Source organism: Solanum verrucosum, unplaced genomic scaffold (assembly GCF_900185275.1).
Source record: "Solanum verrucosum unplaced genomic scaffold, falcon-dt-bn FXZP01000286.1, whole genome shotgun sequence".
NCBI classification, from domain to species: Eukaryota; Viridiplantae; Streptophyta; class Magnoliopsida; order Solanales; family Solanaceae; genus Solanum; species Solanum verrucosum.
In genome coordinates, this window is record NW_026020376.1 from 1,789,603 (window position 1) to 1,861,691 (window position 72,089).

The 72,089-nt window shown below is 34.6% G+C and overlaps 4 protein-coding genes and 1 long non-coding RNA gene across 5 annotated transcripts; 1 reads left to right on the forward strand and 4 right to left on the reverse strand.

Moving 5' to 3' along the window:
- Positions 1 to 11,133: 11,133 nt before the first annotated feature.
- On the reverse strand, positions 11,134 to 15,469 carry LOC125838455 (uncharacterized). The gene is made up of 3 exons (XR_007443564.1): positions 13,825 to 15,469; positions 11,456 to 11,752; positions 11,134 to 11,397 (listed from the first exon to the last, which is right to left on the reverse strand). It is a non-coding gene; the product is annotated as an uncharacterized LOC125838455 (long non-coding RNA).
- Positions 15,470 to 16,130: 661 nt separating this feature from the next.
- On the reverse strand, positions 16,131 to 17,297 carry LOC125838454 (F-box protein CPR1-like). Its single transcript, XM_049517506.1, has one exon. It carries the CDS (start codon positions 17,295 to 17,297, stop codon positions 16,131 to 16,133), a length of 1,167 nt encoding a protein of 388 aa, XP_049373463.1.
- An 8,129-nt stretch (positions 17,298 to 25,426) lies between these two features.
- On the forward strand, positions 25,427 to 27,334 carry LOC125838453 (L-ascorbate oxidase homolog). The gene has a single exon (XM_049517505.1). It carries the CDS (start codon positions 25,550 to 25,552, stop codon positions 27,218 to 27,220), a length of 1,671 nt encoding a protein of 556 aa, XP_049373462.1. The 5' UTR covers positions 25,427 to 25,549; the 3' UTR covers positions 27,221 to 27,334.
- Positions 27,335 to 31,314: 3,980 nt separating this feature from the next.
- Positions 31,315 to 36,563, reverse strand: LOC125838460 (oxygen-dependent coproporphyrinogen-III oxidase, chloroplastic-like). Its single transcript, XM_049517509.1, is given in 8 exon segments — positions 31,315 to 31,428; positions 31,531 to 31,629; positions 31,714 to 31,838; positions 32,164 to 32,251; positions 32,825 to 32,932; positions 33,115 to 33,209; positions 35,537 to 35,612; positions 35,983 to 36,563. Coding segments are annotated over 8 exon segments (1,224 nt in total). The 5' UTR covers positions 36,547 to 36,563; the 3' UTR covers positions 31,315 to 31,359.
- A 30,619-nt stretch (positions 36,564 to 67,182) lies between these two features.
- Positions 67,183 to 68,352, reverse strand: LOC125838457 (F-box protein CPR1-like). The gene has a single exon (XM_049517507.1). It carries the CDS (start codon positions 68,350 to 68,352, stop codon positions 67,183 to 67,185), a length of 1,170 nt encoding a protein of 389 aa, XP_049373464.1.
- Between the last annotated feature and the right edge of the window lie 3,737 nt (positions 68,353 to 72,089).

Below are 72,089 nucleotides of genomic sequence, written 5' to 3' on the forward strand. Positions count from 1 at the left end.
CCCTTTATGTTCCTTTTATGTCCTTTCTTATGTTTTAGACTTTATATGGGCTGCGTCCCAAGACTTTTATTCATGTTATTCATAGATGGATTGAGACAAAGATGTTAGAAAGACTTTCGCTTTATGAAATGCTTTTCGATTGTATGTTTAAAGAAAGTTTTAAATTTTTCCTATTTTTCTATTATCTTATGTTATGATGATGCTAAGGGCTTGTATATGACCCCTTCGGGGTCAAGTACGCCATGTTACGTCTAGGGGGTACCCCTGGGTTGTGACAACTAGATTCAATGAGAAAAACAAAGTTGTGACTGACGGTTCGACATTGCCAATCAACTCAATCCATTCTCATGATGAAGACAATGTTCAGGAAATGAGGTTATTTAAGGCTTGTTAATGAGTTAATAAAGCTTAAAGTTTTTAATGATTTGATAAGTTTGGCAGACCTGACCAAATAGTGTATGACACGATTAGAAATCACCTATGTGAGTGTGAAGTGTAAGCCGCTTCAAAGAGAATTATTGTCAAAAGTCTATTCTCTATACACTCATGAAACTGGGAGGGTTCATGGCTGAAACGAATACAATTGTAAGAACCATAAATGGTAAAGGGTTAATTGTGTGACATATGGTTGTCTAGGTATACACCAAAGCTCGACAGTTCAAAGATATTGCATCTACCGATTGACCGAGTATATCTGACATAATGTTCACTATGGAAAGTCCAAGGGGAAACCTACTTATCCAAATGCAATTAATTCTTGCTTGTAAAATACACATACTTGTATGTTTCTTTGTCTTAGAGTCATTATCCCCATTCATGCAAGGGATTGTTGGGTTTTAAAGGTGTGAATGGAAAATGAAAAGTTGCGACTTTTATGAAAAGTTGTAACTTTTATGAAAGGTTGTGACCTTTCCGAAAGATTGTGACTTTTTCAAAGGTTTGTGACCTTTCCGGTAAGGCACAATAAGAACTTTTTCACACTACCCTTTGTTTTCTATAAATTGAGGGATTTCCTCTCATTTTAGTTGAACGAATTTTTCTAGACTTCTACTACTACTAAATCTAGTATTCTAAATATACTTTACTGTCGTTGAGTGGTTCGCTGACACCATGATTTTAGGTACTAATACACCGGCGAGTAAGATCGTTCTATCCTGGGAGGATATATTTCGTTAATATCGGGTACTTGAGGGGAATAATTTTCTTACGGGGACAATATGCATTCAGTGGGCTCAGTTTTCTTTCCTTGAGAAAAATATTTTTATATTGTTTCTAATCTGTTTTTGATTCTATTTTCTCTACTAGTTTTAATTTTCTAGTTTGAAAATACTCTTTAGAGTTTGTTGTTAATTTCTTACCAAATTCTTCAAAAAAAAATTCTAAGTATCTTGGGAATATAAGATGAACAACATGATATAGTTCTGAAAAAAGAAAAAGACAACAGGCACGAGTGCAAGGTCATCCAATTCATTAAGCAGTTGAAAGTAGGATTACATATCAAGAAAAAAGAAATCTCAAGAAAGAAACGAAAGATAAAAGTTAAATTCACTCATTCGTCATTCAATAAAGAGGACAGACACTTGAAATCATGGAGGTCACAACAAAATACTTTTTTTACACACTTAAAAGTATCGAGATCTCTCTATCTGTTCCTTTCTTTGAACTTACAATATCGTTTAGACGGTGAATGTTAATGGTGAGCATCAAAACTTCGAGATCATATGTTTCTATTAATAATTATTTCCAAATTAAAAATTAAAAACAGAATAAGAGCATATATGATTGCAAAAGAAATATAAAGGCATATCATAATAGATAAGAGCATATATTAAATTCAAATTTGGTTAGTCCGCTATGCCTGCAAAAAGTCAGATCAGTGGCAGAATGGCAACAGCAGCGCATATTCCAAACCGTGTGATGAAGCATTCAGTCTCTTAGTTTTAAATTTTATTAAATAAGATATTTAAGTTAGGAAGGTATTTTTGTAATCTAACTTTCAAAAGGTAAGGAGCTAATGCTTTTAATGTATGATAGATTATAGATTACAGATAGATAAATAGATATAGTCATAGGATTGTTCATGGTTATAGCTATAAAATCAAATTGAATGGTAATTCGAACTAAATCGATATTTGGTTTGATTTGGTTTTAAATTTTGAAAAACTGATCCTATTTGGTTTGATTTTGATTCTACTAAAAATTAACTGTAAAAATAACCAAATCGAACCGAAAAGTTATTTATATAAATTTTATAATTATTTCTAAATAAAATATATGTATTTTGATAAGTTTTAATTAACTTAAGTCTTAAGTTTACTATTTTCTAAAGTCCAACACTTGAATTTTAGCCCAACTGTTAAAACTTTAAATCTAAATCCCTCAATATTCATTACTTTAAATATCACACTTTCTCTGCTTTTTATAAAAAATTATAACGCATCATTGAATAATTTAAAGCTCAAGTTAAAGAAAATGGTAATGATTAGTTTTGGCTATGAAATATTGGTTGTTTTTTTTAAAAAGTGATTTCTCAATATTTTAAGGTGTAATTTTATCGAAAAGTCTATTGATAAGATATTGAGATTTCTAGAATATTGAACCAATTTTATTTTTTTTATTTAAAGGTGGGCTCGTGCCCAATTTATGTAAGAAAAATAACATAAAAGACAATACCAGGCCGGGTCCAAAAGTGACCCGGTCCAAAACTCAACTACAATGAAAAAGAATTAAGAACAAAACAGAAAGTCAGCTGAAAAGTTGCAAGAAGGTGCTCAAAGCCTTCATCTTTATTTGCCCAATCCGCCATTGTTGTATCTTTCATAACTCAATGCTTTGTTGGAGATCCATCACTAAAGTGTTCATGAAGACCTGGATTCATCACTTTGCAGGTAAATATCTTATTATACCTATAGATTTTCCCAATTTTTTCATTCTTATTTTGTGCTCTCTTTGTTTTTTTTCCCTCAAATCAAAGGGTTGAACCACCTTCAGATCTTCAAGACGAAAACACAAACAAATCTCTGAATGTCAAATATTGGGAAACTTCAATGTTAAACCTACTTCAAACCAAACCACTGGAGCCTTCAAGGTATTCTCCCATCTTCAGAACAAATTAAGTTTTTAATTCTCGCCTTTTATGGGTTGAACCCACTTGGATTAATACCACCATCTTAAGACGAAAATTATAAAACTATACTTATTCTAAGATGGACCGAAGGATTGTGAATGTACACCAAGTATTTTGTCCTGAACGAAATCTCTAGCTACCAGTAATTTATGAGTCTTGGTAACATACCATAATAACACATCAAGCTCTCACCAGGTGCATGATATGCTTACCAACCGAACATATTTTAGACATCATAAAATATAGGGTGTGTTTGGTACGAAGGAAAATATTTTCCGAAAAATGTTTTTCAATTTTCTCATGTTGGTTGGGTTAAATGTTTTGGAAAATGTTATCCAAATCAATTCATTTTTCTCAAATTTAAGGAAAATAACTTTCCTTCAAAACTTAAGGAAAACATTTTCCAAAACTTTTTTCCAACTTCAAATTACAATTTTTTTTTGTTGAAAAAATTAATTTATTTTGTCTCTACCCTCAAACGCCCCCCAGCCACCCCCACCCCTTCCCCCAAAAAAATAAATTTAAAGCTTGTTTTTAAAAAATGTTTTTAACTTCAATTTTTTACACCACCCCTAGCCCCTACCACCACCCCCCAAAAAAATATTAAAAGTTATTTTTAAAAGATATTTCTAATTTCAATTCCCCCCCACCCCCTACCCTCGCCCTCCCTCCATCAGCCCCCTACCCCGTTCAAAAAGAATAATTTAAGTTTGTTTTTAAAATATATTTTCAACTTCAAAATTTCATTTTTTCACCTTGATCCTCGACCCCACACACCCCCTCCCTAAAAAAAATTGAGTTTGTTTTTAAAAAGTATTTTCAACTTCAAAATTTCATTTTTTCACCCTTACCCTCGACCCCCCACACCCAACCTACCCCCCTACCAGCCCACCCACCCCCAAAAAATAATTTTAAGTTTGTTTTTAAAAAAATATTTTCAACTTCAAAATTTCATTTTTTTAACCCGTAGCCTCGACGCCCCTCCACCCCTCCCCCAAAAAAAAATTTAAGTTTATTTTTAAAAAATAATTTCAACTTCAAAATTTCATTTTTTTTCAACCCTACCCTCGACCCCCCCCCCACCAGGCCCCCCACCCCCCCAAAAAAAATTTATGTTTGTTTTTATAAAATATTTTCAATTTCAAAAATTATTTTCTACTCTAGTAAAAATAAAAGATATTTCTCAAAAACATTTTTCATTCATAAATCAAACACAAAATCTTTTTCGAAAAATATTTTCTACTCACCAACCAAACATGAGAAAATAAGTCAAAAATCTACTTATTTTCCGGGAAAACATTTTTCATGGAAAACATTTTCTTTCATACCAAACACATCCACAAAGATAACAATTCTCTTGTTCGAATACATTAGTGCTCATTAATAGCCCTCACTAACAGTATGTTATTGTGCTTTACTCCTTGTTAGTCCAATTGTAACATCAGTACCTTTATGTTTTTCTAACTCGAACCTTGATGAACTTCTGTTGGAGCTTCCTATAATGGGTTGTATTCTACTGAACCTGCATAAAGATGTCATTGTATTGGTTCAATCCATTTGTCTTCTTCTTATGTGAGGGTTCAACTTTTATCCATGTTTAGAATTATTTGCCCTTCCATAGGAATGTCTTTGTTAGAATAGAATAGAAAAACACAATCCTACACAAACTAGGAATAGTTTATAGTCTCCTATTTGGTAAAGAATTGTATTATATAGTGTCTATAAATAGGATTCTCTATGTAATTATTAGAACAACAATTCAATAATATTTTTTTCCTATATTTCTCACATGGTATCAGAGCAATTGTGAGAGAAAAAAAAATAAAAAAATCGCACAGTTCTTTTTTTTTTTTTTTTTCGGTAACCTAGTGGCAGTCCAGGTATTTAATATTTTCTGTCACTGTTTTTCAAAAACTAACACCACCACTAGCTGAGGAACTTCCCGGCGAGCAAACCCCAATCATCCCCGCTGGAAACCAGTGCTACACGCGCCGTCGGAAGATTTTCTCCGGCGAGTTGACATATCCACGCGCCGGCGCGTGAGACCTTTTTCGGCCAGTTTTTCGACCAATTTATTTTTTCATTGCGGTCGCCTCTCCATTCCGAGGCAGACTGTATATTTATTTTCTTATTCCGACCAGTTTCGAGCAGTCGAACCTAATTTCCGGCGACTGCAACTTTTTTTTTTTTCCAGATTCTGACCAGGACCAGCCTTATTTTTTTTATTCTTTTTCCTCTCTCTAAATTCATAATATGTCTTTAGGGATTGATACTTTTGGCTCCAAGAATATAGGTAGTTCAAGTGCTATGATCACTTCAGAACCATTAATGGAAAGCTCAAACTATTTAGCCTGGGCTTCCTCGGTTGAGTTATGGTGCAAGGGGCAAGGCGTTCATGATCACTTAACCAATAATACTTGTGTGGTAGATGAAAAGGCAAAGGCTAGTGAGACAGATAATAACGTCAAAGCACAATGGGAGAAGGTTGATGCTCAATTATGTAGTCTCCTATGGCGATCTATCAATTCCAAGTTGATGCCCTTGTTTCGCTCATCCCAAACATGTTATTCAGTTTGGGAAAAGGCTCGTGCTTTATATACTAATGATATATCTCGATTCTATGATGTGATATCTAGAATGACTAGCTTAAAGAAACAAGAATCTGATATGTCTACTTACTTGGGTTAGGTACAATCAGTCATGGAGGAATTTGACATGTTGATGCCAATCACTAAAAATGTGGAAAAACAACAAGAACACAGACAGACGTTGTTTCTAGTTCTTACACTTGCTGGACTCTCTACTGACCATGATTCAGTGCGTGATCAGATTTTAGCTAGTCCTACAATTCCTACAGTTGATGAACTATTCTCTCGTCTACTTCGTATTGTCGCGCCTCCCAGCCACAAAGTAGTTTCATCACCAACCTTTGATTCCTCTGCTCTCGCATCTCAAACTATAGAAAAATGAGTATATCAATCTATGGAGAATCGACGAGGAGGAGGTCGTCTTGGAAAACCTCGATCCAAGTGTAGTTATTGTCACAAGTCTGGACACACTCGTGACATATGTCATAATTTGCATGGTCCACCACCCAGTTATGATCCTGCTACTCTAAAGGAATATAATGAGTTCCTTCGTAATCGTGCAAGTAAGCATACATCTTCACAAGAAGCATTTGTTGCTCCGCCTGATCGACCATCCCATAATGCTCATATTGCTCAATCAGAATATGATGAGTTCCTTCAATATCGAGCAAGTAAGCAAATATCTCCACAAGTAGCTTCGGTTGTTCAACATGATGTTGTTGCGGGTAATTCTTTTGCTTGTGTTTCACAGTCTAATACTCATGGATCATGGGTCATGGACTCGGGAGCTTCTGATCATGTTTCTGGTAACAAATCACTTCTGTCAGATATTGTTTATTCACAATCTCTTCCTGCTATTACTTTGGCCAATGGGATACAAACAAAACCAAAAGGGGTTGGAAAAGCCACACCCTTATCTTCTGTCACTCTAGACTCTGTTCTTTATGTCCCTGGTTCCCCTTTTTAATCTAGCATCTGTTAGTCGTTTGACACGTGCCCTACATTGTGGCATAACCTTTTTTGATGATTTTTTTCTCATGCAGGACCACAGTACGGGACAGACGATTGGCACAGGACATGAATCACAAGGCCTTTACTATCTTACCTCTTCAAATTCCTTCACAGCATGCTCTGTTACAGATCCTCCGGACCTCATTCACAAACGTTTGGGACATCCGAGTCTATCTAAACTGCAACAGATGGTGCCTAGTTTGTCCAAATTAGATTGTGAGTCGTGTCAACTTGGGAAACACACTCGTGCCACATTTTCACGTGGTACTGAGGGTCGTTCAGAGTCTATTTTTTCATTAGTTCATTCTGATGTTTGGGGTCCTAGTAGAGTCAGTTCCACCTTAGGATTTCGTTATTTTGTTAGTTTCATTGATGATTATTCGAGATGTACTTGGGTTTTCTTAATGAAAGATCGTTCTGAGTTATTTTCTATATTCAAAAGTTTCTTTGCTGAAATAAAAAAATCAGTTTGGTGTTTCTATTCGTACTTTTCGTAGTGATAATGCCTTAGAATACTTATCATCCCAGTTTCAGGAGTTTATGTCTCACCAAGGAATTATTCACCAAACATCTTGTCCATACACTCCTCAACAAAATGGTGTAGCGGAAAGAAAGAATAGGCATCTCATTGAGACTGCTCGCACTCTCCTCATTGAATCCCATGTTCCGTTGCGTTTTTGGGGTGATGCAGTCCTTTCATCTTGCTATTTAATTAATAGAATGCCCTCATCTTCTATTTTGAATCAGGTTCCACATTCCATACTATATCCACAGTCACATCTCTATTCTTTCCCTCCTCGTGTATTTGGGAGCACATGCTTTGTTCATAACTTAGCCCCAGGAAAAGATAAATTAGCCCCTTGTGCTCTTAAATGTGTCTTTCTTGGTTACTCTCGAGTTCAAAAAGGGTATCGTTGCTATTCACATGATCTCCGCCGATATTTTATGTCTGCCGATGTAACATTCTTTGAATCTCAACCTTACTACACATCTTCTGATCATCTTGATATCTCTGAGGTCTTACCCATACCTCAGGTCTTACCTGTACCGACTTTTGAGGGACCTACGGTATCTTCTCCATCTCCAGTTATAGTGCCACCACTCCTAACTTATCATCGACGTCCTCGTCCAGCAATAGTCTCAAATGATTCATGTCATGCGCCGGACCCTGCTCCTACTGTGGCCTTGCCCCCTGCTAGCCAATCGATTGCACTTCAAAAAGGTATACGATCTACTCGAAATACTAATCCCCATTATACATTCTTGAGTTATCATCGTTTATCTTCACCCCATCATGCCTTTGTATCATCTTTGTCCTCTATTTCCATCCCTAAGACTACAGGAGAAGCACTTTCTCATTCTGGATGGAGGCAGGCTATGATTGATGAGATGTCTGCTTTACATTCGAGTGGTACTTGGGAGCTTGTCTCCCTTCCTACAGGTAAGTCTACTGTTGGTTGTCGTTGGGTTTATGCGGTCAAAATTGGTCCAGATGGTCAAGTCAATCGGCTTAAGGCTCGCCTTGTTGCTAAAGGGTATACTCAGATATTTGGGCTAGATTATAGTGACACTTTCGCTCCTGTGGCCAAAATAGCTTCAGTCCGTCTTTTTCTATCTATGGCGGTCGTTCGTCATTGGCCTCTTCATCAGTTGGACATTAAGAATGCTTTTCTGCATGGTGATCTTGAGGAAGAAGTCTATATGGAGCAACCACCTGGTTTTGTTGCTCAGGGGGAGTCTAGAAGCCTTGTATGTCGATTGCGTCGGTCACTATATGGTCTAAAACAGTCTCCTCGAGCTTGGTTTGGAAAGTTCAGCACAGTAATTCAGAAGTTTGGCATGACTCGTAGTGGCGCTGATCACTCTGTGTTTTATCGGCATTCAGCACCAAATCTGTGTATTTATTTGGTTGTTTACGTTGATGATATCGTTATCACCGGCAATGATCAAGTTGGTATCGCTAATTTGAAGCAGTATCTCTTTCAGCATTTCCAAACTAAAGACCTTGGCAGATTGAAGTATTTTCTTGGTATTGAGGTTGCTCAGTCTAGATCAGGTATTGTTATTTCTCAACGCAAGTATGCTTTAGACATTCTTGAGGAGACAGGAATGATGGGATGTAAACCCATTGACACTCCTATGGATCCGAATGTTAAACTCCTTCCAGGACAGGGGGAGCAACTCAGTAATCCTGAAAGGTATAGACGGTTGGTTGGAAAGTTGAATTACCTCACTGTGACTAGACCGGACATCTCTTTTCCTGTAAGTGTTGTAAGTCAGTTTATGACTTCTCCTTGTGATAGTCATTGGGATGCAGTTGTTCGTATTCTGCGATATATAAAGTCAGCTCCTGGTAAAGGACATCTCTTCTAGGATCAAGGCCATGAGCATATCACCGGATATACAGACGCTGATTGGGCAGGATCACCCTTTGATAGACGTTCTACATCCGGATATTGTGTCTTAGTTGGAGGTAATTTGGTGTCATGGAAGAGTAAGAAACAAAGTGTGGTTGCTCGATCCAGTGCAGAAGCAGAATATCGAGCAATGGTTGTAGAAACTTGTGAGCTAGTTTGGATCAAACAGTTGCTTGGAGAACTGAAGTTTGGAGAAACCGGTCATATGGAACTTGTGTGTGATAATCAAGCTGCCCTTCATATCGCATCAAATCCAGTGTTTCATGAGAGGACTAAGCACATTGAGATTGATTGTCACTTTGTAAGAGAAAAGATACTCTCAGGAGATATTGTTACCAAATTTGTGAAGTCAAATGATCAACTTGCAGATATCTTCACCAAGTCTCTTACCGGTCCTCGTATTAATTACATTTGTAACAAGCTAGGTACATATAATTTGTATGCACCAGCTTGAGGGGGAGTGTTAGAATAGAATAGGAAAACACAATCCTACACAAACTAGGAATAGTTTATAGTCTCCTATTTGGTAAGGAATTGTATTATATAGTGTCTATAAATAGGGTTCTCTATGTAATTATTAGAACAACAATTCAATAATATTCTTTTCCTATATTTCTCACAGTCTTGAAAATGGCAAAATTGATAATCACCTGCAAAATCAAAAACTAGGTTAGCAAAATAATCAGCAAGAGTATTTCCTTCCCGAAAGGTATGTTGACTCTTGCTGATAAAGATCTCCTCAAGCAATTTATGGAGTTGACCTCCAAGGTCACACTCCAAGGGATATCCCACACCCCATCCAAAATTTGTACCATGGCCATAGAATTTGTTTCGATGATGACATGTGATAAAAGATGATCTTTACAAAAAACCAAACCTTCTCTAATAGCTCTAGCTTCAGCTACCAAATTAGAGGTATCTTGTATTTTGAAACCTTTAGCCACAATCAATGATCCAGAGTAATCTCTAATTCAAAAGGCTGCAGAGCTAGGTCCTGGATTTCCCCTAGATGCACCATCAGTATTACACTTCACCCAATTCGAAGGGGGTGGAATCCATCTCACAATATTAATGTTATAGGTATTTTTGTACCCCTGTAAATCAGTAATGATATCAGGCCAATTATTTCTTCCAATATCCCTTTTGAACTTGGTTTTTTTTTTTTTTTTATATAAGTTAAAGTTTTGAACCTGGTTTTAATTACCTTCAAATCAATGTCATTAATCACCCAAATAACCTTACTTTCTGAGAATGAACCACCATGTCGAATAATGTTCCTTCGCTTCCATAAGCACCACAAAATGGCAATAGGAACACCAGAATAATCACTTAAATTCTATAGCTACCTTCCGAGGACCACCACCTTCTAATTGTCTATTTCAGATTAAGCATTGAACCTAGGAGTCCAGCAGCTCTGAAGTAATGATCCCAAACTCTGATAGAAACCTCTCATGTAAGGAATAGGTATTCAATAGTCTCCTCTACGGGAATAGAACAACACTTACAATTCTGAGAAATGGTAGGATTCCAAAGATGCATTAAACCTGCTACAGGAACTTTACCATTCCAAATTCTCCAACCTAGAAAGGAGAATTTAAATGGTAACCCCTTAATCCATAATAGTTTTAAATCCTCATTCTTATCAGATTTTTGTCTCAATAACTCCCAGGTAGTTTTGACACTAGACTTCCCTGTACTAGACTTAGTCCACCAAGGTTTATCTCCATGTTCACTTGGCTGCACAAAAAACATGTTAAACTTGATATGCTCCATAACATACACTGGTAAGGCATCTTGTAAAGCATCAAAATCCTAACCTTCTTCTGTTAGAAACTCTCCAATGTATCTCATAGGGGGACAAGTGTGAATGTTAGACTGGTGTAAGTATAAGGGACCAATAGTGGTCCAGTTATTATACTACATATTAGAAGTACCCCCTTTGGGTTCCCACCACAAGTGTTGTTCTAGGCATTCTCTATTCTCCAACATGTGTTTCCAAACCTGAGAGTCGCCTTTATATTGTACCAAAGTAGGAATTTGTTTCTTACAATATTTATTCCATAAGAAGTTAGACCACAAAGAATTTTGAGTTCTAAATCTCCATCACAATTTAGCATACATATCCTGAGAAACATCAAACATAGATCTGAAACCTAGTCCTCCTTCTTCTCTTGGCAAACAAACCTTAGCCCATTCTGCCTAGTGCTTACTTCTACCTGATTCCTTATTACTCCAAAAAAATTTAGCAAAGATCCTATGCAGTTCCGTAATAACACATTTAGGGGGGGGGGGGGGGGGATAGCAGAAAGAACATAAATAAGGACACTTTGAAGAACACTAGTAAGAAGAACTTCTTTACCACCAAATGAGAGCATCTTTCCTTTCCATACTTGAAGTTTCCCTCTTACTCTTTCAAATAGCTCTGTGTAATGTTCTTTCCTTTTCCTTGAGTAAGTGATTGGACAACCTAAATATTTAATAGGAAAAGAGCCTTTACTCATTCATGTACATTATTCCACCTGGAGTGAACTCCCAGCAGCTACGTTCTAGTGCAAATAGTAAAAACTCTTATCTTTGTTCACCTTTTGACTAGATTGTTTCTCATAGTCCTGCAAAACATCCATGATTTTCCCCAAAGAATATTCATGAGTTGAAGCAAAAATAATTGTATCATTTGCATATGCCAAATGATTTAGATTAGCACTCCACTTAGGCATCCCGTATCCTATGAATTGAGGATCATCAAATAAGGAATTAAGAGCTCTAGAAAGAACCTCTGATGATAAAATAAACAGGGTTGGGGAGAGAGGATCTCCTTGCTTCACTCCCCTAGTGGAGTGAAAAAACCCATAAGACTGACCATTTAGCAATACCGAGTAATAATTATTAGAAATCAACCATATCTACAAATCTGTATGAAAACCCCTTCTTCCTGAGAACTTTCATAAGAAAACTATGATACTTTATCATACGCTTTAGCCATGTCCAGTTTTATGACAACATTAACAGGCTTTCCTCTTTTGGTGATGTATGTTACCAACTCCTGAGACAAGAGGACATTTTCAATAATATTTCTCCCTTTGATAAATCCAGATTTATTAGAAGATATTAGATTTGGAAGAATATTTTTCAATATATCATGAATGATTCTAGACAAAATCTTATTTACAAAATTACTCAAACTAATAGGCCTTATATTTGAGAAAGTTTGAACATTGTCCTTCTTATGTATAAGGGCCAAATTAGTATGAGTTATAGACTTTGGAAGAGTGTTACCAGCAAAGAACTTCTACACCATCCTTATAATATCTGATCTTACTATATCCCAAGATACTTGATAGAATCTACCTGTAAGACCATCTAGACCACTAGAACTATCACCATTAAGACTGAACACAACATTCTTTACCTCTACATCATCTGGAATGACCCCCAAAGTTGTATTCTCTCCATTGGAGATTAATTCTGCTATATGAGATAGCAGGGGAAAACTGGTAGCATCCCTATCTTGTTTAAATTGATTCTGAAAATGCTCGACAACTTCTGTTGCTACATCTTCTTCCTCCTCTAACCACGAACCTTGAGAATTTTGAATTCTAGCCACATTCATTTTCTGTCTCCGCCCTTTAACTAAACTATGAAAGAGTCTGGTGTTCCTATCCCCACTTTCAAATCATTCATACCCTATTTTTTGTTGCCAAAACATCTCTTCAAAATGAAGATATTTATTATATTCAGCTTTGGCTCTCTGTATAATATTTCTATTCTCACATGTGGGACATTCTTCAAATGGCTTCTCCTTAATTCTTGCTATCTCCTCTCTAATGATGAGTTGCTGAAAAATGTTCCCAAAGGTTTCCTTACTCCATATGGAAAGTGCCTTTTTAATCTTTCTTATCTAAAACGGGATTAAAAGAGGTAGTAAAATCCAAATTCAACCTAACCACATCTTTGAATGTTACATGCTCTGTCCAGAATTTCAAAAACCTAAAAGGTTTCTTTTTACTGGTAATTCTGTCTTCACAAGTAAGCAACATAGGGGCATGATCTGAACCTGATCTTGCCAAGTGTTCAACCTCAGAATGAGAGAACATGTTATGAAAGTCATTGTTAACCAAGATTCTGTCCAATCATTCCAAAACACAATCATTTCCAGCTCTATCATTCCACCATGTAAATGCACTTCCTTTGAAATTCACTTGGGACAGATCACAAGACTCTATAGAAGTCTTAAAGTCTTCATAATCAATAGCCACAACAGGTAGACCCCCAATCTTTTCTTCCCCATTGAGAACAACATTGAAATCACCTCCAATGAGCCATGGTCTATCCATTCCACCACATAATTGATATAAATCATCCCAAAGATCTAATTTTTGGATACTATCACACTTAGCATATACAAATGTTGCATAAAAGCTAAATGTTGAATTTTGATCAAGCATTAGAACAGTGAGTTATTGCTCTGTGTTTTTTCACTACTGTAACATCATAACCATGATTAGTAAACATCCATATCTTTCCATTGATGTTGTGAGTTACCATAGGCATTCTTAGTCTCCTTCTATATCTATTGATGGATCTAACAGACTGAAAAGGCTCCATCAGAGCAACAAATGCAACCTTGTGAAAGTTATGCAACATTTGAACTCTTTGAAATGCGTGTTGAGACCTTACTGACCTAATATTCCAAATTAGAGTCTTCACTGATGTTTGGAATATTAGGATATTACCTGTCTCTTTGGTTGGACTAGAAGAGGTTGGGCTGATTCACCATCACCCTGTTTATTGTCATTTCTAGCTGATTTAACAATCTTCATTACCCTTGGGGAAATATCTGCATCATTATAAATCTACTCTCCACTTGATTCTGAAACTGTAGCACAATCGACCCCCTTAAGTTCTGCTAGATCCTCTGGCTCTGCGTATACATCCTTATGAATGAGAATGTCATGCAAAGCTTTATTCGGTGATTCAGAATGGACCCTCACTACTTCGTCTTCATCAGACTGTAATATTGTAGGAACTACCAATATTACCATATTCTTATCCCTCTTAGTACACTGATTTTCACTTGTCGTACCCATACTATTGCTGCTACGACACTGAACAATTGTATTTGCACTAATGATACTTTTAGAAAATTCTTGTTGTTGTTCATTAATCATATGCACCATATCATGTTTCTCTGGACTTTTGTAACCCTTATAAATTGAATCCCTTGATATCACTACTGCATACATGTCTTCATTATATATGCTTATCCTCAGTAGTGTGTAGCTCTTCATGCTTCTCTGGACTGTTAACATTTAGATCTGTAGATGTCGTAGCTAAGTTTACAGATTGCATTTCCTTCATCTTTTCTCCCTGTTGCTTTCTATGCTTCTCATGACATTTATTCATGTCCATGTTCTTTCTCCCATCATCTATATTTTGTGGCTTCTGCTTATCCCCGTTGTTTCTTACTTTATTACTTTGAGATGCTTCTAGCTGATTGTTTTTCTCTAATGCATGCTCTTTGCTTTTCAGTGCAGACTCATTATCATCACTTTCTACAAAGTTATTGATTGTATGCATAGAAGACCGTTGAGCATCACTTTGCAAGACTGATTTGAATGCTTTTGTGATCCACTCCTTGGTTGATATTATCACTCCTTATTTTCCTTTGTCTTGAGTCGGATCCCCTTTATTACTAATAACATTAATTTCTATATTATCAGTCTTTGATGTACTGATGCCTTCCAGAGTGTTTTCCTCTTGAGCAAGAGCATCAAACTTGTTCTCCACTACAGTAGTTATCTGAGGGGCTGTATTTGTTTTTCCCCTTCTATCCCTTACCACATTCCCATTACTAGGGTCTCCCACTACTTTCCCACTTGAAAGTGTACTGTCTCCTCCGTTTTTCAGTTTTTGAATTTTAGCAGCTTGCGGCTCGTGTTTGAGTTGTGCTATGTCCTGTGTATGTTGCGCATTTTGCTCTACATTATTCCTAAAATTGACCACTTTACAATTCTCTTTGTTATGCCTTTGCATTTTGCATTCAACACTGTATTTAGGAACGTAATCATACTAAATAGCAACCATATTAGACCTTATTTTCCCTGTCTGCACATTTTCTATGTTCATTTGCACAGCTTTAGGAAAATCACCTTTAAGATCTACCAGCACCTTCACGCGTGCACAACTAGGTCTTGTCTTGTTTATAGTTGGTTGATCAAGATGGATAGGTTTTCCAACTGCCGATGCTAGGGAGAAAAGACACTCTTTGACAAAGAAAGTAGGTAATAGGTTAGGAAAAGAAATCCATGTCATGGCCATTGATGTTTCTTCATTAACCCTAAATCTAGAGTCATAGATCAGAGTCCGCATCAGATACGAGTACCCATCCTTACATGTGATATAGAAATCTCCCTTAGAGATAAGGTTAACGAAATCCTCCAGTAGGATCAGACGAATAAGAATGTGTTTACTCCGAAACAAACCAATCTGACACTCTCCTTTCACCTGACATTGCTTAGGAATGATTTTCCTTAATTCTTCAAGATCAGACCACTCGTATGTGAACTTCCCAACTTTATAGTATTGACAATGAGTTGTTTTAGTTTCTGAAACTTGGTACATTGGATGAATCACTTTGTTTGTGTCATAGCTTTTTTGTGAATTATCCATATACTAAGTGTTTGTGTCTATCGATATGTGTATGTCCTCAACAAATTTATTACTTTAAAATCGAAAAAAAACTGAGAAAACCGAACCAAACCGACATTAACCAAACCGGCGGTTATGTTTTTGATTTGGTTTGGTTTGGTTTTAGAAATTTAAAAATTGATTAAATTGGTTTGATTTTGATTTTAACTAAATAACCAATCCAAACCGAACCATGAACACCATTGATGCATTAATAAAATAAATATATTTAACAATCCTTCAAAGTACGGACATATGGACTAATTATATTCAACTTAAATTGGAAGAGTTGTAGCTTGTCTAGAAAAATTGAACTTGTGCACTATCCTTGCTTTCACATGGAATCTGTATCATGCTTTCTTTGTAACATATTGCTCTCAAACTTGTCGGACAACCCTGTAAATTGAATTCTTGGATTTTATCCAACTTTAGATCATAGGAAATTAAAGAACCCTCTCTGCTTTCGCAAAACATCAGATAATCCTTCCAAATTAGTAATGGAGATTCAATAAGAGGTCTAACTGTGTATATCTTCATCCAGGAATCGTATAACCCATACTCTTTCATTATCCAAATTTGCATTAAATCTTGTGCTGGATCATATTCCGGATTTGGATTAGGGTAACGAAGCATTGTTATAGAGTCTCTTAAGACCACTAAACCATAGTGTGGTCCATTGTAGGAATTACAAGTATCAGGCATATTAATAGTGTTAAAAATCTCTGTACCCATATCAAAATAGAGAATTATCATTTTGTCTTTGGATCCAATTGCAAGCCAATAACAAGCACTCTTGTAAAATACCATAGAACAAGGTGCCCAATAAATTCTAGGCATATCTTGATCAATATTCTCTAATTCTCTCCAGAAATCAGTGCTCATATCATATACCTCAACTTTTTGCTCTCTTAAATATGGGTCCCTATAAGGAGGATCATTATAAACTTTAGAAATCCTAACTACCTTGTAGTCATTTGCTATCGAGTCAAATCCAAACCCAACACCATCAATGGAACATCGAAAACCTTGTGGAACATCACTAGGGCAAGGCGGTAGCAACCTATACTTTCTAGTAGCTGGATTAAATAATATGGTGTTAATCATATTAACCAAAGCTATTAAACCATGACAAGGTCCAATAAATTGGTCATAATTGTTAACAAAAGTGGATTCCAAATATGGCACATCTAGATCTGGTGAAACGGGGTTAAGATCATCACCAAAAAGAAAAGACAATGTAGTTTTATGTTGAAAAGCATCTACTTGTAAAGAGCGCTTGAAGATAATGAATTCTTCTTTAGCAGTTTTACTGCAGTTGAGATGGAGGTTGATGAATGTGGAGGATGGAATGAGAATGTACCAGGTTTTAGATATGCACTGAAATCGCATGAGTGATTTTACTGGAAACCTTAAAAGTATATAAAGAATCACATCTTCGGGTAATTTCTTCAGAATTTCATGTGCCATCTTGGATTTTCTCAAAATGCATTTTGAATTATACTTGAGGAAATGATGTTTCTGTGTGTAGTCTCAGTTGTATCGCCGAAACGCAAGGAAATCTCTATCTCATTTGAAAAATAATAATTCTTCCTTCAATATTTTTTATTTTGTGGTTAAGAGGATTTGAAAATACAAAATTTTTTAATCACCAAACACATATACAACCTCTTTAATTTGCCTCAAAATCTATATTAGCATTTTAACTCAGTCTTGTTTCATTTTAATCCTCTAACTCGTGTACCATTTAATCACAAAAAGTTGTACCCAGTATAAATGTTTAGCATAAGTTAGACTAACATTAAAAGGGTTAAAAGATTTATATATTCATTTAAATAACGTCATGTATTTTATTTTCTCCAAGTCATTCAAATTGTATTTACTTTAATTAAATCAAGTTAGTATCTTTAAGTAATATAAGAAAATAGATTAATTAGCTACAATTGATTACAAAATTTATTTCTGAGAGTGATTAGTGATACAAGTTAATATAAAATTTAGTTTATGTTACTATGAATCTCCATCTTTTTAAATTTATGTGGCATCAACAAAATATTTGACATCATTCGGCTAATTATAATTCAAATTTTTATATGACATTGTTCTCCTCAATCTAACTCTTTACTCAGTATTGTAATATTTTATTTAGTCTTTTATAACGTAGAATATAATTGATAGTTTACACTTTTAGATTAAAAAAAAAGATAATATAAATTAAAATAAAAAGAATATTATCTTTGCATACAGAGATATACAAAATGAGGTAGGTGAAGAAAATAAATGGGTAAGTAAATTAAGTCGATGAAGGAAAAAATGGGGTTGAAGAGAAGATGGAGAAATAAATAGGGTAGAAGGTTGTGAATGATAAGAATATCGAATATTAACATAAGAAGAATTTCTCACGTGTTTTAAAAGGTGAATAATTTCATTAAACTTTTCCGCCAATATTTTGTGTTTAGATGGTACATTGAAAATGAAGTTGAAGGGTTAAAACAAAACTCGATTGAGTTAGAATGTAAAAAAAATAAAATACGGACAAGTTAGAAAGGATATGTATGTGTTTGGACATTTTCAAAATATATATATATATATATATATATATATAATAATCTTAGATCCGCCTATGTGACGCCCTTACAAATTAGGTTCTTATTTAACCATTCTTAAAAGTCATAACCTTACGGAAAAGTCATAACTTTTCACGCCCTCACAAATTAGGATTCTTATTTTTTAACCATTCTTAAAAGTCATAACCTTACGGAAAAGTCACAACTTTTCACACCCTCACAAATCAGGATTCTTATATTTTAACCCTTCTTAAAATTCACAACCTTACGGAAAAGACACAACTTTTTATAAAAGTCACAAGTCTTTAGAAAAGTTAGATATTTTCATAAAAGTCACAACTTTTAATAAAAGTCAAAACTTTTGACAAAAGTCAAAACTTTTGACAAAAGTCACAACTTTTGACAAAAGTCACAACTTTTCACAAAAGTCATAATATTTTAGGCTTAAGTCATTTATGTCTCCTTAAAGTTGTCCGCATAATTCACTTAGACACCTCAACTAAGACTTGTACCTATTGAACACCTCTACCATTCCGAATTTGAACCATTTGAACATTTTTTTGAAAATAAGCTAAAAGTAGAAAATATGTGAAATACACTCGCGATGACGTATCAATTTGACTAATTAAATAGTGACCTGTGTTATTTTTTAATCCAAAAAATTATTTAAACACTATATTATAAAGTAAAGGAAAAGGAAATTATTTTAAAGTAAAAAGAAAACTGAAACTTCCACCCCACTTCCCCTGCATTCCACCGAAGCCCAAAATTCACAATTCCCTCTACAATACCACCTTGTTCATGGCGACCCTCCTCTCCCTGTACAGTACCATGTCCAACACGACAAATCTTCCTTTTCATCAGCCTATTTACTTCTTCACCTCGTTTTAGGTAGAGAAAGATGAAAAAAAAAGCTCGTCGGAAAATTAATGAGCACCGATTGCCATTGTCGGAAAAAATAGAGTTATGTCAAATTTCTTTTGTGTTTCATAACCAATTAACTTATTTGGATGAACAACATCCTTACATTCTGCCAATATACATCAATTTAAAGTAAAAACAACACATTCATGACAAATAAAAAAACTTCAATAAAAATTTAAGCAAAGCAAATAATAAATAGAAAAATCCTCCAATAAATGTAAACAACTGGACATCAATTTAACACCAAATTACTACATTAACAGCAAAGAGACAAACTTCAAACTTAAAGCCTTTACAAATTAAACATGATGAAAATGTTGGTGATAATGGTGGTTTCAATGGTGGTACAGCCAATCCTAATATGAATGACAACGGGGCCAAAAAATAACAACAATGGAGGTAAAAGAGCTGAAGTATCCGGAGAAAACAAGAGGAAGAAAAAGGGTGTGTAGTGGCGATGGTGGTAGCGGCAAGATGGTACTGCGATGGAGGAAGGGATGCCAAAGAAGATGAAGAAGAAATAATATTTTTTTCCACAAAAAAGCCCAATTTAATACATTTCACGCGCTTATAGGATGTGAATCACAAACAATGTGTCACCTAGGCAAAAATGTTCAAATATGGAAGGGTAGAAGTGTTCAACAGGTACAAGTTCTAGTTAAGGTGTCTAAGTGAATTATGCGGACAACTTTAAGGGGTCTCAGATGACTTAAATCAATATTTTACAATAGTCACAACTTTTGACAAAAGTTACAACTCTTCATTTTTCATTCACACCTTTTAAAATCCAACACTTAATTCTAAGGCACCAAAAGAAGAAAGAATAGACAAAGAAAATTGATTTCAATTGCAATGCGACATTACTACTCTTGCGCTTCTCAGTTCACAACTCATAATGCTGCTGGAATGGTTGAATTCATAATATTTGGTGCTTTCGTAAACAAATTTTCTATATGTGCCACTATTATTTGTAGGTTTTTTTCCGCTATAGGGGAGTCAAATTCAAATACATTAATTATGTTTTTTATTCAGTGTGTTTTATTCTTCAAAGTTTTCTTCCTCCTATTTCATGAAGCTTAATACTTTACTATAAGTCATACTGATTTATGCAACTATTGCAATTTCTTTTTGTTATTTTGGTGACTTTTTTTGAACTCTGTTAAAAATCTCAGCAATGATGATTGAAAATTGGTCTTCTCTTTTGTCCCCTTTTATAGGCTTCATATACTTTTTGGGAAAATTTCTTGTGGGTTGTGCTATATTTAATAGGATACAACAATAAATATGCGATAACTAATACAAATTTAATAGTGAAGTTTGTTAAAAGAACCAAACAAATTACTCTATTGCTTGTCAGTTATTATATTATTTTGATTGTTTTATCTTAGGTACAAACATTTTGTATGCCGTTGCACTCTTCCTAGAATATTAGTATAGAGACAATTAATCCACTTCTTTTATCGCAAGTTGACTAATTTGCCATTGTTCCTCCTCTCTTTTTTTTGGGCATAATAAGAGATTAAGTTTTTTTTAAACTAACAGATGCCAATGATACACTATAACAAAAATATTTTTAAACAATAAATATGCACATTAACAAAGAGTGTTAGAGCCTTTACCGATATTAATTAATTGGCATTAGATTTAATGTCGCTATAGACTTCAGGGACATTTAAAGAGAGTACTAACTGCCTTTGAAATATATATTTAGCGGTAATTAAGCTATTAATTATCATTAAAGATCATTTTTGTTGTAGTGATAACTCTTTCTTTTGGCTTCTTTCAATTAAATTTGTGAACTGTAAACCTGGATACAACCTGACAAACTATCTTTTTAAAAAATATGTTAAGCAACATGTCGTTTTCTTCTTGATTGTTAGGAAAGTGAGGTCGTATTTATTGTTATTTGTGGATATTTGTGAGTTCAAGTGCTCACAAAATTATGATGTGAGATTTTAATATGTTATATATCAAAATTTTGGTTTAGAATATCATGTTGTGAACAATTCCATTTTGATGTCACCTACGGCTTGGTTGTTCATTGCTTTATTTCTTACTAAGTGCATATTATAATCATGACAATAACTATGATTTAATTTCAAATAAGTTGGGGCCGGTGATATGAAACCTAAGCAATAGTAATGACTATTCAAAAACAGTGAGGAAAAACATTTTTGTTATTAACAATTATAGGTTATTTTTAACATATACATGATACGACATACTATAATAAAAAAGAGATTATTGGAGGTACGTTCATAAGAAAGGAGCCGAAGGTCCTCAATTTGAATTTAGTTAAATATGTCTTCTTTGGACATGATGTTCCATACCAAATTTGTCAATTAAACTCAATTTGGTTAAATTCTAAACTCCAATTGGTTATAATTGCAATCTATTTGGCCTTCTCTCAATTGTAAAATTAGCCACTTTGTTACCTCACCTAAAATCCATTTTAGACCAATTTTGGGTCATTTCCTCCCTACCCAATTCAGTCCAATTCTTCGAAAACCCCATATACATCTTTCCAATCCTTTAGCCCAACTTCAATACAACCCACTTTCCTAATTCATTCATTACAACAGCAACCCATCAGCCCACCAAAGACCCATCTAATACAAATTTGCCCATACCTATGCAATACACAAGCGTTCAATACGCAGCCACAACAACACTGACGCCTTCACATCATCTTCTTCCTCAACTAGACTCCCAAACCTAGTGAGAACGTCTAGTACACCGACCCAGACCAGCAAACCCGACCCCAAACCCACATCCCTCTCCTCTCTCTTTATCCTTCCGTACCAAGACCACTTCAAGAATCATGAGGTGTCAAAATCTCGCACCTCACTCGTCTTTCTCTTAAAATCAAATGGTTCTCCTCTTGAATCCGTTGAGAATGGTACCATTTCGTACCAATTGGAGTTGTCCAAGCCTTATCTTCCAAGAAGGAATTTGAGTTTTGAATTTTGAATTTGAATTTCTTCTAGGTAAATGTAGTCAATCGAGAGAAAATTGAAGAGAACCCTTCTACCAACCTTCTATAGTAACCAGCCAAACCCAAGAATCTTCTAATATTTGAAGGGGATAAGGGTTTAGGCCAACTCTTAACCACATGCATCTTCTTAGGATCTACCTCGATATCCTTGTCGGAAATAGTGTGACCAAGAAAATCCACGGATCTTAACCAAAACTCGTATTTACTAAACTTTACAAAAAGTTGTTGGTCCTTGTGGACTTAACTTGTTGCTTGTAGTTTGTCGAATAAATCATCAACTGACGGTAGTAACTTTGTTCAACTGACGGTAATCAGTGCACATACGAAGGGAACCATTCTTCTTACGAATAAACAAGATTGGAGCACCCCATGAAGAGATACTCGGTCGGATGAAATTAAACCCTTATCCAATAAATCTTTCAATTTATCTTTCAATTCCTTAAGTTCTGTCGGAGTCATACGATAAGAAAGAGTAGAGATAAGTTGCGTATTCGGGAGAATGTCAATACAGAAGTCTATAAGCGGAAGAGAACATGACTAGTCTTTTGTGGGTTGCTGGGTCTCTCTTTAGGAAATGGAATTGGGTCTGTCTATTGGGGTGTTGGGCTAATATATTGTAAGGTTATTATGGTGGGCTGATTTGGTCTCAATTTTTGGCCAAAAAGAGAATTTAAAATAGGGTCAAAATATGGTTGGATCTGTAATTAGGAGATGGTCTCATGAATTGCAATTGGTAGGAAGTTTAGAATGTAGCTAAATTGAGTTAATTTTAGATAATTCTGCAAAATTTTAAATAAGATGAATTATATATATTGATTAATTAATGAGCTTCTTAGACTTAACGAAATAAAATAAATATCTTAATTATAAACTAATCAACTTGAAAATATAAATTACTAATAAACTAAATCTAACTAACAAAATATTACTTATATCAAAAACATTTTTTTTTGGAGATGACTTTTTGAATATTTATAAAAGGTACTAAGTATATACATAATTATCTATAAAAAAAAACATATATATTATATAAAAATTACAAAAAATGACATAATTACTTGAAAATAACTTTAAAAATATTTTGAATTTTATAAAATTAATTAATTGTTTAAAATTAACGAAGGTTGATGGTTAATCCACATTTTGGAGTGCCAAAAAATTCTGAACTTGACAGCAAAATTTAATTTAGCACTTTAATTCTATGGGCGTTTATTCACCCTCTAATCTAGTATGAAGTGAATCAAATATCATAGAAGTAGCTGACGTGACAAATAAAAAAAGATTAAGCGTGTAAAATAGCTTTGATTTTTTGTTTAAAAAAATGTGTGCCCTTTTTAACTTTCTTCTACTTCCTCGCACTCGACCACCCTCTGCTCCCTCCATCCACCCATCTATTTTTATTCCCTTTCTCTTTTTTTCCAACCACACTTTTCCATTCCATCTTCTTCCTCACTATCACACACAGAGACCCAACACCCCCCCCCCCCCCCTCCTTTCTCCTTTTTTAAACCTCCCAAACCCACCATTTTTTCTTTCTTTAAAACACGTGACATACGAAGTACACTTACCATCAAATTCTTATTAAATACACACATTAAAGTCAAAGGAAACTTCAACACCCACATAATTTTCTTTGTTCTGTACTTTCAAAATTTGATTCTATCTTTTTTGAAAGTTTTAAATTTCATGACAAATAATGATTTTCAATGGAGGAAAACGAGATTCTATTTTTTTATTTTAAGAACTAATGATAACAATGGTAATCCAAGTGAAGGGTAGAGAAAGAAATTTGTTTTCGTGAAATCAATGTAAATATTTTTTGTTATTTCTTGAATAAATTAGGAACTGAAAATTGTATACTAACACTAATGGCCAATAGGCAGTTCAAGTAATCGTGGGTAATGGAAGAATTTTTTTTTTTCTAATTTCATTGCAAATGGCCAATATTTTTTCGTAAATTAATTAGTGTTTAAAAATATAATGAAAAGAAGTTGTATGTAAAAAAAAAAATGTATTAAAAATGAAATTTTAAAATTAAAATAATTTTCTATATAGATCTGATGTGGTGTTGATATAGAAGAAAATGACATAAATATAATCTCTTAATTATAGGAGTAGGTCTAAAATGATTCCTTGACTATAAATTTAACGGATTTAATCCTTTAACTATTCAAAAACTTATCAGTTTTGTCGTTTAACTATACATTTATCGGTCTTAGTCCTTTAACTATAAACTTATCAATTTTAGTCCTTTAAGTTTTCAAAAACTTATCAGGTTTGGTCTTTATCCATTTTTTAAATACAAATAGTTTAGGTTTATATTAACGGATATATTCATGAAATTAGACCTACTCCTACAATAACATGGCGCGTGTATAATACACTTTTCATTTCATTGTGAGATTAGTATTATATTTTTAGGGTGATATTTAATTCACTTCACACTAGATTAGGGATAAATAAACGCTCGTAAAGTTAAAGTGTTAAAGTAAATTTTGATGTCAAATTCAGATTTTTTTTTATATGGTGTTCGGTTATTTTTTTTGTAACGTTAAGCGATATTGAATATGAATTTTTTTTTAAAATATGCAGTAATATTAAAATTGATGTCAATTTTTTTAAAAAAATGTAATATGATAATTCCGTTTATACCAAAGTATGCACACGTCTATGTGCATGAGTTTCTATATGTGAGGGCATCCACGGTTGCATATAACTAAATTATTTTGAACTTATTATCTTCAACTTTGATCCTTGCTTGATAAGAAAAATATGGAATGAAAGCAGTGGTTCTTTTATTTAGCAAAGGTTTTATTAACTGAAATAAAAAAGATTAAATAAATCATTGTGCATTATAATTATAATATAAAAACTCTATGTGGATCGTGCACTTGTTCTCCACCAAGTAAAAATATAAGAAAATAAAAAATAAAAAGAAAGAAAAGGAATTAAAAGTGGTGATGCGGAAGAAGGGGAAAGGAAGGCGAGAAAAGTAAGGAGAAGCAATAGAAGGAATTAATGAAAGAGGCCAACAATGAAATGAGAGGCAGGGAGATTATATCGGTATATTTGTTGCTATAAAAGGCGGTGATGGAGATGGTTAATAGTGCAAGCTCTAGCAGGAAGAAGAAATAAAAAAGAAGAAGAAGCCTCACCTCTTCTTCTTGTGAGAGTAAAAATATAGAACTCCCAAAAAAAATTACTACGAGTCATCAAAAATAGAAAAAAAAAGAAACATGGTCATGGGGAGTGGTAAAGTGACAGTTGTGGCTTTGCTACTTTGCCTCGCCGTAGGGGTAATAGCTGAGGACCCTTACCTCTACTTTAACTGGAACGTTACCTATGGCACAGTCTCTCCATTGGGCGTGCCACAACAGGGTATTCTCATCAATGGCCAGTTCCCCGGGCCTAGAATTAATTGTACCTCCAACAACAACATTGTCGTCAATGTTTTCAATAATTTGGACGAGCCATTCCTCTTCACCTGGAATGGTGTCCAACATAGGAAGAACTCATGGCAAGATGGTACCCCAGGAACCATGTGCCCAATCATGCCTGGTCAAAATTTTACCTACCGCTTCCAGGTCAAGGACCAGATCGGTAGCTACTACTACTTCCCAACCACAGCTTTGCACCGAGCAGCAGGTGGTTATGGTCCCATCAATGTCCACAGTCGTGCTCTCATCCCTGTTCCTTTTGACAATCCTGCCGATGAGTACAATGTCTTTGTCGGTGATTGGTACAACAAGGGCCACAAGACTTTGAAAAAGGTTTTGGATGGTGGACACACCGTTGGCAGACCTGATGGCATTATCATCAATGGTAAATCTGCTAAGGTTGGAGAGGCAAAAGAGCCACTCTTTACCATGGAGGCTGGCAAGACCTATAGGTACAGGTTCTGTAACCTTGGCATGAGGTCCTCAGTCAACGTTAGATTCCAAGGTCACCCAATGAAATTAGTCGAGCTAGAGGGATCCCACACCGTACAAAACATCTACGATTCATTGGATCTCCATGTTGGTCAGTGCCTCTCAGTATTGGTGACTGCTGATCAGGAGCCCAAGGACTATTACTTGGTTGTTTCAAGCAGGTTCTTGAAGCAAGAACTCTCCTCTGTGGCCATCATCCGTTATGCCAATGGAAAGGGTCCAGCATCTCCTGAGCTCCCAGCATCCCCACCAGACAACACTGAAGGCATTGCCTGGTCCATGAACCAGTTCCGCTCCTTCAGATGGAACTTGACTGCTAGTGCTGCCCGACCCAACCCTCAGGGTTCCTACCATTATGGACAGATCAACATCACCCACACCATCAAGATCGTCAACTCTATGGGCCAAGTAAATGGTAAGCTTAGATATGGTTTGAACGGTATCTCTCACTCAGACACCGAAACTCCATTGAAGCTTGTAGAGTACTTTGGAGCTGCCGATAAGACCTTCAAGTACGATCTCATGGCTGATGAAGCCCCAGCTGACCCAAGCAAGCTAACTGTTGCCCCAAATGTGAAAAACGCCACCTACCGTAACTTTGTGGAGATCATCTTTGAGAACCACGAGAAGAGCATCAGGACCTATCACCTTGACGGATATTCCTTCTTCGCAGTGGCTGTTGAGCCAGGGAAGTGGAGCCCTGAGAAGAGAAAGAACTACAACTTAGTGGACGCAACAAGCAGGAACAACATCCAGGTGTATCCAAACTCATGGGCAGCAATAATGTTGACATTTGACAATGCAGGAATGTGGAACTTAAGGTCAGAGATGTGGGAGAAGACTTATTTGGGAGAGCAATTGTACTTCAGCGTTCTCTCACCAGGCCGCTCCTTGAGAGATGAATACAACCTCCCAGATAACCATCCTCTCTGCGGTGTTGTCAAGGGCATGCCCCTCCCAGCTCCATACAAGGCTTAATTAAATCTCTTCTCTTTCTATCTAATAAAGGGGACGGCTTAACTATTAATGGATTCCATGTATTTGTTTTCCTTCCCCAAAAAAATCAATGAATAAAAAGTTTTTTCTTTCTTTAAAATTTATGCACTTCTCTTTATTTTTCCTTTCTGTCCTATATGAATCATTTTTCAGATCATCATATTATTTGAACTCAAATAGGAAAAGATTAATAAATTCATTAGCTTGATCCATATGAAAAAACTAAAGTCGGCTTCTGATCTTACTCTTTACAATTTATTTAGTTCATCATAAGTTTCCATCTCTGCTCAGAGCCAGTTCCAACGATAGAACAAAATCCTTCAATTTTGCATGCTTCCGAAATTAGCAAGACTATCAATAATTTGTTGTTTAATACTAAAGATCATTGCAACGTGATTTTCTGCTTAATTATAGCTTGTTTATACATCCCCTATATATAAAAGTTGTTGTGTATATTTTTCTGTTTTGTTTTTTTGAAAGGAAAGAACTATATTGAAGCATTAAAAGTTAATACAAGTAGTAGGGTGCTATAGTGGGCAGCATAGTTTCAAAAAGGATTGCTAGAAGTAGTTGTAGCAAAAGTAAGAATTGAAGATGGACGAAAATTGTGTTTGGCTGGCTTCATTATATTAATCCTTCCTTAACAAACTAAGAGAGTCTGTTACGCCTGATCTTGGGAGTACCCGCATTCAATTATGTCGATTTAATTTCTCGTGGATGTAGTCCATCCATCCATCAAGCCAACTAGTTCTTCCATTACATGGTTTGCATAAGGAATAGTATCCAAGGATCCATTACTTCCTGATTTGAATTTTTTTTTTGCTGTTTCATCTGTGTTTAGCTTATAAAAACCTTTTCAGGAGGGTGCTGATTGTTATTTTCCTTCAAGGGACAAATTCTGTTGAACTAGTAGGTCTTAATCACATCCAACCCGTGGGAATGATGATTATCCACATCCCAGAAAGCTTACTGCAATGTTGTGAATGGCAGGACTGTTGGGTATATATTATTAATCATGTGTTTAGACATAGTATTCTAACAATTTTCAAGATTAAATATCTAAGTGGGAGATTGTTAGGGTATATACTATTAACCATGCATTTAGATATATTACATTATAACAATTGTGATGGTTAAAAGTCTAAGCGGGAGATTGTTGGGATATATACTATTAACCATATATTAAGAAATAATATCTATTATAGAATAAATATTTGCTCAATTTTAATAGATCATATATTCGTTTATGATGTCTGTTTACTTATATAGTAGATGATTTAGTGTGTAGAGTTTTAGCTTATACACAGAGGATTAAATCATCGGTTCTTATAAGTATAAAGTTTTTTGTTCACAATCTAGGATGGAATTGGACATGCCATCGGTACGATTATAGCACAAGATTATATGTAATTTATCTTGATTATGGGAACGGTATAGTTCCAACTTCTTGTGTTAGTGCATTTTGTATGTATTGAGCGAGACCAAGTAGATATAGTTGTTTTAGACTGACTGACAAAAACATATTCTCTAAACTATTAAATGTACTTATATTCTTAATCCTAATATAACTATTATGATCTGTATATATTAATTATCGTTTTGATTTATTAAAAGGTGAAATTCTGAGATGGGTCAATAAGCCTGATAGATTGAATGATAATAATATATATTGGTGAAATAATAAGTTAGTTGATGAAATTCATGTCTCGTTATAGAGATTGATTGATATGCCTTTTCGAGAAACTTATAAGTTTTCATCGTGTCAAACCTTGCAAGTGGATTTATGAATCCAACACATGAAATAAGTTAAGTAGTACTCTAAAGGAAATTAATCATTGAATTAAATTCGTCAGTAATTTAATTTATTGATTACTATCTGTAATCTTAACATGGGGAATTATGAAATATAAATAGAGGAGTGCAATTACGAATTTCTAGTGGAATGATTGTAATTTATTATGGTAAGAATAATTCAAATTAATTACTTGGAATTATTTCCATAATAAGAAGCCTCAGTTAGGGGTGTTCACGGGTTGGTTTAGGTCGGTTATTGGTCAAAACCAAAACCAAACCAACTTAGTCGATTTTAAAATTATCAAAACCAAACCAAACCAAATATAATATACATTTATCCGTTTGGTTGCTTTTAGTTTTGGTTTGGTTTGGTTCGGTTATTCGGTTATTAACCATACATAAAAATAAAAGAAACAATTCATTCAAAACGTGAAAAAAGCGACAACAATCCATTCAAACAAAAAAATAGTTAGAATGACTGGCATTACAGAACTTTGGATCATTGAATTTATTGAATAAAACTTCAAAATTCACTATTTTGGCATAGAAGGAAGAGACAATGACATTTTCAGTTTCACAATGAATTTTCATAGACACTCATATACATGGAACTAATAAGAAAAATGTTCTCACCTTGGACATTTTTTCTTTCATAAGTAAATTATAAATAAATTTTGATGAAACATATATAAAATCTTTAAAATTGTTTATGAATATAATATATTATGTATGTATAATTATAAAATTTATGTATATAACTTGTTGGTTCGGTTTGGTTATTTCTTCGATTTTTTTCGAACAAAACCATAACCAAACCAAATACTATCGGTTCTTAACAATCTAAAACCATACCAAACCAAAACCCAAATTAAATCGGTTTGGTTTGGTTTTTCAGTTTGGATCGGTTTTTATCTAAACCATGAACACCCCTAGCCTTAGTAATTAATTTTGTGGTATCTACCGTGCCCATATTAAACTAGAACTCAGAATCCTATTTCTAAGGAAAAAGTAGAGGAAAAGCGTGAGTTTTTTTTTAACAAAAGCGAACGTGTGTTTTTCTTGTTTTCAAGAAAAACTGAGTTTTCTTCTCCTTTTTGGATTGGTAAGAAATCTATAAGTAGGGATTCTCCTAACCTAGAAAGAGTAATTAGTTTTCTATTCGATACTTGCCCACCCAAGTATTGAAAGAGTTCTGATGTGAACTTAAGATCATTGTAGAAGATCATAGCTATTGTCTATCTTGTGGATTCACTTAAAGGTCTGTCTAACTTGGGGATTCGCTTGAAGGTATTTGCTCACACTTCAAGAGAAGAAAAACTGAGTTTTCTTCTCCTTTTTGGATTGGTAAGAAATCTATAAGTAGGGATTCTTCTAACCTAGAAAGAGTAATTAGTTTTCTATTCGATACTTGCCCACCCAAGTATTGAAAGAGTTCTGATGTGAACTTGAGATCATTGTAGAAGATCATAGCTATTGTCTATCTTGTGGATTCACTTAAAGGTCTGTCTAACTTGGGGATTCGCTTTATCGAATTAAATTCAACAAGTTTATGTGTTCTAGCATGATTATGTGTTCTAGCATAAACGGTATTAGTTATTTATTATTCATGTAAGCAGTAAGATTATGGTATGGCATCAAGAGCCATGCTTTATAGGATTAGCTAGTGAGTAATTTAGTTTGGGTGCCATCACATTTCAGAATTCAGAATTTGGGTGCTATCACATTTCAGAATTCAGAATTTGTTTTAAATTACATAATAACCTTGCTTTACAGGATTAGCTAGTGAGTAATTTAGTTTGGGTGCTATCACATATCCACCCCGGCGTGACAATTCACAGAATCACTACTTACTCTAGAGGAAAATATATGTATATGTTTAATTGTTTTTTGTCCCCTCCTTAACAGTATCAAATACGTTATGTTCTCTTCTTTCAATATACTAATTACTTAAACAAGCAGAAAAAGATCGGCCAGGAAAAGGGAATGCTGCATGAAAATATATGTCTACTCCATGAAAAATAACTGTAACTTCATATAGTATACTCCCCACAAATACAAAAGCAGGTTCAGATAATGGAATTGCAACGTCAAGAGTGAGATACACAACTCACATGAGATATAATCCCTATCATATTACGTTAAATGCAATTTTGTAATACAATTATGAATCCTATGAAAATTCTACATCAATAATACACGATCTTCGACTAATTTGCTCCAACACAACAAACAAGAAAGAAAATAATAAAACATAAGAAAGGAGATATGATAATGGAAATGAGGTGAAAGGCAACATAAGACAAACATGAGCAAACTTTTGAAACCTATCATATCCATTCCTTAGGGTTGATACAAGCATCCAAGAGTTTCCATTCTTCAGTACCTTCCTCTGGTTGCTGCATTAAGCAACAACAATTAGTTGATATCGAGTGATGTTTTCTTGTTCTCCTCCTATCTAAGAATACTAACAATAAATTAGATAGCAGAGTAAAGCTTACGTGGTCATACTCCCATCGTGCCTTTAATGGAAGAGATACAAGAATGCTCTCAATCCTACCTCCGGTCTTGAGACCAAATGTAGTTCCACAGTCATAAACCTGCAATTACAAAGCAAAGAAAAGGGGTTAAACAATAATCTTTGTAGATAGGCAAATAGGAACTAAGGGAACAGAGTATTCCACCAAGTTGAATTCCACATAGCGGCCTCGCCGTAGTTGTTGCCATGCTTTGTGTCCATCTGTGAAAGGGGTATTTTTCCTCTTCTCTATGATAGGTATATATGCTGGAACTACGGAATTTGCACACTCTACAATTCCAAAACAAACACATCAAGGAAGGTAATTTTATCCATTCAAGCAAATGTTTAAACAAGTTCTCAGTGCTTTTGAAATTAACTTTCATGCAGGCCTAACTGTTTCAGGAAAATGAAAAACAAAATATAGTATATAGTCTAGCAATATAGTTTCCACAGCACACTGACGACTCCTTTTGCAGCACCTACAAATAAGCTGTCGAACAAACAGACTGCCTTTTGTGCATAAAAGTAAGCTTGTCTATGACAAGTTGACTGCTCTGTTTCCTCCATTAACAAAGATTATTTATAAGCAGGTGTTGTCTTTCACACCATTTACCTGTCGAAAAGGAAAGAAGCATTTCTTGATCATAGTCGTTCAAGTCATCAAAAAATATTCCTCCAAGACCTCGTCTCTCACCGCGATGCTGCAATATGATGAGCTCAATGAAAACTATTCGTACTCATACTTTTAATTTAACAATTAGAAGAACACCACCAGTAAAAAAAATCTCTACTTCAACTCAGCAATTAAAAGAATAGGCACAATACAATAGCAAGGTCATTATAAACTTCCAACAATTTTTAAATTCAGAAAAGTGGGATGAGTTTTCAACTTGAGATCCTGCATAATAATGCTGGTCCTGAACAGAAATATGCTGATAGAGAATAAAGGGAAGGAGTGTGCTATTGCTTGGTTTTTGGCTAAACAATTGCATAAGAGGATCAACATGTTACTTATCTGAAAGTATCTAAAGGTTTATGCAGGCATTTCAAATTTTTTTATGTAAATTTCTGGGGTTATACCCAAAAGCGTTGAATACTAATATGCCACTATTATACCATCCCCTAAAGTAAGTAGAGATAATTAAATATGCATATCAATATCTCATCATTTGTGGTCTTTGCATTAATAGTTTTCATCACAAAAGGGTGCCTCATTTACTGTAGGAATAAACATGTTCAATAGAAGCATTTAAGCCAAAGCAGACAGCTTGAACAAGTTAAAAAATGAAGTTTCCTTACTTAATATAGAAATAGTCATCACACCATTTCTTAAATCGAGGGTAGAAGCTAGCATCAAATTTGTCACAAGCAGTTTTTTGCACCTACAAAATAGCCAATCTGCTTCATATAATGCAAACAGAAAATTGTGATCAAACATCAGAAATATGTCTAGTCTTCACTGCGTTTGCTAATGGTATAATTATCTTAATTGACATGCAGAAATTGTGAACTACACATAAAGAGATTTCAAAGAAGAAAATACAGTGTGTGAGTGCATTTATACCGAATGGAAGTGCTTCACATCCTCCTCGAAAAGGTAAGAAGGTGTAAGATCAGTACCACCACCAAACCACCATTGCCTTGGTGCTCCTGGTGTATCTGCATTTATATTAATCATAAGTAACTTTAAACTTCATATTAGCTCTCCTCTACAGTGTGTGGATGGCAATATCATACACATGAAATTATAAAAGGTGTATATACACAATCTTAATGACTTATAATGGATTAAAGAAAAAGTATTTATAGAATGTATATTTACTCAAAACGCTAGGTGATTTCTTTCCATCTATTATAGCCTTAGTGGACAAAGTTATCCAATGGCTGGTGGGAGGTGGCAGATATCTCGTGAAATTAGTTGAGGTGTGCAAGCTGTCCCGGAAAAATACTGTTATAAAACAAAAGGTATATCTACTCGAATTCAAGTTTATATGACTAAAGAAAAGGTTCCAATGGACTCGTTTGACGATTGTACGTATTCTTTAGAATAGATTAGACTGGTTTGATGGACATTGATCAAGGAAATACAAGGTTTAACATTTGTGAAACTTGTGCGGCTTGAGGTATGTTGAACTTTGTCCTCTAGAACTGTTTTTTCCTAAATGATAAGCACGCTAACTAATTAAAGAGTATAATATGATATCGGAGGTAACTATGCATACGAGGAGACGACTGTATAAGTAGGAACCAGGTTACTATCTGGGTTTATGATTTTAGCTAGTACAATGTAATTTCTGTACTATCTAATAAGTGCCTATGATATAAGAGTATGTGTATTCCTGTATGCTTTATAGAGTATGGTTTGACTATCATATCATGAGACTTGTTACAATAGAGTTCTTTGCATATTATACTTATATGCTACAACAAATAATATATGTGATTGCATTTTAGTGCATACTTATGTTCAGGGTAAAGATTTTGATGGGTTAATTGACCATACCAGAACAGAGTTAAATACCTCGATGGCTTAATTGACCATTCCAAAGATGAGTTAAATACTATGACGGCTTAACTAGCAATTGTAGCACAAAGTAAGCAGGCTCTGCCCGTACAGGGAGTGTCTAGGTTGATATTAAGGTCGTAAAGATCCATAGAGCTAGTAAAGATCTTTAGATAGATGAAGATTAGTATAGCATGCGTCTAAAAAACCAAGTGGGTAGGAACTAAGGCTCGAAATATGGACGTGATTAAGTTGTACTCATGAGAGGCGAGGAATAGGAATGAAGTAGGCATTTTAGTTGACATGGAACTTAAGGAGAAAGTGTAGAGGTAAGGAGGGTTAATGATAGGTCTATATCGATTAACTTAGTTGTGGGAGGGCTTACGCTGAACATTATTAGCACATACACGCCACAAGAAGCCTTGGACGAGGAGGTCAAGAAGCCTTTTTGGGAGGATTTGGCAAGGTTGTGAGAGGTATTCCGCCTAACATTAGATGCATAGAAAGATGGAGCATAAGCATTACACGTGACGGCATTCATGTTTACAGTTTTCTATCATATTCTTAATGTTTCGGAATGTTTTGACTTACAGATTACATTTATGTGCCCTTATGTTCAAGCATATTCTCAGATGTGCTAAGTGGTAGATTTCTCATGCATAATCAATCATATGTTTTTATGATGTATGATATAAAATACAGATTATAACACTATTCTATGTATGAATAAAACCTCGTCTAAACCTATTGGGAGATGGATGAAGATGCATATTCAGCATGTTTGTACTCAGCTCCTCTCCCGTTTTCTTTTATTATGTTTAAGCAGATTTCGGGTCAGTGCTAGTGAGGAGTGTGGAGGGAGCATTGAGGAACTAAAACTGCAATACCCAAAAAAGATTAAGAGGTAATACAAGTTTAATTTGTGAAAAGCATAGAGACATAAAATTTGGGCCATGCATGGTGTGGAAAAAGAAAAAAAAAATCGGGTCGTATATTGTACAACCTCACTTCAGTGAAAAATAATGTTTTGCAATGTTTTCGACACGACTATGTGTCCTCATTCCTCACTGTTGCAATTTTAAGAATATAATCCTGAGGCATATTCAGTTATGCTACTGTAATTGGATTTGGCTTACTGTGACCTACAGGAGGTAGCAACTAGGAAAGGTGAAGAACCACCTTGGAGCTGCATTTACTTTTTACTATCAAGTCCGGTGATAATTATCATGGCGATTAGAGTGCACTGATATGTATTACTACAAAGCATTCAGTGCACACCGAGGAGCACTGTCCAGTCCTATCTCCTATTTTTGAAGTAAAATGAGTTTCTCTTTCCAAATCTCATACAAAAGGACAACAGGAATCAGCACCTTCTAGTCCTAGTTTGTGCAATTTCTGCTTACCACCAATAAAATCTTGTTCTATCTTAAACAAAGCGGAACAATTATCAACAAAGAATAACCATACTCAGGAGAGAGATTACCTTTTGGAGCATCAGTCTCAAAGTAACGATAATTAAAATGCAATGTTGGTGCAAATGGATTTTTTGGATGCAGCACCTGGGGAAACATCACACACTAATGATTAGAATTTTCTGATAAGCAAATAATTGTCTAAAGTCAAAAAAGAAAACGAAAGTTGATCAGTTAGTATACAGATAAGGAAAGATTTAAAGAACCTGCCGTTTTAGAAAACCATCATTTGCCTATTACAAAATCATTTGTATTAAGTTATTTTTTCAGTTGAATGGCTGATCGGAACTAGTTTGGAATTGAGTAATACGCTGTAGCATTTTAATGGCTGTTAACTAAGCAGTAGAAACTAAAGAAACATAAATTCTGAACTACCTAACGCATTATACTTGACAATTTTTATAAAGCCAGAAAGGGCAATGTAATCCATCAATAAATCAGAAATGTAGAAACTTACTGAGCTAATCCCAGCAGCAAAAAATGGGATAGCGCCAGGCATGACATTTCCATGGTCAGTGGGCCTAGCAGCCCGATAAGCTTCAGGAGGCATAACACCATAAACAACAGAAACATTAACAGCAGCCTTCTCCCAAACAGCCCCATCTTGCAAAACCCTACTGATTCCACCACCACCACCAGGCCTTGACCAAACATCTTCTTTAAACTTTGCCCCTCCATCCACTTGTTCCAAAGCACAACAAACACTGTCTTGCACCTCTCTGATCATCTTCTCAAACCGACATCTAATACAAGCCGAATTTGACGTAACAGAGGATCGTTTATCGGATTCTCGAAGAAAAGTTTGTGGCTTTTGGGATTCATGAGATACTTCTTTTTCAATCATTGAGGAAGATGATGCTTGAACTTGGAATGAATAATTGGCTGTTGGTAATTTTTTAGTTGTTGTGTAGGGAATGGTGAGGGGCAAGTTAATGATAGATGAAGAGGAAGAATGGAGGGAAGGAGAATAAGGAAATGGGGTGGAAGTGGATGAAGGAGAGGACAGAATTGGAGTAAGCATTGTTGATTACAATCAATTTTTTTTATAAAAGAGACTAGTTTATTAATGGTTTTTTTTTTTTGTCTTACGAGGATGAAGGGGGAATGGTGATGAAGAGGTTTTTAAAAGAATTTAAAGGGTGAGTTGAGGCAGTTTGTTTGTTAAATATACCCACAGCTTTTACTCCTCTAGTTTATGACCGTCGCAATATTTGACATCCTCAATACCAACTGCCCATTGATTTGTAAAGGAGTTATACATGCGCAAGAGATACAAGTCAACCCACAATCGTTTTGGTTTGTTTGTCAAATATTTAAGCTTCTGCAAAACTAAAATAAAAGCACTTTTTCACACTATTATTATATTTTTGAAATTTGAGTAGCAATTTTTTTTTCGTTGTAGAAACTGGAGAAACTACTGCACATTTATGCATCTTCTAAAAAGAAAAATAATATATACTCCCTTTGATTTAATCTATTTGTATGATGTTGACTTGAAAGTAAAGGAAACTACTCCACAGATATCCTTATTGCTAACCGTTCACACTCATAAGGTGGATGGAGGGTAAATTTATACTAAATTTCATATTTTTAGAGCATTTTAGGCCCTTCTCTGTTCAAATAAGGAAAAATTACTTAGATACACAACTTATTTTAACCATATTCTATAAATTCCCTAGCATTTGAAAAAATTACAAAAATCTCTACTCTTTCATATTCTCCGATAAATCACTTTACGCAATGTATCGGCCGGATACATCACTATACACAATGTATCGGGACGTATGCGATGTATCAGGACGTTGAATGATGTATCCAAAATTGAAATGTGATGTATCAGGACGTTGGACGATGTATCTGAAACTAGGACGTGATGTATCAGGACGTTGGACGATGTATCCGAAACTAGGACGTGATCTATCATGACATTTTGGGATGTATCCGGATTTCACAAAATTTAAGAGATCTTTATATATAATTTGGAAAAGAGTAAGTCTAGGATGTAATTAACTCTTAACACTATGTATTTCTGTAAATTTTCCTTAAAATAATTTGGAATTACTTAATAGATGGGCTCGTATATTTGTCCTGATCTTGAGTTCCATAGTACTCCCTCTGTCCCAATTTATGTGACACTTTTCATTTTTCGAGAGTCAAACAATTTAATTTTGACCGGGAATTTTCTCATTGAATTTTCATTTTTTTTGAAATAAAATTTATACATTTGTAAACTACGTAAAAAGTACTATAAGTCACAATAATTGATAATTCAAAATGTTTAAAAGATCTATGAAAAATTTACGGTCAAAGTTAGACTTGTTTGAATCTCGAAAGTGCCACATAAAATGAGACGGAGGAAGTAATTTTTTTAAAAAAATCTTCTACTATCTACACTCCCCCCCCCCCCCATCCCCCCCGCCAATCACTTCATATCCCCATTTTTTCTTCTTCTTGGATCTTGTCTATCGTTTCAAATTTTTTTCCTCAACTAATGATAAATTAAACAAGAGAGAAAAAGAGAGAAAAATAACAATGAGATTCATTTATGAATAATCAGTACAATAGAAGATGATTTAATCGAGCAACTGTGTACGTATACTATAGTTTTTCTTTTGCTTGTATCAAATATTCAAAATAAAAAAATGAAAATGCACTTTTTTGCTATTTCCACCCACCATGAAAATAATACAAATTGAACTTGTAAGTTCATTTCAAGTTTGAATCTTTGATATCTTCCTTAAGAATAAGAGATTAAAATAAGAATAAAAAGAGGAAATGAACAAAGACAATTGGATAATCCATAGAAAATTTTATATTAATAAAAATATTAATCTTTTTTTTAGATTGATAATTAGATAAGACGGCTATCGATTTTACTTAGATCTCCAGTTATGAATTGGGTTATAATAAATTGGGGATTGAATTAAAATAGGTCATTAGGAATATATCATAAAATGAATATTTTTTTAAATATTATTTTCAAACTTATCGAGTCAAAATATGAATCATAAGCAGTTTTTATTATTTATTTGAGAAGGATTGAATTGCGATGGATCATTGAGTGTTGATTAAATCTTAAATTCTCCACATTTCCATACATTCCTTGCTTGATATTGTCTTGGGCCTGTTACAAGTGTAGTTATAAAAATAGTCTTTTATTTGATAATTTTGTACCCTGCATATTTAAATTCAAACTAGAATCTAGTTAGCCTTTATCATTTCAACTACCGATTAATTGTTCTTTGTGGGATTCAGACTCAACTCTTAGTTGAGTATTTTTATTGACGACGACTGCTCACTCTTTTGATTGGTTTTGAAGAGTGATTTGAACGTTATCAACTATATGAACATCAAGACTAGTAATTATTTTGGAAAATATCTTGGGTTTCTGATTTTTAACAAAAACAAATCATGTAAAGCGTGATTACCAATTCATACTAGATAACCATAAAACAAAACTTGAAGGATGAAAAATCAGGTTCCTAATATAGAGGGTCGAACAACTCCAGTAAAAGCTGTTAGCAAGTGTAGTAAGAATTAACAAGTTGTATGGTGTGTTAGGTTTATCATTTAAAAGTTAGTTACAAGACTAATGAGGTGGCATTAGTTAGTTACAAAGTTGTTATAGATATTTTGTACTCATTCATTGATAGAATAGTATAAAAGGGCGTACATGTATAGATTCATTGTATCAAGACATTAATACGATTCTCCCCTCTTTCTTTCTCTTCCAAATGCTCTGTAGTTTGTATTGATATTCAACCTCCATTCATGGAGTTATCATGGTATCAGAGCCTTCGATGGTGAAGGGCTAAGGGATAAAAAGCTAACTAAAAGGTGCTCAGATTCACCATTGTTCAAAGGTGAATTGAAAGAAAGCATCAAAAGTAAAGCTAAACAGCAATGGGAATAGAAGTGCAGCTGAGAAAACAAGCACTGAAAATGGAACTTCGAGTCAAGTTGTATTTCCAGTAATTGATCACAATCATCCAATATTTCCTCAACACACTGATAGTCCAGGTAGTTCTCTGATTTCTCTTCAGTTAACTGGTTCAGAAAACTATGCCTTGTGGAGTACATCTTTTAGGATTGGCCTGGCGGGGAAAAGCAAGTTAGGCTTTATAGATGGACGATTCGCTAAATCCATGTTTGAACCAATGTTGTTTGATCAGTGGAAAAAATGTAATGTTGTAGTGTTAAGCTGGATTATGAGTGTTGTATGACCAGGACTTCTAAGCTCTGTAGTGTATGCTTATGATGCACCCAAAGTTTGGCTAGATCTGAGAGAAAGGTTTGATACAGTAAATGGATCTAGGATTTTTCAATTGCATAGAGAGATTCACACAGTGATTTAGGGGACTATGTCTAGGATTTTTCAATTGCATAGAGAGATTCACACAGTGATTTAGGGGACTATGTCTGTTGTTGACTATCATTCTAGGCTAAGAGATCTTTAGGATGAATATGATGCTCTTATGCCTTGTCCTAGTTGTCCCTGTCCAGAGTCAAAGAAATTTGGTGAACATTGTGACTATCAAAGACTCTCACAGTTCCTTATGGGACTAAATGAGTCTTACTCAACTCCTAGGAGTCAGATTCTCATGATGAGTCCAATTCCAACACTTAACAAGGCTTATGCTCTTCTTATTGACCAAGAGAGTTAGAGAAATCTTGCTAGTTCTGCTTCCAATAGCTCAGGGGGTGATAAAAGGAACAACAATGTATAATCATAAAAGCAACACCTACAGTGGTGGAGCAGGTACATCTAAAAACTCATTTTCAAGTGGAGCAGGTGGTTCATATTCAGAAGGATCTGGTGGTGGATATAGTAGTGGTGCTAGTACTTTTGGAGGAGGCTACAAAGCTAGGAAGTCATTTCTTATATGTGAACATTGTGGGTGCAAAGGTCATTCTAAGGAGCAATGCTATAAAATTGTTGGATATCCTGCAGATTTCAAATCTAAGAAAAAGCCAAATATGTATGCTAATCAAACTACTGCTTCAGAGAAGTGTGGACATGAGGTCAGGGTCAACAACAATACACTATCTAGTCAATCAGGAGTTGGTGCAGGGTCAAATAATGGTACATTCTTCACCTTAAATCAATACCAACAGATACTTCAACTGCTTACAAAATTTGGAGGTGACAAGGTAGGAGAGTCCTCTGCAAACATTGCCACTGTTGCAAATGCAGGTAGCTCTCTTACAACCGTATCTTGTAGTAGTAAATGTAGCAGTAAATGGATAATTGATACTGGAGCTTCTCATCATATTACATCTAACCAGGATATTGTTGACAAAGCTTAGAAGACACCTACTCATACAAATAATAAAGTACATCTACCGAATGGAAAAAATGTATCAGTGTCACATATTGGCAACTCTTGTGTGTTCACAAATCAGTCTATTTCCAATGTTCTCTTTATTCCCGAGTTCAAGTGCAACTTACTATCAGTTTCAAAGCTCACAAAAGAATTACAGTGTATGGTAGGCTTCTTTCCTGACTTTTGTGTTTCCCAGGACCTCTCCACTGGTCAGGTGAAGGGAATTGGTAAAAAAGAGCATGAACTTTACATACTTCATGAAGAACCAAGTCACACTCAAAAGAAGTTAGTCAATACTACTAGTGTAGTTCATGTGTCTGCTAAGTCTGATTCTAGTGATGTATGGCATAAGAGGCTAGGACATGCTCCAATTGATGTAATAAAGAAACATGAGTCTCTCAGATCACTAAACTTCAAAGACCATTCTCATTACATTGTATGCCCTATAGCTAAACATACAAAGCTTCCATTTCCTTTAAGTGTTCATAAATCTATTGTTGTATTTGAGTTAATACACTGTGATCCGATCCTTATAAGATTCCTACTCATAATGGAAATAGGTACTGTTTTACAATTGTAGATGTTTTCAGCAGATACACTTGGGTTTTTTGATTACTTCCAAAGCTGACTCAATAGTAGTAATCAAACACTTTCTTACAAGAGTTCAAAATATATCTTCCACAAGTGTTAAAACTTTCAGGTATGATAATAGTTGTGAGTTCCTAAGTACTGAGTTTCAGGTTCTATTGAGTGAAATGGGCATTGTACATCAGACTACTTGTGTGTATACCTCACAACAAAATGGAGTTGCTGAAAGGAAGCACAAAACCATACTTGATATGGTCAAAGCTCTAAGGTTTCAAGCATATATACCTTTAAGATTCTAGGAGGAGTGTGTACTCACAACTGTATACATTTTAAACAGACTTCCTTCAAGGTTACTAGGCTACAAATCACCCTTTGAGAAACTGTATATATGCATCCTCCAAATTTGTCCCACCTGAAGGTCTTTGGTTGCTTGTGTTATGTTGCTAGTCCTAAGAAACCTGATAAGCTCTCTTCAAGGGTTGTTCCTGCAGTATTTATGGGATACTCCTCCACACAAAAGGTCTATATTCTATATGATATTCATGCTAAGTCTTTATTTTGTTAATAGACATATAGTGTTTCAAGAAGAATTATTTCCCTTCAAGCATCTCCAAGCCTCACCAAATGTCATGTTTCCAGTAGTGGAGCATACTCCAAGTTCCTCTGAACCTGTTGTGTCACCTCCAATTGATTTATATGAAATTACCTCTGATTCACTTGAGGCTCTACATGGTGTAGATGAAATTGTGAGTTCTGTAACACCTGGTTCTATTGTTGAGATATTTCCTTTTACTGAGGTTCCAACTAGAAGATCAACTAGATCCAGCAAACCTCCTGTATAGTTGCAGGATTTTGTCACTAAGCCTAAAACATCTTCTTGTACCTATTCATTAGCAAATCAACTGTCTTACAAACACTTATCACCTAAATATAGAGAGGTCTTAAATGCATATTCAATTGTCTCTGAACTTGGTTCATTTAAAGAAGCTGCTACTGATCCTAATTGGAGAAAGGCTATGCAATTAGAGATTGATGCCCTGGAGAGTAATAAGACATGGAGCATAGTTGATTTACCACCTGGAAAGAGACCTATTGGATGCAAATGGATATATAAGATCAAGTTCTTAGTTTCAGGAGCGGTTGAAAGATACAAAGCCATGCTTGTAGCTAGAGGTTTTAGTCAACAAGAGGGGCTTGATTATGGTGAGACTTTTAGTCCTGTAGCAAAAATGGTGATTGTTAGGTCTATGGTGGCTTTGGCTGCATCAAAAGGGTGGTATGTATATCAGATGGATGTTCACAATGCTTTTTTAAATGGTGACTTACAAGAGGAGGTATACATGGAAATTCCCAGTGGTTTTGCCAAACAGGGGGAGAGTCACAAAGTCTGCAAACTCCAGAAGTCCTCGTATGATTTGAAACAAGCACCTAGACAGTTGAATATGAAGTTAACTGAGGCACTACTCCAAATGGGGTTCAAACAAAGCCACTATGACTACTATATATTCACACAACAAACTAGGAGTGACATTGTGGTTGTGTTAGTGTATGTAGATGATTTTCTGATTATTGGAAGCAACTACCAGCTCCTATGCAACACAATACAGGAGATCAAAAAAATGTTCAAAATGAAGGACCTAGGGGAACTAAAATTCTTCTTAGGTATTGGGTTTTCTAGATCAAACAAGGGTATACTGATGAAACAGAGGAAGTATGATTTGAAGCTGATATCTGAGACTAGCCTAGAAGGAGAAAAGCCTATTCATACACCATTGGAGCTAAGCAAAAAACTCACATCAATTCAATATGATGAACATGTGACTGGTTCAAGTTCTGATCATGATAAGCCACTTGTTAATCCTACAATGTATCAAAAGCTGGTAGGAAGGCTTCTGTATCTAACTATGACCAAGCCTGATCTTGCTTTTATTTCACAAGTTCTTAGCCAGTTCATGCATTGTCCAAAGGAATCACATATGGAGGCAACATTAAGAGCAGTAAGGTACATCAAGGAAGCTCCTAGTCTAGGATTACTAATGCCAGCAGAACAAACTAAACAACTAACAACTTATTGTGACTCTGATTGGGGGGCATGTCTTGAAACAAGAAACTCAGTTACAGGGTGAAGTTTGGAGGAGGATTATGTTGGAAAAATATATGCACAGCGGAAGCATACCAGAATCTTACTGCTTACATGAATAATAGATAACCAATAAAGTTTATACTACAACACATAAACTTGCTGAAATTTAATTCGATAAATACCTCTTGAAGTGTGAACAGAACCTTCAAACAAATCCAGGCGAATCCACAAATTAGACAGCAATTTGCGGTCTTCTACAATGATCCCAAGGTTACATCCGAACTCTCTCAATAGTTGGGTGGGCAAATATGAATAGAAACCTTCAAAAAAAATTCTAGGTTAGGAGAACCCTATTTATAGAGATTTCTTCCCAGTCCAAAAAGGAGATGAAAAACCCACGCTTTTCTTGAAAACAAGGAATTTCACGTGCATCTCCCTTTTTCCCTTAGAAATAGGATTCCGAGTTCTAGTTAAACATGGCACTGTAGGGACCACAAAGTTAATTACTGAGACTTCCTATTATAGAAATAATTCCAAATAATTAATATGAATTATTCTTATCATAATAAATTACAAATCATTCCACTAGAAATTCATAATTAGACTCCTCTATTTATATTTTGAAATTTCCCATTAAACACTTATGTAATTCCCCATGTTAAAATTACAAATACTAATCAATAAATTAAATTACCGACGAGTTTACTTTAATGATTAATTTCCTTTAGAGCACTACTTAACTTATTTTATGTGTCGGATTCATAAATCCACTTGTAAGGTTTGACACGATGAAAACTTATAAGTTTCTCAAAAAGGCATATCAATCAATCTCTATAATGAGACATGGATTTCATCAACTAACTTATTATTTCACCAATATATATATTATTATCATCAATCTACCAGGAATATTGATCCATCTCAGAATCTCACCTTTTAATAAATCAAATGATAATTAATATATACAGATCATAATAGTTATATCAGGATTAAGAATATAAGTACATTTAATAGTTTAGAGAATATGCTTTTATCAGCCAGTCTATAACAACTATCTCTATTCGGTCCCGTTCAATACATACAAAATGCATTAGCACAAGAAGTTGGAACTATACCGTTCCCATAATCAAGATAAATTACATATAATCTTGTGCTACAATCGTACGGATGACATGTCCAATTTCCATCCTAGATTGTGAACAAAATAATTTATACTTATAAGAACCGATGATTTAATCCTCTGTGTATATGATAAAACTCTACACACCAAATCATCTACTATATAAGTAAACAGACACCATAAACGAATATATGATCTATTAAAATTGAGCAAATATTTGTTCTATAATAAATATTATTTCTTAACATATGGTTAATAGTAAATATCCCAATAATCTCCCACTTAGACTTTTAACCTCACAATTGTTATAATATACTATATCTAAATGGATGGTTAATAGTATATACCCTAACAATTTTCCACTTAGATATTTAATCTTGAAAATTGTTAGAATTCTATGTCTAAACACTTGATTAATAGTATATACCTTAACAATCTCCCATTTAAACTCTTAACTATGCATTTACAACTTTTCAAGCATTCCTTTATTTCTTATCAAAAGAAATTTACCAAGTTATTTTCTCATGCAATTTTGTCTAGTAGTGTTTCGTCGTAACAAATCGATTTTGTACTAGATCTTGAGAGAGCTTCCCATGAAACCTTCCAAGGTATACTTTTTTTCAGGAGATCATAAAAGTTCTCTCAAGCATACAAAACAAATCAATCTTTGCTATGATTCTCCCACTACAACTAAGCACTACTACATAATCACACTTTCATGATCTTGAGTTTTAATATTTTCTTCAAAATCTTTTGATATTGAATTATTAACAACTTTTCATGTAGTGTTCTTCAATTTGCTCAACATCACTTCCACTACTTGAGGTAGTAGTTTTCTCATGTCTAGTAACGTTTCTCCCACTATTTAAATGCAATGGAACGCCATTTCTGACATACCGAATAGATGTTTTTGAGCGTCTGAATTTACAATTGACTTATTTGTTATTTCTTTGTTCAATTCCTGTAAAATTAGTTTACTTCTAGGAACATGGTTTACTAAATGATCCTTTTCTAGAAATTAGACAGTTGTGTTAACAATTGCCTTATTTTCTTTAGGATACTATAATAAACTTTCTTCATTTCGTTCTTAATTCCAATTTTCTTATTCTCCCACTCAGCACATGTGCTGGACAATCCTATAACTGAACATGTCACAGATTAGACTTACGTCAAATCCAACTAGTTCTATAGTTGTTCAAGGTACTGATTTGAAAGAAATTGAATTCATAATGTGATATGTAGTTATTAATACCTATCCCAAAAGAAACAAAATAACTAATAATAAGTCAATAATTAATCTTATCATCTTCATAAGAGTCTACTTCTTTTCTCTTCTACACCAATCTATTATAGATGTCTGATGTAGACAATTGAAATGCAATCATTCTATAAGATAAGTGACTTATGAGCTCTGCAAAGAGGTTTATGTCACTACAATCAGATTGCAGTGATTTTATATATTTTTCATGATGTTATTTTCACGTGTCTTAAATATTTTGAGTTTATCAAGACATTTAGACTTACAAAACATCAAAAAAAAATATTCATATCATGTGTAACCTTCTTGAAAACTCAGAATACTCAAATTCACCTCTTGCCCAAATGCTCATTTATTACATAAATCAGAATAGATTAATTATAACTTATCACTACGCCTTTTTCCTTTTAAAGAGGAAAGGTCTCTTAGTCATTTTTCCTTCTAAACAAGACTCACATGTTGGTAGTGACTTCACTTTTAATGAACCGTTATGTCCATCCATTAATCAACTTCGAAATTCTATTCAGAATAAATGACTTAGACACTAATGTACAAATAGGTTTCATTCAATTTAAAATATATTTTTCCTTATGAGACAGATTAATATAATTCAATTCATGAGAATCACGCATCAATATACCACAAGAAATAAAATACTAATAAAAGAATCACGCATCAATATACCACAAGAAATAAAATATTCATCAAGCTCAATGATTGGAGAGTTACAAACAAATATATTAAATACTCATCTCTTATCTAGTTAGAAACTGAAAATAATTCCTTCTAACATAAGGTACATCATGTACAATGCATTCTTTAAATTATTATCTTATCTCTACCAAAAGAAAAGCTTAAGTAGTACTAAGTGGATGCGTAAAGTCTATTGAGAATATGAGATATAATACATTAAATAGATCATAATATTTTGAATAATCCTAAATAACAAAATGTAGGGCTTATTTATACATATATATCCATGCATCTCGAATAGCCAATCGATGGGATTGGAGAAATACTCATGCAATACACATGTACAATGACCGATTATTCACTCCATAAACTTATACAGACCTAACTCAAATGGAGAGTCTTCTGTTAGTTTAAGTGAAGTAAAAATCCTCTAGTTACATTGATCCAATCCTATATTACTCAGTTTAGGAGAGTTAGTACAAATTATCAAAACTAGACGATTAAATACATAGTGACTTGTATCAATTTCATCCGATAGGGAGGAAGGTCTAAGCCAACACATAAAACTAATACTTCACTACTATTTAATCAAATATGACCAAAAATTCATATAATGATCCAAAAAAAAAATCTTACTAGGTCGTTCTTATGAATCTACCAAATTTCAGATCAATCAGAGTTCCTTTTTTTTCGAATTCCAAAACTATGATCAATTTGATTGAAAACATTATATGGTCAAAATAGAATTTAAATTTTCCCGTTCAAAAATTCTTATCGCATGACACATATCATCATTTGTGAAATTGATTCACAAATCAAGAACAAAGAACAAAATTCTAAAAGCTATTTAGTTTATCTGAATACTATTTTTAAAAAATCAGCATGTTTATGAATGCACTGAACACGAAAATTCAAAACACACTACATAGATATCCATGCATCTTAAACAATAAATTTTAATGAAAAAATAGCTACTCATACAATATACATATATGGTGTCAGATATTCACTCTAACAAATGTAAAAACAAAAACTATATTAAATTAAGTCAAGTGAATATCATTATCCCTAGATCCTTTGATCCAATCATATATTACTCAGATAGGCAGAGCCAATATAGATAATCAAAACTAGAGATTAAATTTTAATAACTTGTATTAATTTCATTCGATATGGACGAAGTGCTAAGCCAATACATGAACTTAATACTTCACTAAAATTTAGTCATGAATGCCATAGAAAACAATCTCTATCACCACCGTATCATAGTCGAGTAATTTTCATTCAAATTAATTTTCAAGATAAAAAAAATATCTAAAATCATTATCTAAATGACCTCAAATTGCCAAATCACTTCATAACAATGAGTATTTTAATTTGATCGTTTCTAATGAACCTACCGAATTTCAGATCAATAAGAGTTCAAAAATAATATTTATCTCTAAAGCTATGATCAAATTCAGATTCAAACGATTTGAGGAAAAATAATCAGATTTACATCATGATAATTTTGTACCCTGTATATTTAAATTTAAACTAGAATCTAATTAGCCTTTATCTTTTGATTGGTTTTGAAGAGTACTTTGAACGTTATCAACTATATGAACATCAAGACTACTAATTATTTTGGAAAATATCTTGGGTTTCTGATTTTTAACAAAAAACAAATCATGTAAATAGTGATTACCAATTCATATTAAACAGTCGTAAAACAAAACTTGAAGGATGAAAAATCAGATTCCTAATATAGAGGGTTGAACCACTCCAGTAAAAGTTGTTAGCAAGTGTAGTAAGAATTAACAAGTTGTATGGTGTGTTAGGTTTATCATTTAAAAGTTAGTTACAACACTGATGAGGTGACATTAGTTAGTTACAAAGTTGTTATAAATATTTTGTACTCTTTCATTGATAGAATAGTATAAAAGGGCATACATGTACAAATTCATTGTATCAAGACATTAATACAATTCTCTCCTCTTTCTTTCTCTTCCAAATGCTCTGTAGTTTGTATTGATATTCAACCTCCATTAATGGAGTTATCATGGTATCAGAACCTTCGATTGTGAAGGATTGAATGATAAGCAGCTAACTAAAAGGTGCTCAGATTCACCATTGTTCAAAGGTGAATTGAATTGAAGCATCAAAAGTAAAGCTAAAAAACAATGGCGAATGGAAGTGCAGTTGAGGAAAAGAGCACTGGAAATGGAACTTCGAGTCAAGCTGATTTCCATTAATTGATCACAATTACCCATTATTTCTTAATTAAGAATAAGAGATTAAAATAAGAATAAGAATAAGAGATTAAAATAAGAATAAAAAGAGGAAATGAACAAAGACAATTGGATAATCCATAGAAAATTTTATATTACTAAAAATATTAATCATTTTTTTAGATTGATAATTATACGAGACAACTATCGATTTTACTTAGATCTCCAGTTATGAATTGGGTTATAATAAATTGGGGATTGATTTAAAATAGGTCATTAGGAAGATATCATGAAATGAATATTTTTTTAAAATATTATTTTCAAACTTATTGAGTCATAATATGAATCATATGCAGTTTTTATTATTTATTTGAGAAGGATTGAATTGCGATGGATCGTTGAATGTTGATTAAATCTTAAATTCTCCACATTTCCATACATTCCTTGCTTGATATTGTCTTGGGCTCTGTTACAAGTGTAGTTATAAAAATTGTCTTCTATTTGATAATTTTGTACCCTGTATATTCAAATTCAAATTAGAATCTAGTTAGCCTTTATCTTTTCAACCACCGATAAATTGTTCTTTGTGGGATTCAAACCCACCTCTTAGTTGAGTAGTTTTATTGACGACAACCGCTCACTCTTTTGATTGGTTTTGAAGAGTGATTTGAACGTTATCAACTATATGAACATCAAAACTAGTAATTATTTTGGAAAATATCTTGGGTTTCTGAATTTTAACAAAAACAAATATTGTAAAGCATGATTACCAATGCATACTAGACAACCATAAAACAAAACTTGAAGGATGAAAAATCAGGTTCCTAATATAGAGGGTTGAACAACTCTAGTAAAAGTTGTTAGCAAGTGTAGTAAGAATTAACAAGTTGTATGGTGTGTTAGGTTTATCATTTAAAAGTTAGTTACAAGACTGACGAGGTGACATTAGCTAGTTACAAAGTGGTTATAGATATTTTGTACTCTTTCTGTCACTCCCCGAGCCTACACCCCGAATTTGTCTGACACTCGAGAACCATTGCTGGCCCCAAGCAAATCCTTGGTCTGGCTTACTTACTCAGCGAAAGACTATATGCATATTTAAAATGATCAATTACTATACTCACTTGAATAATAATATAACTTAAGAATGTTTAAAAGTCAAACATTCAACTTGGCCAAAATGGCAACTCAAGTCTTAACATATTAAATGTAAATGTAAAGACAACTAAACTACTAACTTTTCTGATTGTCTATGAAGCCTCTAAAATAAAGAGGGATGTAGGGACATGTAACGACCCTAAAAACGAACTAGTGAAACTAGAGCCTCACATGTGAGTTTGGAGTTGAGAACTTGATGAAATGATGAGAAATGACCGTGACGTCCGGAAACTAGTCATTTGAACTAGTGAGTTGTAAGGGTCAACTTTAAATGGTCATATCTTTTAGCTCAAAATGAATTAGGTGGACCTTTACCTATCCAATTAAAGGTCTCTGAGTCCTCTTTCCAACGCCACCGAGTTTGCCCAATTCCGGCCTTGGAGTAAAAAGTTATGCCCGAAATAGTGAAGCACTGTCCAAAAGGACGAGTTTAGACGGGTTTAGTGAACACTTTTAAGTTTAACTTTGTGGGTCCTTAATTCTTTTCCCAAGTTGAGTTCCTATTATTCTTTGCCTTTTCTAGCAATTATAAAACCCCTTTTTGATCAAAATTCTTTCATTTAAGTCACTCCAATTAGAATAAAGAAAGAAACCCACCTCCTCTCAAATATCTTTCTCTACAATCCTCCATTGAAGAAGGTCAAGAACTAGGAGCTAGGGTTTGACGATTTTAAGGTGGTTCTTTCTCAAATTGCTTGGGGATTCTTAGTTAAGGTATGGGGACTCTTTATCTTTGATTCCTTTTTCAATCAAAAAGCTAATTTAAAGTATTTTCAAAGTTCTTCAAAAAATCCTAAAGTCCAAATTTCGATTCTAGCATGGGTTCTTGCATAAAAAAGGTTTTAAATGATGATTTATATTGTTATTAATGATTATTAATGGTTTTTAGAAAGAAATCCCCATGAACCCATGTTTTTTCTCAAATTCTCTAAATTTCACCATAAAGTGGGTGTATTGATTTTGAGTAGATGATTATAAAAAAATTGTGTTTAGTATGGTATGGGCTGTTCATATATGGTATTATATATGTGAATTGTTTGATCATGAGAATGGTGAAGGTGGCTTGGAAAGGATGGTAAGTTGACCTACTTTATGAATAATGTTGAATTAGTAGGAAATTGAGTAATGTTGGTTATGACTTTGGAGAATGGTAAGATGGCTTAATCTCTTAGTATTGATATAATTGTTATTGATTGGTTTGATCCACCTTTGGTGGAGGTGGTTATTTGTTGTATTATTGTGAATTGAGGCCATGAAGGGCATTATATGAATGTTATTATATTGTTGTATTATTATACACATATGAGGCTATATGTAAAGTCCTATATGAAGCTATATGTAAAGTTTTATGTGAAGCTATATGTGAAGGTATGATGTAAATGAGTTTTATGTGAAGCTATATGTGAAGGTATGATGTGAATGAGTTTTATGTGAAGCTATATGTGAAGGTATGATGTGAATGAGTTTTATGTGATCTTGTGATGATCCTATGTAAAGTGGATAGCATTGTGAGTTAAAGTATGATTTCTCATGATGTATATATGAAATGATGTTGGATTATGAAGTATCCTTAGATGATAATGATGTGACTTGGTTGGTAGACTAAAGTGTCTCTCCTTGTTACTTAAAGTCTTGAATGCATGAATGTGTGAAGTGGGCTAGAACTAAGAAATGGTGCCATTTCTATAAATGCTAAAAGAGGAATTCTAGGCCAAGACTTGAATCGACAGAACTAAGAAATGGTGCCCTTTCATAAGTCTAGCTTTCCTAAGTAAATGTATAACCTTGAAGGATGGGCCTTAGGGCGATGTTCCCTTCTTGAGTGAAATGATAGACTTAGAGATGGATGGAGCCGGAACGACATGAAAATCCTCATCTAAGAAAGTCAAATGAGCTATCCTTATGAACCTTAATTGGCCATAACTAAGAAATGGGGCCTTTCTTGGGAGGAGATACTATGAGTTGGTTGAACTAGAAAAGGAACCCTCTCTAGTACATATATGAATGAAAATACTCTATGGGAAACAAGGCTAGCACCGAGTCGATGTGGTTAGGATGGTGGCCCTACTTGAGTATGAGACTAGGGCACAATGAACTTCCTTGGACATCCCTTAAACCATGTGCCTACATGGGTTGCTTACTAGTTCTACCTTTGGCAAGTAGAACAACCTCCACAGAGTAGGATAGACTCCGGATTCAATACCTAGCTAGTATGGTCTATGTCGGTTATGTCTATTCCCATCATGTGGGATGTGCATTCTAGTTATTGGATAGGTTCTACAACGTGTAGGTAGTAGTATGGGATGCTATCTACACATGGCACGAGTAGGCTTTGAAAATACTAAAGTGAGTTCCCTAAGTCTAACGACTATTATGTGAAAGTCCCCTTATGTGCTTGAATGTCTCCAAAATGGTTTCCTAAAGAATGTTGGTCTATTGATGTTATGTTGTAAAGGAAATGTCCTTATCTAAGGTAATCTTGGGGAACACTTAAGTATGCTTGAAGAGGTTGTATGGGCGGTCACTTCTTGTCTCACTCAAGTGTGTCTTAAGGTTGTATTAGGTAGAGGTCCTATGGTAATGAAATGACATGTGTTCTTTTAAAGTTAAGCATGGGTTGTATATGGACATATGTTGAGTATATGTATGGTTGGCTATGGTCTTATATGTTAATGTTGACTTGTATTATGTCTCTTATACTTGTAAAGGAAAGGTTTTACCAAATGATATGAAAGCATTTACTTCCTTGAAAATGTCCTTTTTGACATGTTTTTGCATGGTCTCCATACTTAGTACTTAATTGTGCTAACCCCTTTCTTTCCCTTTTTGGACTAAAGTGTAGGGATTTGGAGATGATGACATGTCATGGCTATTTGATAGGTTTCTAAGTGTTGAAGATGAAGACTTGGTGAGTCCTCATAGATTCGAGGACAATACCCAATATGTTCTTTTATGTCTTTTTAGTATTGTTTAAGTTGTGTATGAGATTAGTCCCGAATTTTGTACTCTAAAGTATTAGATGGTTTTGAGACATCATGTATAAAGTCTAGAAAGTCTTCCGCTTGCTATATTTTTTTTTATGAAATGTTTTCTTGGTAAATAAAGTTTTTAATTCCTTATGGTTTTAGTGTCTATGCGATAAATGAATGCTAAGAGGCTTGTATTAGACCTCTTCGAGGTCGAGTACACCGGTTACGACTAGGGGGTGCTCCCGGGTCGTGACAAACTTGGACCTCCGATCATCCTAACAACTGAAAACTAGAAAGCAAAGGATAAAAAGGAGCCCTCTGGAAAGCAATGAGGCTCACCAACTAAATCTGAATGCTTAACCTGATCAACGAGGCGCTGGATGCTGATCCTGGTTACCTGCGTCTGCATCATAAAAAGATGTAGGCCAACTGGCATTAGTACATTGAATGTACGAGTATGCGAGTTGGAATGCTAAACATAACATAGGCTTGAAGAGATTCTGAACGAAACACTTACTTTGGCTCTTCTCAACTCGTGAATAACTCAACTCATAATAAAGCAATGAAACATATGCAATACGTGAAACACTTTATAAAACAGTAAAAGTGACTTAGTTCGTTAAAGAAAATGCATTAACAAACTCAACTTTACTCATATAACAAAGTAATATAGTTTCTGTGGGAGTTTCTCTAACCGACAACCACCACTATAAGCCTTAGTGGTGATACATCGTCTTGCCCACGCTGCCATAACTGTCCTATACTTTGTCATCATATAGAATGCTTAACTTAGTGGATTCACTAGTCTATGCTAAAAGCATCTTAAAGAGTCATCTAAAAAGTATGATCCTTTACTACCCATGATTGCTACATGGTTTATGGAGACTTGAGTTAATATGAACTCGCATCCCCATATCGGTGCTCAATGCTACTCCCAAAATATACTTAGCTCATATGTTTTTAAGACAAACTTTTTTCTTTTATTTGAGATAATTACTCAAAACTTAGCTTAAAAGCCCTCTTGGAAATCGGTGTTTCCCATTATTGTTCAAATGTGAAAACATTTTAAACTCTTGGGAATACTTAGTTCCCTTATAGCTTTTTGAGAAATGAACTCAACTGTTTACTCTTCGCTTAACTTGAAACTTAAGTCTTAGAACAAAGTTAAAACATTTGTGAAAGACTTTTGAAAAACTTAAATGAACCTCTCTTGACTTGCTTCTTAACTTCTAAACTTGACTCTTCACTTCCTTGAATTGAATTATGGATTCAAGGATCGTGATTGGTGTATAGGAAAGATCCCATGATGTTTAGAAGTGTTTTTAGACAACTAAACATAAGAAAAGATCAAAATTTCACTGTCTGAAGGTGGGTTCGCGACGCGGAGAATTATTTAAATTTTTGGTTCAAAAATAACTTTTGAGGCAGAACAGTCCGTGAGCATTCCGCGACGCAAAATTATTTTTTTCCCAAATCTGGGTAGTAGGTCTGCGACGCGGAGGCATTGCCTAGATTTGCCCGACGAAAATTTCTTCTTTGTTTTCCAGCTCTAAACCCTCTAAACTCCATTGGTTCTTTCCCCAAACACTTAGAATCATTTATATCCTCAAATAGCATCAGATTCTACTCGTAAACACAATTGAAAACGTGAATCAATCTCAAGAAAACTCCAACAACACAACCCTTAAGGATTCAAACGGACTTCATCAAGAATTCATGGGATTTACTTTCAAATCAAAATACTTTGTTGAAATTAAATCAAGTTGGGTGCGTGGTTGAACTAACCCAACGCTATGTGATCTCACATACCTTGTAGGGATCACCCCCGACGAAATCCATGAGCTAAACTCGTGATCTTGACGATTCTTGATTTCTCTTTTCCTTTCTCCTATTCTCTTTTCTCTTCTCTAAAACCTACCTCTTTTCCAAAAGCGTAAAATGACTAGGATCAATTTTGACTCCAATTAATTACCCAAAAACGGAATAAAATAATTAGATAAGGAAAAGACCAAACTACCCTTCAAAAATCCGGATTGGACTTTCCTAAATCCAATAGCCTAACTTCCAAAGGACATATCTCACTCATACGAACTCGGATTCACGTAAACTCAGCAGCGTTCGAAAGATCATTCCAAGAGCTTTCCTACCGTATCTGGATGTACACCTAACTCATCCTGAGCTAGGATTTATGATCGTTTGAAATTGACCAAAAACTCAACTTAACATACTAGACAAATTTCCAGATTTTTATATTCTTTCCAAAAATGGCTATTTCCAATTCCTAACTTCTTCCTAGTAATTTCAAATTGGTGAGATGTTACAATATCTCCCCCTTGGGAACATTCGTCCTCGAATGAGATTAGTCTTACTAGGCTAAGGGTGTAACATCTAACATTCAGCTCAAACACCCAACAAGCAATGCAATTATAACATGCTAACTTATAAATAAAAGAGTACTAAGAAGAAAATTAGTACCTTGATCTTGAATGTCTCCAGAGATGTGGATATCTCTTCTTCATATCTTCCTAAACAAATTGGTTCCTCCAAAGGACTTTGACTGATGATACTTCCTTAGTCCTCAACTTGCGAACTTGGCGATTTAAAATATGAACCGGAATCTCTTCATAAGATAAGCTATCCTTCATCCCAATATCTTCAATGGGTATGATAAGTGAAGGACCTCCCATGCACTTCTTCAACATGGAAACATGAAATACATAATGAACCGCTGCTAACTCTTGTGGTAGCTCTAACTCATAAGCTACTTTGCCAATCCTCTTGGATATTCTGTAAGGGACAATATATCCGGGACTAAGCTTCCCCTTCTTACCAAACCTCATAACGCCCTTCATAGGCGAAACTTTCAAATACACCCAATCATCTACTTCAAACTCTAACTCCCTTCTCCTAACATAAGTGTAGGATTTCTGACGACTCTGTGCCGTTTTCAACCTCTCTTGAATCACTTTCACCTTCTCCATGGCTTGATGAACTAGATCGGGTCCTATCAACCCTACTTCACCAACTTCAAACCATCCAATAGGACATCTGCACCTTCTACCATAAAGATCTTCATAATGAGCCATTTGGATGCTCGAGTGGTAACTATTGTTGTAAGAAAACTCAATAAGAGGAAGGTGATCATCCTAATTACCTTTGAAATCAATCACACAAGCCCTCAACATATCCTCTAAGGTCTGAATCGTGCGTTCTGCTAGACCATCTGTCTGAGGATGAAAAGTAGTACTCAAGTTCACCTTTGAACCCAAGCCTTTCTGGAATGACTTCCAAAACTGTGCAGTAAATTGAGCACCCCTATCTGATATAATCGAAACAGGGACTCCATGAAGTCTTACCACCTCCTGAATATATAACTTGGCATAATCTTCTGCTGAATGGGTAGTCTTCACAGGCGAAAAGTGGGCTGATTTGGTCATTCGATCCACAATCACCCATATAGAATCATGCTTCCTGCGAGACCTTGGCAACTTTGTGATGAAATCCATGTTTATCATCTCTCCCTTCCATCCGGAAGATCTATATTTTGGGCCAAACCACCGGGCCTTTGATGCTCTACTTTAACTTGTTAGCAATTCGGACACTTAGCAACAAATTCTGCAATCCCCTTCTTTATGCTACTCCACCAATAAACTTCTCTCAAATCACAATACATCTTTGTGGAACCCGAATGAATGGAATATCTGGAGCTATGAGCTTCCTCCATGATCCTCTCTTGGAATCCATCCACCATTGGTACACACAATCTACCTTGATATCTCAATATGCCATCTCCCCCTTGTTCAAAAGCTAATACTTTTTGCTTATGAACATTTGCCTTCAATTCAAGCAAAATATGATCTTGGTCTTGCTTTTCTTTCACTTCTGAAACTAGTGAAGATTCAGCCCCATTCATCACCACTACTCCTTCTTCTGTGGAATCCATCAGTCGAACTCCTAAGCATGCAAGTCTATGCATATCTTTCGCTAACTCTCTCTTTTCTTCCTCAACATGGGTGGTACTACCCATAGACAACCTGCTTAAAGCATCAACAACAATATTAGCCTTACCTGGGTGGTAAAGAATACTTATGTCATAATCCTTGAGTAATTCTAACCACCTCCTTTGTCTGAGATTAAGCTCTTTCTGAGTGAACACATACTGAAGACTCTTGTGATCAGTGATGTAAAATCTCGCAACTAGAAACAACTAGAAGGAAGTTTAAAATCTGGAAATAGTCATGTTTGGGAATAATTTAAAAATCTGGAAATTTGGTAAAGGTGCTAAAGTGAGTTTTTGTCAACTTAAAACGGCCATAACTCCTAACTCAGGATGATTTAGGTGTACTTCCAGATATGGTTGGAAAGCGCGTGGAATATCTTTCCAACGCCACTGAGTTTGCGCGATTCCGAGTTTGTATGAGTGAGTTATGCCCTTTGGACGTTGGGCTGTTTGAATAAGGAAATGCCCAATCCGGATTTTGAAGGGTAGTTTGGTCTTTTCATTACCCAATTAATTAAATCCATTTTTAATAAAATAGTTGGGGTCAAAACTGCGTTAGTTCAGTTTGCACTTTTGAGAAATAGAGTTAGGGCTTTTGGAGAAAGAACGCAAGAGAAAGGAGAAGAGGAAAAGCAAGATTTGCCAAGAGCGATCGATTTCGGTTGCGGATTCGCCAAGGAATTGATCCACAAGGTATGTGAGATCACATAGCGTTGGGTTAGTTCACCCACGCGCCAAACAAGTTTAATTCAACGTATTTTCGTCCTAAAAAGATTGAGAATTTGATGTTCTTGATAGTTGTTCTTGAATTGATTTTGTTCTTGAACATGAGTTGGGATTAAGGAGTTTCTTGATGAGTAAGTGTTGTTTCTTTAAGTTGTTGGGTTAGATTTTGTGTATATGATTTGGGTACATGAATCTAAAGTGAATATGAGATAAAGAATCGGATTAAGATGATTTAGGATCAGAAAACGAGATGCAAAATTCGTCATGAATTCGCTTGAAGGGAGGCTGGCGCGACGCGCCCCCGTAGCGCCAGAGAGGCTGGGGCTGCGCGCTAGAAGTGTGCCATTTTGGAGCCCCAGTAATGCGGGGCTGGCGCGGCGCACCCCGGACGTGCCCGGATTGGCTTTTTCACCTAGTTTTCGTCATTCAATCCGTTTAAGCCTTTCTAAAGGGTATTAACACTCCCTATTGATTCTAACTACTCTAAATGACTTCTAAACATGTAGAAATCATCCAAAAACATGAATCATAACCTTGAATCCATAAATTCAAATTCAAGGAAAGTTAAGAGCCAAGTTTAGGAAGTTCTTCGAGTCTTTTCAAGAAGTCTTTTGCAAATTCTTTTAACTTTGTTTTAAGACTTAAAGTTCAAGTTGAGTAAAAAGTAAAGAGTAAAGAGTAAAGATTGAAGTTCTTTTCTTCAAAGAAACATATGGGGACTAAGTATTTCCCAAAGAGATTTAAGATGTTTTTCACATTTAAATAAGAACGGAAACTGAGATTTCCAACGGGCCTTCAAGCTAGTTTTCAGAAAAGAGTATTAGCTTTCTAAATGAAACAAGCAGGGAAACTGAGATTTCCAAGATAGCCTTTGAGCTATGTTTTTGAGCACTAATCTCAAATCACAGAAGAAGTATATTTTTAAACATAAAAGCTTATATTATATCTTTGGGGGAGTAGTATTGAGCACTGATATAGGGATGCGAGTTCACATTAACTCAAGTCTCCATAAACTATGTAGCCATCATGGGTAGAAAATGGTCATACTTTTTAGATGAATCCTTTCCGCATGGACTAGTGGATCCACTTAGTAGTTCAGGTCCTATACCACAGCAAGGTATAGGATGGCCCGGGCAGCGTGGGGCTAGTAACACTGTATCATCACTGTAGTTCTTAAGTGATGGTTGTCGGTTAGAGAAACTCCCACAGTAATAATTGCATGGTTCCTTAAGGGGTTCTGCTTAGTATGGATGGGGGTATGAGACTTCATTCATGCATTGCACAAGGAGACTTTGAGAGGGATCATGATATGTCTTTTATGATTTTATGATTATGAGTTGACAACATGTTTTAAACAATTTTCTTTTTCTTTATATTGCACTTGTTTTAAACTGCTTTATAAGGAAATGAGTTCAGTTAAGTATTCATGAGTTAAGAAGAGCCAAGGTAAGTGTTTATTTCAGATCCTTTTCAAGCCTATGTTATGTTTAGCATTCCAACTCGCATACTCATATATTCAATGTACTGATGCCAGTTGGCCTGCATCGTCTTATGATGCAGACACATGTAACTACGATCGGTATTCTGGTGCATCGTTGATCCAATGGGCAATTTAGAGTCTGTTGGTGAGCCTCCTTGCATTCCGGAGGATCCATTTCATTGTTTTCTAGTTTAGTTCATTAGGATGTTGTGGGGTTTGTCCCAATATCCATCCCAGTTATTATTAGAGACTTCATAGACAGTCAGATGTTAGTTCTTTAGTCTTTTCATTGTCATTATTGCATGTTGAGACTTGAGTTTGCCTTAATGGCCAGTCGAATGCTCCTTTATAACATTCTAGTTTATTATATGAACTTATTTTTGTTGAGTTTAAGTCTTCCACTGAGTTAAGTAAGCCAGGCCAAGGGTTCGCGTGGTGCCAACAATGGTCTTCAAGTGCCGGTCCCTCCCAAGGTGTAGGCTCGGGGCGGGACAAGTGAATACATCTACATGAACACCATATAAATAATGACGATGCCATATCTTCAAAGCAAATACTACAACAGCCAACTCTAAGTCATGGGTTGGGTAATTCTTCTCATGGATTTTCAACTGTCTAGAGGCATAAGCTATAACTTTGTCATTCTGCATTAGCACACAACCCAAACCAACTCTAGACGCATCACAATACACAACAAAGCCTTGCGTACCTTCTGGTAAGGTCAACACTGGGGCAGTAGTCAACCTCTTTTTCAATTCCTGAAAGCTTTTCTCACAAGCTTCAGACCATTGAAACTTTACTGTTTTCTGAGTCAACTTGGTCAAAGGGGACGAAATAGACGAGAACCCCTCTACGAACCTTCTATAATAGCCAGCCAAATCCAAGAAACTCCTAATATCAGTTGGAGATATGGGCCTAGGACAACTCTGCACTGCCTCTATCTTTTGGGTATCAACTCTAATTCCACCACCGAAAACTATGTGGCCCAAGAATGCCACAGACTCAAGCCAAAACTCACATTTAGAGAACTTAGCATATAACTCCTTATCTTTCAAAGTCTGAAGGACTATTCTGAGATGGGTAGCATGATCTTCCTCATTCCTTGAATATATTAATATGTCATCAATAAAGACGATAACAAACATATCTAAATAAGGTTTGAAAACTCTATTCATGAGGTCCATGAACGCTGCAGGTACATTGTGTTAAACCAAACGACATGACCAAAAACTCATAATGACCCTAACGGGTCTTGAATGTTGTCTTTGGAAGATCACATTCCCTTACTTTCAACTGATGGTAGCCAGATCTGAGGTCTATCTTAGAAAAACAAGAAGCACCCTGAAGCTCATCGAAAAGATCATCAATTCTCGGAAGAGAATACTTGTTCTTGATGGTAACTTTGTTCAACTGACGGTAATCTATACACATCCTAAGGGAACCATTTTTCTTTCTCGCAAATGGGACTGGAGCGCCCCAAGGTGAGATACTTGGTCGAATAAAATGTTTCTCTATAAGATCTTTCAACTGCTATTTTAACTCTTTCAACTCTGTTGGTGCCATCCTGTATGGCGGAATAGAGATAGGACGCGTATCCGGAAGAATATCTATACCGAAGTCTATCTCTCTCAGGAGGGAGTCTGGGAAGATCATCTGGGAAGACTTATGGAAAATCTATTCTACTAGAATTGACTGAATAAGAGGTATCTCAACACTAGAGTCATTAACTTAGACTAAGTGATAGACACACCCCTTGGAAACTAACTTTCTCGCCTTAAGGTACGAAATAAAACAACCCTTAGGCACTGTTGAACTGCTCTTCAACTCTATAACTGGTTCACTGGAAGTTGGAACTTGACTACTCGAGTTCTATAATCTATTGATGCATAACAGGCATGAAGCCAGTCCATACCTAGAATGACATCAAAATCTACCATGTCTAACTCAACTAAATCAGCCATGGTACTCTTGTGATTGATGGAAACAGAAAAATCATGATAGACTCTTTCTGCTAGAATAGACTCACCATTAGGTATAGAAACACTGAAGGCTCAAGAAGTTGCTCAGCAAGAACATCAAAATTGAAGACTTGGATCATACCAATGACAACATCTGGCGAATCCTCTTGCTCTCGGCGACTAGCGATAGCATAAAAACGGTTTCCTTCTTCGTCTGCCCTTGAAGTAGCTCATCTAGATGCAGCTCTATCTGGTGGATCAACTGAAGAAGACTGGGCTCTATTCCCCCCATTACCATTACTTTGTCTTCTCTTAGGACACTCTCTCATAAAATGACCCTTCTGACCACACTTGAAGCAACTGGTGGAGCCATCATGACACACTCCTGAGTGGCTCCTACCACACTTAGCACATGCAAGAGTCTTAGTACCCCCTTGTGCCTTACTACCTTGCGAATGCGCAGGTCTAGCTCTGAAGTTCTGAGAATTCTGTCTATTGTACTCACACATGTTCCTTGGTGCAGGTGCACTAACAGATGATGAAGCAAGTCTTTTCTGCTTATGTTGGAGAGAAAACCGGTTCACATTACTCTTTTGTTGTCCGAAATCATTTCTTGATGTCTTAGCCCTCTTATTCTTAAACCGTTCTCTATCCCTCAGCTTGTCCTCCTCAAGTTGTTGCACATGGATCATCAGCTTTGCTATGCCCATGTCACCTATTAGCATGGCTGCCTTACTTTCCTTATCTGACAGACGAGGTAACCCAACAACGAATAAATTCATCTTGCTCCTCATGTTCAGCAATCATCTCTTCGCTTCTCTTAGCTCACGAGGAAAGAAACGCCTCATGAAGGCACTCTCGACCATAGGCCAGCTCAAAATCGGTTACGCGTAAGCACGAGTTAGAAAGAGACTTTTATAAAGATACACTCTATCGCATGAAATGAGTATGAAAGAAGTGAAGTAATTTCCTAAATGTTGTAGCCTCATAATTATAGATGTGGCATGCTTCACACCGATAACTAGGACTCTACAGACACGGCTTCATAGACTCCCTAGGACTTTTGAACTCTATGCTCTGATACCAAGTTTGTCACGCCCCGAGACTACACCCAGACGTGGCTGGCACTCGAGAATCATTGTTAGCCCCAAACGAACCCTTGGCCTGGCTTACTTACTCAGCGGAAGACTATATGCATATTCATAATGATCAATTACTGTACTCACTTGAATAATAAGATAACTTAAGAATGCTTAAAAGTCAAATATTCAACTTAGCCAAAATGGCAACTCAAGTCTTAATATATGAAATGAAAATGTAAAGACAACTGAACTACTAACTTGTCTGACTGTCTATGAAGCCTCTAAAACAAAGAGGAATGTCGGGACATGACCCCCGATCATCCTAACAACTGAAAACTAGAAAACAAATGATAAAAAGGAGCCCTCCGGAAAGCAAAGAGGCTCACCAATTGACTCTAAATGTTGAACCTAATCAACGAGGCGCTGGATGCTGATCCTGGTTACCTGCGTCTGCATCATAAAATGATGCAAGACAATTGGCATTAGTACATTGAATGTACCAGTATGCGAGTTGGAATGCTAAACATAACACAGGCTTGAAAAGATTCTGAAAGAAACACTTACCTTGCCTCTTCTCAACTCATGAATAACTCAACTCATAATAACGCAATGAAACACATGCAATACATGAAACACTTTATAAAATAGTAAAAGCGACTTAGTTCAAGAAAATGCAATAACAAACTCAACTTTACTCATATAACAAAGTAATATAGTTTCTGTGGGAGTTTTTCTAACCAGCAACCACCACTATGAGCCTAAGTGGTGATACAACGTCTTGCCCACGCTGTCAGAACTGTCCTATACTTTGCCGTCATATAGAACGCTTAACTTAGTGGATCCACTAGTCTATGCTAAAAGCATCTTAAGGAGTCATCTAAAAAGTATGATCCTTTACTACCCATGATGGCTATATGGTTTATAGAGACTTGAGTTAATATGAACTTACATCCCCATATTGGTGCTCAATACTACTCCCAAAATATACTTAGGTCATATGTTTTTAAAACAAACTTATTTCTTTGATTTGAGATAATTACTCGAAACTTAGCTTAAAAGCTCTCTTGGAAATCAGTGTTTCCTTTTCTTGTTCAAGTGTGAAAACATTTTAAACTCTTGGGAATACTTAGTTCCCTTATAGCTTTTTGAGAAATGAACTCAACTGTTTACTCTTTGCTTAACTTGAAACTTAAGTCTTAGAACAAAGTTAAAACATTTGTGAAAGACTTTTGAAAAACATAAATGAACCTCTCTTGACTTGCTTCTTAACTTCTAAACTTGACTCTTAACTTCCTTGAATTGAATTATGGATTCATGGATTGTGATTTGTGATAGGAAAGATCTCATGATTTTTAGGAGTGTTTTTAGACAGCTAAGCATAAGAAAAGATTAAAATTTCACTGTCTGAAGGTGGGTCCGCGACGCGGAGAAGTATTTAAATTTTTGGTTCGAAAATAACTTTTGAGGCAGAATGGTCCGTGACCACTCCGCGATGCAAAACTATTTTTTTTCCCAAATCTGGGGAGCAGGTCTGCGACGCAGAGGCATTGCCCAGATTTGCCCGACGAAAATTCCTTCTTTGTTTTCCAGCTCTAAACCCACTAAACTCCATTGGTTCTTTCCCCAAACACTTAGAATCATTTTTACCCTCAAATAAAATCAGATTCTACTTGAAAACACAACTACAAACGTGAATCAATCTCAAGAAAACTCCAACAACACAACCCACAAGGATTCAAACGAACTTCATCAAGAATTCATGAGATTTACTTTCAAATCAATATACTTTGCTGAAATTGAATCAAGTTGGGCGCGTGGGTGAACTAACCCAACGGTATGTGATCTCACATACCTTGTAGGGATCACCCCAATGAAATTCACGAGCTAAATTTGACGATCTTAATGATTCTTGATTTCTCTTCTCCTTTCTCCTCTTCTCTTTTCTCTTCTCTAAAACCCTAACTCTTTTCCAAAAGCGTAAACTGACTAGGATCAGTTTAGACTCCAATTAATTACCCAAAAATGGAATAAAATAATTAGATAAGGAAAGGACCAAACTACCCTTCAAAAATCCGGATTGGACTTTCCTAAATCCAACAGCCCAACTTCCAAAGGGCATATCTCACTCATACAAACTTAGAATCGTGCAAACTTGGCGGCGTTGGAAAGATCATTCCAAGAGATTTCCTACCATATCTAGAAGTACACCTAACTCATCCTGATCTATGAGTTATGGTCGTTTAAAATTGACCAAAAACTCAACTTAACACACTTAACAAATTTCCAGATTTTTATATTCTTTCCAAAAATGGCTATTTCCAATTTCTAACTTATTCCTAGTTATTTCAAATTGGTGAGATGTTACACTTTCATTGATAGAATAGTATAAAAGGACATACATGTACAAATTTATTGTATCAAGACATTAATACAATTCTCTCCTCTTTCTTTCTCTTCCAAATGCTCTGTAGTTTGTATTGATATTCAACCTCCATTCATGGAGTTATCAAAAGCCCTCCTAAATAACAGTTAATCCATGTTATAGAATACATCTAGCTATCTAGTGGCATCTCCAACCTAATTGGTTGCATACAAAGAAATTTCGTATGGGGATCGATAGACATGAAGGGAAAACTTCGCTTAGTAAAGTGGGACATAATTACTAAGGATAAAGAAGAACAGCGGTGAAGGATCCAAAAGTTTAAATCGAAGAATGAGGCTCTCCTCTCAAATTATATTGGAGATTGATTAAGAAACCATCAAGACTTTGGAAAGCATTTTTGATTAATAAATATATTAGAAAAACAAATAATAATTAAAAAGAGAAACACTTGAAAAGAATCAGCCATACATGGAAAAATATTATAAAAGGTTGAGAACTTTGCAAGGAATGTGCTATTGGGGAGATAGGCAACATGGAAAATATCAGTTTATGATTTAATAAATGGATTCCACACAACATGCCATTCGATAAAATTATTTAGATTTAAGTCACCGACGGTCCCTTAAATTTGTCCACATAGTTCACTTAGACACTTCAACTAGCCCGATTCCACCCGCCTAACCCTTCACTTTTTCTTTTTCCTCCCCTGTCACCCATTATATTCTATTCCTCCTGTGATTATTGAGGTTTTTGTGAAAATAATCAACGTCAATAAATTATTTCTAAATCGACGACGAAGAGAAATACAAAGTTTATCAAATTGCTTATATCATTTTTAATAAGTTTAATGAATGGTCATAATTGCTCGATCGAAATTCTTGAAAATAGCGATACACTAATGTGATCAACTTTTTAACTCTAATAGCCGATTTTTTTTCTTGCAAATTCAATTAGCAGATTCAATTTGTTAATTACAAAAAATGAAGAAAAAAAAAAAGAACCAATGCAAAAGGTAGAGAATTTGAAGTCTTTAAAATGGTTGGTTAAAGAAGAAGAGGATTGGTACATGAGTGTGGGGTTATGAATTAAGAGATTAGTGTTGAATTAAATTAATTTTTAGTTATTTAGTGAATGCATGCCAAGTGTCAAGAATATAGGTACAAATTTATTTATTTTTCAAATAAAAATAAAATTAAAATTAAAAAGAAAAATCCATTCACGTGCTCAATAGCAGTGAGATACACTTACTTTGCTACATCAAAATTTGTGTTAATTAATAGGTACGTGATTTGAACAATTTAAGTGTTCAATAAGTACAAGTGTTAGTTGAAATGTCTAAGTAAATTATGTGGACAATTTTAAAGGTTCATGAATAACTTAAGCCAATTATTTATGAGTCGTTGATGAAAAATGATATTAACTAAACAGTTTATGACACCATTAACCATGGCTCATGGAATCTTGAGAGTATCACTAGCTAGTTTCATTCCTTGAGAATTAGCAAATAGTATACACGCTCTACATATTCCCAAAAACTGGAATCCCAAAGATAATATCACATGGTCTATCACTACACATGCTGACTTAACTACAAAATTGGCCTATAATTTTATGGGTAATGTTAAATGGTCAGAAAATTTGGTCAGAATTTAATCAAAAATTTAAAAAATTTATAATTTTTTTTTTATTTTAAAATAAATTGATCTTTTTTTTCTTTTTTTAATTAAAAGATAATAAAATTAAAAGGCTAAAGATATTCAAAAAGGTAAAATAACACAAGTAAAATATCATTCTGGCCAAATTTGATCATATCTCAAGCAACTTTAAGTGGGTTTGGAAACTTAGATGCCCAAGAAAAATAAAAGACATTTTCTAGCTTTGAAACCATAATCGTCTACCAACATATCACTACCTCAACTCTATATATAATACTCCCTCTGTCCCTAATTACTTATCCACTTTTCTTTTTGTAGTTGTCCCTAATTACTTGTTGATTTTGACAAATCAAGAAAGTACAATTTTTTTTTACCTATTATACCCTCAATTAATTACTTTGAAAAGGTAGAACTTTTTGAAAATTTTAAATTTTAAATTTTAATTCATCCACTTCATAATTAATAAAGGTAACATGGTAAACTCACTATGTCAATAATTATTTTCTTAGTAGGTTTTCCAATTCAAAAATGGACAAGTAATTAGAGACAGATGGAGTATATAAGAAGAATTATTGTTGAGCCTTTTTGCAAATTGTGTAAATGCCCATAAATTTCCAAACACATATTTCTTCAATGCAGTACAAACGTAAACGTTGGGGTAAACTTGGCATGACAAATAAAATTACTGTAATAAAATTAATAACTATAATGCTCATGATTGGATTAACAAATGCATGAAACTATCTAAAGCTAAGATGAACATCTCAATCCATTGGGAAGATGCTTTTCTTTTTTATTTGTGGAACATTTAGTTAACACGAAACCACATGTAGCTACTTCTCTTTGTAATGATGCATAATATATTATAATAAATAAAGTCCCTTTTAACCCAAAAAAATATAGTAGACAAGCTACCTACTACTTGGAAGAAACGATTGTTGAAATTGGTGCTAATTCATCAAAACTGTCTCTAAAAGTTTTGTACTTTTGAACTGTTTTGGCTACCTCGTGGAATTGAAGTTAAGCATTCCTTGTAAACTATAATACTCAAACTTGCGAGAAAACCATGTAAAATATGTTCCTTTTCTTCATTGGAATTAATATCATATGAAATAACATGTCCATTTTTGCTTTCAAAAAGCAATATATTATTCTTCCAAACAGCTAGCGGTGATTCAACAGGAACAACTCTGATTGTGTTTTTCAATATCCATGACTTGCTTACACCGTACTCCTCCATCACCCAAACATGCACTTTATCTTTTATTGGATCAATAGGAGACATTGGGTTAGGGTAACAAATCAATGTCAGACACTCCCTTAATATTACGAGACCATAATATTGCTCATTGGTTAGAACATTACAAACCTCAGGCATTTTTATAATACGAAAAATCTCAGTGCACATGTCAAAACAAAGAATAACCATCGAAATATCTGTAGTTGCAAACCAATGAACCACTTCCTTGTATAACATCTCAGAACAAGGTAACCAATAAATCAATGGCAAATTTACATGCTCCACTTCTCTCCAACAATCCATGCTAAAATCATAAACATCAATTTTACTTTCTTTTGGACCAGGATAATCATCCCAAGGATTCCAAAATACTTCAGAAATCCTAACAATTTTATAGTATTTTGCAATGGAGTCGAAGCCAAATCCAATCCCTTCAACGGAACGATGAAAACCTTGTGGACAACCAAAAGGGCTAGGTGGGATCAATCTGAAATTTCTAGTTGCTGGATTGAATAAGATTATGGTTGTCAAATCTGTTAATACAATCAAACCATGACAAGGACCAACAAGTGGATAAAAAGTACAATTAAAATTGGAGGACATATATGTTATGTTTATATCTGGAAAAAGAGGGTTAAAAGCATCATCATCACCAGAAAGAAAAGACAAAACATTTATAAATCCATTTGGTGCTTCTTTGATGGAATGCTTGAAGAGAATGAATTCATGTTCTATGGTTGTTTGATAGTTGAGATGAAGATGTATAAATGTGGTGGATTGTATGAGAGCGTACCAACTTTTAGAGATGCATTTTAATCGTACAAGGGATTTTACTGGAAACCTTACTAGTATATTACTGACCAAATCCTCCGGCAATTTCTTTATTATTCCATTCACCATTGATCCTTTATTCTCATGAATACGCACTGAATTGCATTGTTCTTAATGGTGATTGATTGTATAGTAACAACTTTAGTGCCTTGAAAGAGGATTTTTCATCACATGTTTAGCTCTTTAACGAACAAAGTTTTCAACGTCCAATTTTGTGATTTAGAGTGTTCCACGGAGAAAAACTAAAACAAATTTAGAGGTATAATAACAATATATGAAAGTTCCATTTACTATTATATATCATACAACTCTTTCAAAATAAGCACACCATAAGATGTTACTCCCTCTGGCCTCTAGCTGTTTAAATTTATGTAACTAGTTATTATGTGGAGAGCCAAATTGACACCTTCTTTAATCATAATTGTTGTAAATTCTTTTTAAATAATTTGAATTGTTAAATATGGTACAGGTCCTTAATACATTTTACGTAGTTTCTAAAACTGAAAATCTTATTTCAGAAATACTAAAGACACCATATCCAAATTCACATACAAATTTTACTAGTTTGATCCAAGTAAGATGCTACACATAAATTGAAATAGAAAAAAGTATGTGATTATTGTTCCTCCTGTTGTTAAAAAATGTTGGACAGATCAGATATTTCAAATGGGACAAATCGTAGAAAGTTATCGTCAATTTTTTTTTTACCCCAGATACGACTACATCATTTATTTGTTCTGAAAATTTAATAGGATATGGATTCATATTTCTTTTGGATTAAATATTTGCATCCAAAATTTGTAGAATCAAATTGTACTCATGTAAATTTTGGTTGCTTTTATATTCATAAACTAATTTGGACTATTCATGATCGTTGGAAAATGTTATTGGGAGGGGTCCATCACTAAGGGTTAATTAGTTTATTAGTTCATTAGTTCATAGCTTATCCTCCTCCTAAACCTTACCTATAATGTGTAAGCACGCCATTATGAATGTAGAAAAATGAGTGCTTTTTCTTTTCCAAAACTTATCAATAATTGTTCATTTTTTTGTGACAAAAATTACATGCAAACAAAAAAAAAATTCCCCTTGAGATGTCCTCCAAAATATGAGTTGATGCCATTTATTAACTACTTTTGGTGTGGCATTTTAATATTAATAAAATGTATCATATGTCACATTATGCATCATGTTATGTCCATTGGTGGACATTATATATATTGTGCCTCTTTACTATCATCAATTATGTAATAGTTGTTAGTAATTTATGTAACCACCAACTCTTAATTTCACCCATTATTCAACCTAATTATTCTTGTAACTTCTGTAACCTGCCATTCATTTGCCCAATTTACTACCCACTATCTTCCTATTTATTGCAAGGAAGAATTCCTCATCTATAAATAGTGTATGTGGTCGTACTTTGTGTTGATGAGAACAAGAGAAGTACAAGAAAATATAGAGCGAAAAAGATGAGTAGTATTGTATTGTGTCTATCAAGATTAGTGTAGTGAAAGAGAGAGTTGAGACTTTAAAAAAATATTCTAAGTCTTCAATTATATTCACTATGTAAAAGAGAGGATTTATATGTTGAGGGAAGATGTTCTTATGTGGAGCTTTGGACTCTTCAACTAATCCGGAGTTGCTTGAGTTGTACGACGTTGTTGGGCTGTTGTATAATGAAGGAGACAAGTCAAGAGATATTGTCACGCCCCGTTTTTCGCAAAACGGGTTTTGGTGCACGACCTAACAACTCTTTTGGGCTTTGGGTGATGAAGAGTCGTCACCTAACGAATTAAGGCGCGTTAGGGCACCTATCTAGCCTAGCTAATTCTAACTAAGGTCTACGGACCAGAGATCAGGGTAAGAATTCAAATTACCTCAAGGGGAAGGTGTTAGGCATCCCTCGAGGTCCACAAATGTGGGTCCCGACCGTGTCTCATGCAGTATGTGAGGGTTACAAATAGCAAGTATGGTCACTTCATTTATTATTTATTTGATTAACATGATTGCTAGGTGATAATTAATATTAACTAATTAAGATCAATTTATTTACTATTATTTAATTAAACATGCGAAACTAAGTGATGACAATAAATACATATATTGAGCATGAAACAATTTATAGAGGATAAGCGAGAAGACAGAACTTACACAATCGAATAGGATAATCAAATTTATTTTTTATTAAAACTACCCCAAATAAATATAATTATTATAAACATATGAAAGGGAGAAGGAAAGGGAGACTCTCTGAAAGACTTTAGGATCAGCACTCAACTTTCTTTATTTCGGTCGATTTCTCGTAGGGACAAACAAAACCAAAGTTTGTCATTTAGACCGAGTCAATGTCATCATCTCCATAGGGCCTAAACTACCCCTACCCCACCACCGCATGCCTTTCGTCTCTACAAGGCGTCTAGCGTACCCACGTAAGGTCCAAAAGGCATTGGACTGCTATTAGGGTGAATTTAGACAAAAATAAAATATAATAGGCCCACCTAGACACCAAGTCAAACAATTTGGACAAGCATTTAGCACGTAGGGTCTCATATTGGCCTCTAGATTTTAATTTAAACATGCTAGCAAACACACATAAAGTGAAAGGTCTTAGGCTTAGTGTGTGGGCATATAAACAAGCATTATAGTAGTAAAATTATTTAATTGAGAATGACATGAATTGTTACAGACAAACAGATGTTAATTACAAACTGATTTTAAAAGGCAGAAATTTATAACATTTTTTTTTATTTATTGATTTTAGAGTAAAGCAGAAAAGTGATCATACATGCAGGAATACTTTAATACAGTAGCAGATTATTTTACAAAATTTATCTCAACATGGCAGATTTAAAACATGCAGGGAATGATTTATTAGTTAATTTAGTGATTAGCAGATAGATCACAAAATACAAGAAGTGTATATATACTTATTTATTTTTACAAAAAGCAATTAGCGGATTAGAATGAATTATTAGCATTTTTTAATAGTAAAACCAAGCTGGACCTAATTGAATTGAGCCAGATTAAATCTAGGAAGCAAATTATAATTTAAACACATAACAAAATTTTACTCATTTTTTATTTATAGATGTACTGATTGACATCTCAACTTACTAATTATGTCCTATAAGCATGATTTCCAAGTGTGAGTATGCTGAAAATATTATCGAACCTATAGGCATAATTTCTATATAAGATAGAATAATATTCAAAAACCTATAGGCATGATTTCTAAATGGTTGAAAAATATTATAGCTCCTATAGGCATGATTTATAAATTTCATATAACATATAAAACAATTAACAAATTATTCCAACACGAAAATTCTAAATTAGGTACAAATTTAATTATTAGAAGATCCTATAAGCATGAATTCTATAACCAATTTATTGGAAGATTTACGATTTTTGAGAACACATAAATCATTTATTTAGTTATTTAAACATATAGATGTGGTTTCTAAGAAAAATGGCAGAAAATATATTTTAAATGAATTATGCCGAAGTTCACAATTTTATTCATTTTATATAAAAGAGACCAGTTTAATTGAATGGCACAAGGAGCATACATGTATCAATTTATAATTGTTAATAACTAAGAAGTTGGTTAAATGTCAATTCAAAAGCATATTATAACGAGCAATTAAGACAAGATTGCCTTTTGAACTATAAATAAGAGATTAAATAGATGATTAATTACAATATTATATTTTGTTTTATCATTTGTTTTATGCTAAATGTCAATAATATATGTTCAGATATGCAACAGGAAAACGACATATATTTAAATCAAAATTAAGAAG

Bases quoted from the DNA above. Each gene is read 5' to 3' on its own strand.
- LOC125838453 (XM_049517505.1), top strand. From the start codon at position 25,550: ATGGTCATGGGGAGTGGTAAAGTGACAGTTGTGGCTTTGCTACTTTGC.
- LOC125838457 (XM_049517507.1), bottom strand. From the start codon at position 68,352: ATGGTGAATGGAATAATAAAGAAATTGCCGGAGGATTTGGTCAGTAAT.
- LOC125838454 (XM_049517506.1), bottom strand. From the start codon at position 17,297: ATGGCACATGAAATTCTGAAGAAATTACCCGAAGATGTGATTCTTTAT.